General features: G+C 30.3%; 6 protein-coding genes across 7 annotated transcripts in view; 2 read left to right on the top strand and 4 right to left on the bottom strand.

Moving 5' to 3' along the window:
- Positions 1-239: 239 nt before the first annotated feature.
- LOC137805955 (EPIDERMAL PATTERNING FACTOR-like protein 2) lies at positions 240-1,712 on the top strand. Its single transcript, XM_068605832.1, has 3 exons — positions 240-991; positions 1,083-1,117; positions 1,224-1,712. The coding sequence occupies exons 1-3, from the start codon at positions 883-885 to the stop codon at positions 1,467-1,469; spliced, it is 390 nt and encodes a 129-aa protein (XP_068461933.1). The 5' UTR covers positions 240-882; the 3' UTR covers positions 1,470-1,712.
- Positions 1,713-12,417: 10,705 nt separating this feature from the next.
- LOC137808191 (uncharacterized) lies at positions 12,418-16,209 on the top strand. The gene is made up of 2 exons (XM_068609175.1): positions 12,418-12,803; positions 13,346-16,209. The coding sequence occupies exon 2, from the start codon at positions 13,391-13,393 to the stop codon at positions 15,977-15,979; it is 2,589 nt and encodes an 862-aa protein (XP_068465276.1). The 5' UTR covers positions 12,418-12,803; positions 13,346-13,390; the 3' UTR covers positions 15,980-16,209.
- A 1,463-nt stretch (positions 16,210-17,672) lies between these two features.
- On the bottom strand, positions 17,673-20,717 carry LOC137808192 (cytochrome c oxidase subunit 6a, mitochondrial). The gene is made up of 4 exons (XM_068609176.1): positions 20,500-20,717; positions 19,749-19,855; positions 19,558-19,600; positions 17,673-18,048 (listed from the first exon to the last, which is right to left on the bottom strand). Exons 1-4 carry the CDS (start codon positions 20,612-20,614, stop codon positions 18,011-18,013), a joined length of 303 nt encoding a protein of 100 aa, XP_068465277.1. The 5' UTR covers positions 20,615-20,717; the 3' UTR covers positions 17,673-18,010.
- Positions 20,718-25,285: 4,568 nt separating this feature from the next.
- On the bottom strand, positions 25,286-28,190 carry LOC137808189 (tubulin alpha chain-like). 2 transcript variants are annotated; one of them, XM_068609173.1, is made up of 5 exons: positions 27,725-27,978; positions 26,693-26,927; positions 26,220-26,590; positions 25,671-26,129; positions 25,286-25,585 (listed from the first exon to the last, which is right to left on the bottom strand). In XM_068609173.1, the coding sequence occupies exons 1-5, from the start codon at positions 27,815-27,817 to the stop codon at positions 25,424-25,426; spliced, it is 1,320 nt and encodes a 439-aa protein (XP_068465274.1). In that variant the 5' UTR covers positions 27,818-27,978; the 3' UTR covers positions 25,286-25,423. The 2 variants fall into 2 exon arrangements, with proteins under 2 accessions (XP_068465274.1, XP_068465273.1); XM_068609172.1 differs by having other exon boundaries at positions 25,286-26,129; positions 27,725-28,190.
- A 17,404-nt stretch (positions 28,191-45,594) lies between these two features.
- Positions 45,595-49,830, bottom strand: LOC137808188 (leucine-rich repeat receptor-like serine/threonine-protein kinase BAM1). The gene is made up of 2 exons (XM_068609171.1): positions 46,811-49,830; positions 45,595-46,271 (listed from the first exon to the last, which is right to left on the bottom strand). Exons 1-2 carry the CDS (start codon positions 49,404-49,406, stop codon positions 45,811-45,813), a joined length of 3,057 nt encoding a protein of 1,018 aa, XP_068465272.1. The 5' UTR covers positions 49,407-49,830; the 3' UTR covers positions 45,595-45,810.
- A 9,503-nt stretch (positions 49,831-59,333) lies between these two features.
- Positions 59,334-60,948, bottom strand: part of LOC137808190 (leucine-rich repeat receptor-like serine/threonine-protein kinase BAM1) — a 4,065-nt gene continuing 2,450 nt past the window's right edge. Inside the window, exons 1-2 of the mRNA XM_068609174.1 lie at positions 60,540-60,948; positions 59,334-60,002 (exon numbers count right to left, since the gene is read on the bottom strand). The exon at positions 60,540-60,948 is cut by the window's right edge and continues 2,450 nt beyond it. Coding sequence (XP_068465275.1) covers positions 59,545-60,002; positions 60,540-60,948 — 867 coding nt within the window. The 3' untranslated portion in view covers positions 59,334-59,544. The remainder of the gene's footprint in view (positions 60,003-60,539) is intronic.

Genomic DNA, 60,948 nt, shown 5'->3' with positions numbered 1-60,948 from the left:
TCTTTGTAGATGGTTTGAGAGGTAGATAAGTAAAAACACCAAATTTGTTAGGGGCTACTATTACTTTAGATATTACTTTAGAGAGATCAATACTCAATAGAAAATAAAAGACAAAAATGATAAAATGTACTCTTGATTCATTGTCCTAACTTTGTAGTAGAAAGTGATTGATATAGTGTGGGCACAATTGTACTAGGTTTTGTTCCAATAAAAAAAAGTTCATAATACTTATAAATTTTAATTAAAAATATGATCCTTCATCCCACAGAGCCTTGTGTTTGTTGGATCCATAAATCAGAGGGCTCATACCATAAACGAAGAACTGAAAATCCCTAGTTGTAGTTGCATGTCTGTTAGTGGGAACTTGTCCCTCACACCTTGTAAAATTTGTGGCGTTTTGCTGTTTGTGGTGCTCTATGTCCTTCATATCATCTACTTGCAGTTCTCAGGGTTGTGAGGCTTCTTCTTTCGAACAATTATTATACAATCTCTGGTTGTTGTTTGAGTAGGGGCTCGCCAACCGAAGGACAAGTGTTTCCCTTTTCGGGGGTCCTCCTTTTCTTCCACTTCTGAAATTTTCTCAGTTGTCTTTCCATGTTCCATCACCTCAACAATGTAAACAAATCTTGGCAAAATATTATTTGCTAGTTGTTATGGTGTCATTCAGTTACTGGTATTCATTTCATCCCATTAATTTCCTCCATTCCCTCAGTTACTAAATAGTAAATCATCTTTGTCTTCTATCAAGTCTTTTCTCTCCTCCTATCTCTCTTTTTTCCCTCCCTATAATTAGCACATTCTCTCGCTCAAGTCCCCTCTCAAGTCCCTATAATTAGCACCTTCCCACGCTTATACAAGTTTCATACTTCCCTTTTCCTTAAAATGGGCTTTGATCACCATGTCATTTGTGGTCAAAGACTTGGCTTCCTTTGCATTTGTCTTTTGTTTCTGATTGTTTCAAGCTGGATCCAGAAGGGGTTGGTTATTGAAGGTAAATGATCACTTTCCAAACCTTTTGAGTGCAAAGTAAGTTGAAACCAACTCTAACTATTATTGTTGTTTTTTTCTCTTTGTTCTAACAGGTAGAATGACTAAAAAACTAAGTGATTTTCATCAGGTAAAACTTCGCTTCCCTAGCAAACGTTTTCATTTCTCTGTTGAACTGATCGATACAGGGAAATACTTTTTTTTTTTGTTTACTGGAATGATGATAATTTCTGCAGATAATAAGTGATGATAAAACTCTACTGAGGCCAAGAATAGGGTCAAGGCCACCAAAATGTGAGAGAAGGTGTAGATCATGTGAGCACTGTGAGGCACTTCAGGTGCCCACAAACCCCCAAGCGCAGAACAGAAAGGAAAATTCTTTGAAGTTTTCTTCAGTAGCATATGCCAGGGTTGGTAGTAGTTCCAACTATAAGCCCATGAGTTGGAAGTGCAAATGTGGGAACCTCATTTTCAACCCCTGAATCCCATTGTATCACAATTAGTTCTTTCATATATCAAGGATAATATCAATTTGTCAATTCTGTAAATGATTATACACGCTTAACTGATTCTATCCTTTTCAGATTTTAGGAGCCTTTTATAGTTTATAGTTTTTTCCTCCCATTCTCCTCTCTCTTAGGAACAAGTTTTTCTCTAATTTACTTTGTAAATTATGTCATAGCACCGAATGCTCTCTCCTTTATATAGCTTTATTCGTTCTAACATTTCAGAGCTAGTGAAATGTGAAATATTCTGATTTACTCCTTTAATTATTTTCAACACTCTGTTAAAAGAACAAATAGATATTATATGAGTTGATATTTTAAAAAAAGTTTCATATAACATGTTCCATTAATGAACTCCACCACCATGAGGTTAAAGAATAGAATCAGGATACTTGATTTTGAATATCTAATGTCATGCCCTGCTGTTATCTCTTTTGTTTCTAGTATCGATTTTCTGATTAAGGAACTTTATTGTCAGTATTTTTTATAGCAGTCACCTCTGCAATGCGTAACCAGAGGAAGCAACAGATAAAAAATTGACATGTTAATGTTTGATTACCCTCTAGATTTTCGTGCAAAAGATTGATTTTGAGTCCTGAATTTCTTTCATTGTTCATCTGAACTGTCAAATGCCCTCGATTTAGAATGTATACAGACAAGACTACCCACTTTACACTGTAATGACATACACTTTTATATTGCCCATTTTTTTTATTTTGTTTTGTAGGCGTTATATAAATTACTTCAAATTGATAGTGCATAGAAAATGATTTTGTAATATATTGTGTTATGCATAATGTTTTACCAATTATGCAAGGCATGGTGACATAACATAAGATGACTTATAGAAATCAGCTTATCAGTAGTCAGTGAAGGGAAATAAAGGATCTCCTTAAATCAAAACAAAGACAAGTGATATTGAAGGGCCAGGTTTTCCGGTAACGTGTTACTGAACTTCTGATTACGTTAATGATGGTTAATAAATACTGCTGAGACTGAACCAAGTTGGGAGATGATTACTTCTACTTACAGTGACAAGACTATGAGTGAGATGATGAATCAGAAGGAGCTTTATTAGTATTTTATAGAAATGTTTGAGATGAAAATGAAAATAAAGATGACAACAGAAGGTAGGGATTCTGCACTGTACTGTCTTGTTTTTCCTAGTTCTTGCATCCCATCGTGTTCAATTTCAGATTTAATATTTTTTTCTTTTCTGCAGACATGACTACACCAATAACACTATTATTTGCTTTAGTTTTTGTTCTTGGAAAAATACAAATTATTAATAAGGTTAAAAATAGGTCATAAGTCAGAATAAATAACTATTATTTGCCGCAGACTTTATTAAATAAGATGATAAAAATATGTTAATGATTTGTATAATCTACATTTGTCTTTTATGTTTTTTTTTTTAAAATCAGAGTATAGTTTTCATCCATGGTAAGTCTACTAATTCTAAGCTTATTGGTGAATAAAATATTATTATAAAAATATACAATATACAGATTTTTCTTTAATAGTAGTGTGAAAGTTTTATATTATTGATATATTCTAATTATTTGTCTATTTAACTGAATAATAATATCAATATTTTAATTTAACTTATGTGATGATTCATATTTATATGTTTATTAATTTATTCATTATTATAAATTAGAATTCAAAATTGAAAACGTAAGATTCGTATTCTTTTCCCTCTATAAAATGTGTGTTTTCTTTTACTGCTATAAATAGTGTTTAATTGACTGTGAAAATTCATTCTTTCATTAGAAAATTATATTAAGTATAAATTTATTTTAATTTTTACATTGTTTGTTTTGAAGGAATATATAAGGAGGATAAAAAAAAGGAAGAAAAGTAAAAATAATAATATTTTTTATTGAAAGTATTTATATTATATATATATATATATATATATTATTTTCTACATGATCAAACAAATAAAAACATATATTTTTATTCTATTTCCTACTTAATAATTTAGATATCATTTTATTTTATTAAATGACATAAAAAAAACATTGCTACAAAGACATTATAATATGTGATGATTATAATTTGTTTTCAGAAACATTATTTAAACTGAATAGCAAAATTGTATTGTTTACTAAATTCAATATTTTCAAATGAAAATTCATATTTATATTCAAGAGATACACATTATAAATTTCACTCTTAAAATTCATTAAATTAATTCTTAAAAATTAAAATTAGGACATAATAAAATAATTAAATCAAAGTAATATGTTTTTACCAAACTGTGCATTTTTACATAAATATTGAATATCAACCCAGTTAAAAAATTTATGAGATCGAACAGACGTATTAATTTCTTTATCTATATTTTTCTAAATTGTTATTTTAATAAAATAAAAAAAGTGAATTGTAACAAAATAAAAAATTAAAAAATTGAATTATTATAAATTATCTAACTTTAAGATGTGAGAAAAACTAATTATAAGAGAATGATAAATTTTGAAAGATTAATAACGGTTATTCACGTAAAACCAAATTTAACTTTTATCACCTGTAGTCAATTAATATCAGCAGTGTAACTAAGAGAAGTATTTAACTATTTACTATTCAACGATTTTTTTGACAGATAAGTTAGATCTATTAGTTATATTTTCTTTGATGATATGTCAAAGAAGTCATTATGATTATTTAATAACTTCACTCCTAAATTCAAATCTCATAACTATTTTATTAATTTTAATTTCTTGAATATCAACAGCTACATTTGAATGCTCTTTCTACTAAAATTATTTTATTAATTTTAATATCACATTAGTTTTGAGTGGATAATATACTAATTGAAAATGGTACTTTTAAAAAAAAAACTCAATCCTTCTCTTTTATTACATTTAAATTTTTCTTTATCGATTAAATACTTAATACTCTTCTGCTCTCTAAAAATATCAAAATAAAACTCAAAACTATTGTTGTTAACTCTAAGTTACGACTAAGATAATTTTTCTTATGAACTTTTACCTTTCTAGAAGCATAAGTGACAACTTTCTTTTCTTACATAAGTATATAAAGTCTTGGATATGATGCATAAAAAAAAACCAAAAGGTTTCATTGTCCTATAAACAATTAGAATTGGAGAATTAATCAACCTCTACTTCAACTCAAAAAAATATACTACATATATTCTCCAAACAAAAGGTTGATTTTCATGAGTTATCTAAGTCAATGATGTTAATCTTTTTATAAATATTCTTTAATACTTCACTAATCCTACAAAACTTTTTACTTTGGACATTTTCTTAGGATATTTTCACTATATCATTACATCCACTTTAGATGGATAAATAGAAATTCATGAGTTGATATAATATTAGAGTTCACACTTACATAGTTTAACATATAACTATTTCTCTCAATTATCTAAAATTGACCTAAAGTGTTTATTAAATCTTCAACAATACAAGAATGTTATATGTGTGAACAACAATAAACTTGTTTAGGATTTGATGAAACATTTTGTTCATGTAGTTCATAAACAAAGTTGGAACATTCGTCGCTATAAACAACATCACCATGTTCTTATAATGGCATATCTAAACCTAAAAGGTGTCTTTTAAACATTTTTAACATTCACCACAATCATAAGGTGTCTCAATTTCAAATTTTCTAATAAAACATTAATGTTGTGAATAATTAATCCATAAGTAATCAATCCTTGAAAAGTGGTACATATTCTTGATACTTAACTTGTTAAATTATTTATAATCTACTCAAACTTGGAGCATTATTTTTGTTCTTTCAAATATATATGGGTGCTTTATAAGGAGAAACACTAGGTTACATAAACTATTTTCAAACCAATATTCCACTTGCTTTTTTAACTTCGTCAATTCAACTAAAATCTAAGTGGAGTCATTGATATGAGTCTTACTCCTAGAACCAGATCAATAGACAATCTCACTTCCCTTTTTAGAAGTAACCTTGGAACATCAATCAAGAAATACATTGTTCATCCCACTTCCATGGTTAGCCTCCATATGAGTAAGAATTTCAAAAAAAACCTTGTTGCATCCTTTATGTCACTCCAAACTTGTTATGCCGAAACCATCTCTACTTCAACATGTGGAAAATGACAGATAATGAATCCCTTTATACAATCACATTCATATCCTTCAAAGGTAAGAAAATGAAACTCACCTTGAATTTGTGTTCATCCACAACAAGAGAACACCTTACTCGAACTTCAAATGTTACTATCGAAACTAATGTTATTGTAGAAACCACCAACTTAAAAGAAAACTATTTGACATGCAATTCCAATTCCCAACACAACACTTCACACAAATAAGTGTTCACTCCAAAATCAAACAGACAACTGCTTCAAATATGCTTTAAATTATGTTACAAGATTTAAAACTAAAATAGAAAAACATTTTGATTTAGTCTAAGAGTGCATTGATATCAATTTATTGAGATTATTTTCTTTTTTAATATATTTATGTTCATTCAAAAAGAAAAATCTAACTAAAAAATATAACTATATGATTACACACATATAAACAATCACCAAACATTCTACCAAATACATTATCATACACAACAGTAACATAACAAATTCATCTCCATAGGTATATTCACTACAAGAAAATCATTAAATAGAAACTAATTTTAGAGATAAAAAATAATTAGTTGTTATTTTGACTAAATTAAATACTATTTAGAGACAAAAAAAAATTTGGTATCTAAAATAGTTTCTATTATTAATAAAATTTATAAATTAGTTTCTAAATTATTAGTATACCAAAGTTTTAGCTACCAGTTAATTTAGATTTTAAAGTTGGTAGCTAGCTAATTAGATATCAATTTATAAATTTTATTAATAACAGAAACTACTTTAATACAAATATTTTTTTTAGTTTATAAAATAGTATCTAATTTAGTCAATATAACAACTAATTATTTTTTATCTATAAAATTAATTTCTATTTAATGATTTCGTTGTAGGTATTTAAGGTATGATATCTATTATGATACCATAATTTTCACACTTTGAACTAATTGTTTTTTATCTTTAACATTAATTTCTATTTAATGATTTTCTTGTAGGTATTTAAGGTATGATATATATTATGATACCATAATTGTAACACTCTTAACTAATTATTTTTTATCTCTAACATTAATTTCTATTTAATAATTTTTTTTTATAGATATTTAAGGTATGATATTTATTATGATACCATAATTGTAACGCTCTAAAAAAAAGTTTCAAGTACAACATGTAAGAAACAATACTAAAACATAAGTCATTCATCTCATCAACAATAAATAAATATATATATATATATTTTTATTTTTATTTTTTTTGACTTATTACATAAACATAAGTCATTATAACCAATGTAAATTTAAAATTTTGAATCAATCAAAACATTCAATAAACATCATAAATAACATTACAATATTTATTTCAAACAATTTGTTAAAGATCTAACATCATCCAACTTAACCAAAACAATTAAGTTGTTAGAATCTATTCGTTCTCTTTCTCTTTTTATTACTTATTTGTCAGATAACTTAAGGTTACAATATTAAAATACAATGCTAAAAAAAATTAAACAATTCAAAAATATATTTTCCTATTGTATAATACTTATTTGGATTAACACCAAATCATAAATCATATCTCAATTTCATAACATAAACCCTAATCATATTTCTAAATCTCCTTCCACTTATTTACATTTCAATTTCATTATCGTAAAATTTCTTTTAATAATATTTTTCTAATCAAAATTAATCAATAATGTATCAATTCATTAGTATGTATCTAATATAATGTTTAATTCAACAAAAAGTATTGTTTTTTTTTCATCTTATACATATTATTGTAACTCATGATGAACTTTTATTAAAAGTTGAAATAGTTAAGAGAATAATTTTTTCAATTGACCGCACTTGTAAAACCTGAAAATATTTAGAGAAAATAAGTAAAAATGGATATTTTAGGGTAAAAGAAAACTTATTTTAAATTAAATCTTAATCAGTTAAAAATTATTTTTACTTAATTACCTTTTCAACAGTAGAGTATGTTTATAGTAAAAAAAAATCTAAACACTTAAGAAGAATATAAAGGAAAAGTCGGATAAAAGTACAAACAGTGAGCTTTTGAACTGGAATTTCGTCGATACCCCTAAATTGATACTCGATTGATTAAATTGTGCAGACACCTTTTTACTTTATGCATAAGTATGAGCTTGTACTAATATTAAAAAGGACAAAACTTACCTAAGTACATAAAGTGATATTCTCCAGTCAAATTTATAGTTTTATTCAGTATACTATATATTAGTTATGTGAAAGTATTAATATAATTGAAAAATATGGCCTATGATAGTGTAAGTAACTTTTCTATGTTAGAAAAGAAGTTGTCATTAGGTAAAGTAGAACCACATACACAGTAGCAAACAATTACAATACTGAGAAAGGTGAATGCTATATTTTTGTACCTATAAATAGGTATAGTCTGAGAGACACGGGCAACTTGAAAGAAGCTTTGTCTATTCCAGCATAAAACTCAGCGCATTATCTAAAAATCCAATGGCGTTGCATACATTCTATATTTGTTCAACTTTTTATTCTTGATTCAACAACTTAAGGAGCAGGAGAAAGAGTCTGAATTATACATGACAGAATGACGATAAAGTCATTGTAATAATCGAGATAAGAGAAATCGTTAAAACCTATGAATTGAAAGAGACAAAATAAAAATGATCTTCTGGTGAGGAAATGACTAGAGAAAGAACAGAAGCTTTATTGGTTAAAGGCGAATACCAATATTGTTATCATAGAATTGAAGAATGAGCAAGTAGAGATGAAAGCAAGGGATGAAGAATATAGGAAGAGGAGAGGGATTGGTGGCAGAAGAAATCACGTGAGGGTGTGAGAAATGGGAGGTCCACCCCAAGAAGAGGAACATGCTGCAACTATTTATTTATCCTGGGTGGAATCAAAAAGATAAAAGAGAATGTTGGTGCAAAGGTAAAGAGGGACAGACTCAACTGAAAAGCTGAGGGACCACGTGAACCAAAAGGGGATTCTGATTCTTTTTATCATCCTATGCCCTGTGCCTTTCACTTTATCATCGGCAATACAATACAACACAACAGGGTTTTGAAATTGCCCCATCCCTGTGGTGTCACTGGTGTGGCGTGGAAAAACAACTCATACTCTAGTTCCAATCTCATGCTCATTGCCCTGAACCAACCTGAACTAGCAGACCCACATCATTGTCTCACGCCTTTGTCAGCCATCCATTCTTTATGCATTTTCAAAAACATCCCCACTTTTGGGCCTCCCCCTCCTTCACAAGGGCTTCTCTCAACACCACTTTACCCAATGGGCTTTTCCTTTACAATAACAGTATCCATTCAGAATCGCCAAATCACATTATATTCAATTTCTCATTCGCCCCCCTCTGTCACCTGCACATGTACTGTACCCTACAGCTTCAATTCAATAATAATGTAACTTTTTATTTTAAGTTATGTGTTTAAAGTTATATGTTTCAGTTTGTATAATGCATTTATATATATATATATATGTTAGTTACTATTATTAGTTTTTCATTGGTTTAAAACCGCCAGAAATAGAGATAAAATAACAAACGATTTAGATATTAATATTAGGAAAGGATTAATAGAAGAAAGAAAGGCATTAATGAAGTAGCAGAGTGAAAAGGCTTGAGTTAGGCTGCTATTTTTAGGATATGCAGAGTTGAAAAAAAGTAAGGGAGAAGGTAATTGAAGGAAGGTAGATATTTTCCTTAATAAGTGAAAGTTGAAAAAACATGAGCAGCAAACATTGTACAAATGGAGCACCTACTACCTTCACCTGCTAAAATTTGAACTCAAATGTATGTCAGATATACGAGAAGAGCAGTGTCAGTCTCTAACACTGCCAGTTTCGCAAGCTGTTCGTCTCCCAAAACAAAAAAAAATTAAACCTTTTATAATAATATTTTAAATTAAAAAATAAAACAAATATGATTAAAATATTAATTTGTTTTTAACTGTTTGCGGTTTCCACCTATCATCAACCAAAAATATTTTATTGCAAAGCTTTTCTAATCCAATATAATATCCAAGTGTAAACCCGTGATGAGTAAACTAGCTAACTCCAGAAGCCAAACCTGTGTTTTCTTAAAACATTCTACAATTTTGATTAAATAAATCCATAACAACTTCATCACTTTTAATATCTACTTTATCTTCATTTATATAAAAAATTAAAAACAATGTTATCCAAAATAAATAAAAACGAATTGTTTTCTCCTGTATTATTGCGACCATGGTAATATTGGAAGAAAAAGAAAAAGAAAAGTATGCAAAAAAAAATAGTAATAATTAAGGTTTGGTATTCTTACATAAGTAAAACACTCATGTATTATACCATGTATTTATTTTTATTTAAATTTAATTTTTTTTATTGAATATATGAGTTATGGATTCAACCTTAACTAAAAGAGTCGAAAGTGGATGAAGTTTTGTTTCAATATAATTAATATGTTTTTTTTAAAATTTAATCTATTTAAAATCAGATAGACATATCAATCAGGTGTTGTCAATCAACCTTGGGCATTTTAACAATTTTTTTGTCAAAATAATTTCTCACAAGACTAAACTTTTGATATATATGATAAAGTACTACCACTCTACCAACATTTTTTTTTAAATATCATACATATTGAAAAATCTTAACTCCTGTAATTCAAACGGTTGTGGCAAGAGTTTAGAAACATTCTTCTTTCTTTTAAGGTTGTTGACTTTTTGTTCTTCTATCTTAATTTGGTTTTTCAGTTTTTGATTTACTACTCTTCTATTTTCGGTTTGGGCTTGAATATGACTTGCAGACTCTCACTTCTCCGAGCTAGGTCAACTGGATCTCTCGGTTCTTAAACACGATCTCTTTTTATGGGTGAGTGTGTGTACCTGCAAGATGCTCTGATGTCAAAGTCATAATTGGTATTAGTTAATTATCAAATAAATTCAATCTACTTACCTCTTGGGTTGATCCCCTATTTATAGCATTTTCTTATTGGACTTTATACGTAGTTGGACTTTTATCCTTTGCACTTGATCTTTTTGAAGACACCCTTTATGTTTTGGACCCTTTAAATAGACTTTGCCATAATAACTAATTATTTATTCATTTCTTATTTTTTTATTTGTTTTTTACTTTTCTGTGAATCTTTTAGTTCAACTACCTTTCAACCTAGTACACAAACTAATATATGTTTCCATTCCTACAATTCATTTCATTTCGAATGGATTGTCACTTTAATAATAAAGTTTATTATTAAACATTATTTTATTTTTTTCTTAGGTCACACTCTTATTTTATAGTCTTAACTATTACTTGAGTGTCATATGTGTTATAACTTGTTATGCATCTAGATATTTTTTTTAATTTTTGAATTATGCATAGAAATTTTTTTGTTAGACTACTTCACATATGTTATAACTTGTTATGCATATACATATATATATATATATATATTGAATTATACATAGAATTTTTTTTGTTAGACTCCTTCGTAGTTTTTTACAATTGAAAAATTTCTTAAATATTTATACTTGTTATATTTATTGATTTTTTATTACTGATAAAAAAAATCATTATATTTTTTCATTATTCACGTATAATTCCATTATAATTTAGTATTTATAAGATGGTCATTCTTGACTAGCTGATTTATCCAAATTTTATGTTAAAAGAACCAACTTCTTCTATATAATTCCATATTATATATATATATATATATATATATATATATATATATATATTTCAGTATAAAGAAATCAGTTAACAATCCAACATGAATTAGAAAATGAGACCTTATATTAAATTGGAGTGGACCAATGCACAAATAAACGCCTAACCTTAGAAAATAGTCTCTATATTTTTTTTTTATTGTGGAGGGCGTGTGTTTTCCACTAAAATTTATTTTATGTGAGTGGAAAATGTGTAAACACTACTCTTACCGAACTATATAAAGAGCAACAAAGTTTGAATTATGAAAGAAAATTAAGATCAATCCATGGCAGAAAAAAGTTGGCAGCAATTTAGTGCACCACCGTTGTCTAATACTCTGTCACAGAGTGTGAACACATGAACCAAATTCATCTGAAGAGTATTATCAGGTAATACTTTGCCATACAAAAGCAGTTCAAAACATTTTGATATAGCACAATTTTCAGCCAATTACTGAGCCAGTTTTGGTACCCTTGAAAGGTTCAACAACGCTGTAACTTACTTTTCATGGTCAACAGATAACCAATCACACTTTTACATCCTTATTAAATATTAAGTACTTTTTCTAACATAAATTCATTAACTTTTAAACTATTATCTTAAGAATATACTAAAATTATTATAAGTAGTGACAATATATACGGATTAAACTCCATTACTAATTTCTTGAATAAACTTATTCAAACTTCTATGTGTATGGTTTGATATAATTGATTGATAATCATATTTTTTAAATATGTATTCAGACATTCAATTTTTTATTTTGTGTATAAAATTTTATTAAAAATGTTTGTAAAATGAATTTCTATATTTAGAAAGAAAAAAATGATTCCCAACCAAAAGTACCTTGAATTAAAAAATAAATAAATTGATAGCTACTAATAAGGTTTTGCGTTACGGTGAGCAACCAACTTAGACTGACACCACTCATTTACATTATTTAATTTTATTAAATTCTGTATTTTTTGAAAGTAAAAAGAGACAAACGATTTTTCTTGATATTTAATTGAATCGGACGGTGGAAGAGTGTAACCGACATCATCGATGGTCAGGATTTGCGAATTGTCACGTGTCGGATTTGGATTCACCAAGTGTTATTGTTTTTCCGCTTATACATGCGGTGATTTTTTTTCCCCCCAAAGACAACGTCGTTTTGGACTCCAAAATTTAAAGTTTACCTTTGAGTGACAAAACAGAATCGATTAGTCTATATATGTAAAATAAAAAATTTGTGTTTGAGATGCGTTTTTGAGTTGCTATAAATAAGTGCGATGCCGAGCATTGTGATTTGCCATTTTGTCAGTGAAAAATTGTTGTTAAATCTGCTATCCGTTCCTGTTGCAGGAAAGGTATCGGATCCAGAAGCATTCCCACTGAGAGAAACTCCAAAGACAAATTAAGGTTTTGTGATCTCTTATTCATTCCCAGTGCCGTGGAAGAGGATGCTTTGCAACTGCCTCTTGTAAGTACTGCCCCACCCCACAAAAAAGGATTCCTCTCTCTTGAACACTCACTTGGTATCAGGTATGTATCTATTTGCGTTGCAATTCTTGTGTACATGTACCATTGCTAATATCTCAATCACTATTCAGTTTTGATTTAGTTGGAACTGCTAACTCAATTATGATGTTCTTGAGAAGAGCCAGTCTAGATCTGGGTACACATGTGTATGCCTTTGAGTGTGGCGTACATTATCATGTATTTTATTTTATTTTTGTTTCTGTTCATACACACGTTCCTTTGTTGATCTAGATTTGGCTACCGGTTATCAGTACATTATGCTATTGATTTGAAAGTAGGATGTGTTTGCATAATCTTATTACTTTTTAAGATGGTGTTTTATGATTTGTTGATGAGTTGGTAAATGTGGCCTTGCATTTTATAAACCTTGGATAATTTAATATCAGTAGTTCAACTGATAGAAATATTGTTTTGTTTACAGTACATAGATGAGCCTTTAAATTTGTAGATATTTCCTTTCTTTGCCAAGTTCATGCTTATCAATTACGTTGAGTTGCTAGTTGTGATTGTGAGTCCCTCAGAGAATTTAATCTTCGTATGTACAGGTACCTTGGAAAGAAGTAAAATTTGGTGGGTGAGGAATTTCCAGCATGTTCAGGTTATCTCCCCGGAGGAGTCAAAGATCCAAAGGCTTCAAGGTGAAGCATGCTCTACAGTTATGTGTTCTGCTTGGCGTTTGTATCTGGCTAGTCTACCAAATCAAACACTCCAATGACAAGAAATCATCCTTTGTTGAAAGCACGAAGACTAGCAGTGAGCTTATCAAGTTTGGGAGGAAGGACCTTCATCCTCGCGTGGAGAAAACTTCAGTGGTAGATGCAAGGCACAAGGAGGAGGAGGAGGATGAACAACAAGAAAACAAGCACGAAGAGCAAAACAAACTGGATGATGAGCAAAGTAACAATGGAGAAAATTCTGAGCACAGACAGGATTCAATAGACCAAGATACTGGAGAAAATTCTGAGCACAGACAGGATTCAATAGACCAAGACACTGAAGAAAATTCTGAAAATGCTAGGACAGAAGGGGAAGGAGAACATCATAATGAGAAATTTTCTGAAGAGAATGACAATATGGACAACAAGGAGAGTGAGAGTACATTGAAAGATAATGACGAAAACAAAAGTGAAGTGGAGGACAAAGAAACTGGAGATACTAAAGAAAAGAATGAGCGGGAGAATGACAATATGGATGACAAGGAGGGTGACAATGCAATGAAGGACAATGAAGAGAACAAAAGAGAAGTGGAGGACAATGAAACTGGAGAAACTAGTGAAGAGAAAAGTCAGCAAGCGAATGAAGAGACAGAGAATGAAGAGGTGAAACAGAATGAAACTGAAGGGAAGGACACTGTGGAGGAAAATCATGAGCAAGATAGTAAAGAAATGACAGATGAGAACAATCAAGGAGAAACTGGGGTAGAAGAGCAAGAAAAAATTCAGGAAGAGACTCCATCCAAAAATCAGGTTCAGGATGGGGGAAAAAGTGAGGAGGAGCATAGAGAGGAAAATTATGCTGGAGATAATGCCTCTAGTGCTGTAGACCATAAATCGCAAGACACCTCAGATAAAAATTCTAAGACAGAAGAAGAATCGGATAAAAAGGAAAACAATGAGTCTGAGCTAGAGTCTCAAAAAAATGCTGAAACTAGAGAAGGGACTGATTCTAGTGTCACAACATACAGCCAACGAAATGAAAGTGATGCTGAAAATCAGGCACAGTCAGAGAATGAGTCACAGAAAAGTTCCACGTCAGAATCAGAATGGCCGCAGCAAGAGAAAAATGACTCCACAAAGGATGCTATAGATACTCAAGATTTATCACTGCAAAATGGGACTGACACATCATCTCATACTACTGAAGCATCAGAAAATGAAAACAGTTCCAAGGTGGAGGACTCCAACAAGCAGAATACAACAACAAAAACTGAAGATTCTTCTTCTAACTCAGATGAGGCGGGGAAGAAAGCTGAAACACATGACAACAATGCAAACGGTGGTGAGGACACAACAAGTAATATTGCGCAGAATGAAAACCCAAGCAACAATTCTGTCCAAGAAGGAAAGCAGGAAAATGTTGCATCATCGGATAATGACAACAAAGATGATAGCCATGATGTTCAACTTACTTCTTCTGATACTTCTACAGAACAAAAGAAAGATGAAGCCGCAAATGTAGAAAGTAATACCAATTCTGCCCAGGATGACAATGCTGATCAAACCAACACAAACAGTGATGGAAGTTCTAATGACAACAAAGATGCTAGCCAGTCTGATACTTCATCTGAGCAAAACAAAGAAGGATCTTCAAACTCGGATAACAGAAATACTGACCAGTCCGACACTTCATCTGAGAAAAACAAAGAGGAATCATCAAACTCAGATAACAGCAATGATGCTAGCCAGTCAGACACTTCATCTGAGCAAAACAAAGAGGGATCCTCAAACTCAGATAACAGCAATACTGGCCAGTCCGACACTTCATCTGAGAAAAACAAAGAGGAATCCTCAAACTCAGATAACAGCAATGAAGCTAGTCAGTCAGACGCTTCATCTGAGCAAAACAAAGAGGGATCCTCAAACTCAGATAACAGCAATACTGGCCAGTCCGACACTTCATCTGAGAAAAACAAAGAGGAATCCTCAAACTCAGATAACGGCAATGATGTTAGCCAGTCTGACACTTCATCTGAGCAAAACAAAGAGGGATCCTCAAACTCAGATAACAGCAGTGATGCTAGCCAGTCTGATACTTCATCTGAGCAAAACAAAAAGGAAACGTCACACTCAGATAACGTCAGTGATTCTAACGAGAATGCCTCTAAAAACAATGAAAATGACAATGGGAATACTAATGGCGAAGCACAAGACACTGCTTCGGGTTCATCCATTCCTGAAGAGAAAGATGCATCTTCAGATAGTAAAGCTGATGCTAAGCAGGGTGAGAATGAGAACACTGTTCAGAACAAGACTAGTGAAAATGAAGATGGTGCTCAAAACAATACGGTGGAGTCACAAAAGGAGGAGGAATCTGCACACTCCGATGGGGATAGCGATAATGATCGAGGAAGTTCTGATCATTCAATCGCTCATGAGGATAAAGAATCTCGCATGGATTTGGGAACATTGCCACAATCCCATGAAGAAAGCAATCACATTGAGGATACTGCAGCAGAGTGATAATTCTAATAGAATTATTGTATCCAGGTTTTTTTTGTCCTACTTCTTTTTCGAATTTTGTTGAGCCACGTCGTTTCTTTAGTTGGCTATTATGGTGTCGAGTTTTTTTGTTTTCACGCTCAGATTAAAAGTTTAGAAAGACCTACGGTTTTCATTGTATAAATCATTCGCTATTCTTCATATGTAACCTACCCTTCAGTAGAAACAATAATATTATGTTTAAAATATCATCCAACCAAAGTTCCTCTTCTTTCTACAACTGGCCTTTTTCTTACTGTAACTTTGGAAAGGTTATTCAGTCATGAATCATTTGGCTAACTTTTTAGTTGTAAATGGTTTAAGGTATTAGTTTTTGAACTGGAAAATGATCACAAATAGTACAAAATAAAATTGGAACCGTGTGAGAAGCACTTATTTTAGAAGAATGAATAAAATAAATGAATTAGTCAAACATAGTACAAAAATGACAATATGAATCTCATTTTATGAAAAAGAAAATCGAAGAATTGAATATCTCCATAGAGTGCTTAATAAGCATCGCATTGGAGATTTATAGCCATTCATTCATGATTCAGCAAATGACATGAATGGTAAGACTCCAATATTTGTTGAGCTTTCTCAAGCGATTAATAAATAACTTACTAGAGTTTCTACATCTTACCTACTTATAACACCAGTGGGTGAAAATACTAAAGAGACGGAATTTGCACCTTACACTGGATTTCATAGCATGAGGAACATCAAGTCACTTGTCATGGTTAACACTTTTACATTTCTTAACATCTTTTTAAAATTTGGACTTCTTTTTAAAATAACTGGTTGAGCCATGTTGATATCGACAATTGACACCTGAAAGAAATGTGATGATGTTTGAGTAAAAAAACAGAGAGTTCAAATGCAGGCAACATTGGACAAGCTAGGCAGTTGGCCTTTCTCTAAACTAGATGGCGCCTCTACAACTAACCCAGTACAAGGATGATTGAACTATCATAACGGCTGCATGCTAAAATGTCACTTGCGTTAGGAAAGCAACTAAACTTTCATAAAGGACCTTAAACAACAGTAATGAAAGATTTAAGATTCAGTCAAATTAAATTAACAATTATTTCAGCACTGTCTATAAGAATAGGGTTCTGGTATATTAAGACTCTCAACTGTAAAAACATAGCCTTCAAACTTTTCTCATATTATCTACAACAATAGGATTAATTAAGTTGCTTATATTAATTTTATGGCCTTTGTAGATTTAAATACTAAAGTAAAAATTAACTGTATAATTCTAAATTGTTAAATCAGTGCTTAAGTTAATCTTGTAACACATTTTTGTCGCCTAACTTAGAAGTATTATCCGGAAAGCAAAGTCGGATAGTATCGCTCTACAAATATTTTCTTTATATACTTAATACAAACATATATAAAAGTGTATAAGTGTCTTTGTCATTTTTTATGATAATGGAAAAGGGGGTGTAATTAAAAAATAATTATAATAATTATTAAATAAAAAAGCGATTGTTAAATTTATATTAAAATTTAAATACCTATTCCCAAAAAGCTACGATGCATTGCCTAACTTCAAAATTCGAAACAAAAGCTAAGATCATTAAGAGGACAGGGGTGATCCTACCTATTCCCAAAAACATGCAGAACCTAAACAATGAAATCTAAGGAGGTAATACGATATAAATCCGCGGTGTTACGATCGATTTCTTTCAAAATTTATTGACCAAGAATCGACATAAAAATCATAATCTAGTTTTGACAAATTTATTTTGTTTCAACCATACAAAAAGAACACGAGATAAAAACATGACAAACAAACGTCGTCAAGTGCAAGTTCTAGATAACATTCCAAAAACCGCAATAATCAATCTCTATTTCTTGAACATTGACAAAAGCAACGGCCACCGGTGCCAGAAACACCTTCATTAAACCGACTGCTTCTTCCTGTTTTGGGAATTAAAAAAATTATGGAGGTAGCTAAAGAAGTGATGGAGGTGCAGAAAGAAGCAGTCCATTAAACCACTAATACTCTTAGTGGTGGTCCTTAGTTTCGAATAGCCCATCGGGACCTGCGTATCAAAAATAAACATGTCATACAACCTGAAATCTCAGCCCAACAATATTTTGAAGACAAAAGTAGACACAGTAGCATTGGATTACTAACAGCAGCCGAGGGATGTATATACACAAGAAATCTGCAACTAGTGAAGAAGCAAACAATAACCTCTAATCTTGTAAACAATTCATATTTCTAGTTAAGTTTCTCCATAATTACTAAGAAAATAAAAAGAAAAAATGATATAAACTTTTTTATAAGCTAAAGTTAGTTTATTTATTCGTTATAATCAACTTTTTGGAAAACTAAATGATTTAGCTTCCCCAAAATATTATTTTAACCTTTACTTAAAGTTAAGCCTAGCTTCTTCATTATTTTTCTTATTATTTTCTACAAGTGTTTATGGAGAAACTTACTCAAACAGAACCATAAGCACAGACAACCACCTCAACAGTCATACTGCGATAACAAAATTAGAAATTTATACACACAACCAACAAAAACTAATGAGTCCCTTGAGAAATCTTGGTTGGGTATAAGAGCAACTTCAATACCCTTAAAATAATTTATTAAAAAAAGCAACAGTTGCATCACAAGTTGCAAGGGTCGGAGGAGCCGATGTGGTGTAGCAGCTGATTATATAAAAACAAGGTGCTTATCAATGAAAAGGATAAAAAGATGGTGGGGAGGGGCGGGGGAGGGACGGAGGAGGAGGAAGGGCCAGGAGTGCAAATGGTGAAAAAAAAAAATAGTGATGGATGTGAGGTAACTTCTGGGATCTTTTCCAAAAACTTTTTTTACCTCAAAAACATTGGAAATGATAATTGTTTAAGTTGCAAAAAGAAAAGAAAATGAGCCATAGTATGAGTTATAAAATTATAAATTAAACACTTGTGCAACTCTAAATCAAAGCACTGCGGGAGATGCTCTAAGGCAATAAATGAGTCACTCATACGCTCGTTTATTGCTTTGTGAGGTTTTTGCCTATGAGTATCACTTCATCAACAGAGATCCAGAAACAGGAAGAAGTTGTGACAAGAACATGCCATGCTTATGAGAAGAAGAAAAAACAATGCTAAGTTCTCAATCCTTAGAATGGAGGCCGGATGAGCTTGGTAAGTGAAATGCTAACAAACATGTAAAATCTAAAAGCAGTAAAAAAAAAACTCCTTTGAACCAGATCTCCAACTAAAAAATGGCATTACATGTCCTACTTGAAATTTTGATAATTGATAACATGTAAATAATTAACCCAAAATAACCACACCCTACCCTACCCATCTATTAGAAATCAAATTCAGTATACTAATCAACAGAAGATGGCTTCCATTCACTAAATAAAAATGAAAAACAGTCCTGTAAACAGCTCCTACATTATTATATATAAAAAAAAATAGCTAACAAGATTTTCCATCATTAAGGGAAAGGAGGTAAAATTCAAAGAATCCACATATATGAGGAATAATTACTACTAATAGGAAAAGCTACATATTATAGATATCAAAGCATGAAATTGACATACCCCATGGGAATTCCTTATTGCGGATATGCAAATACGGGTATGCCTGCGCAGAAAAGTAAAAAATTAAACTTGTGTTTTAATAATACAAACCGAATATACTCGAACATACACTAGAGATAGTGAAAAGATAGACAACAAAATACACAGTTACAATCATAAATAACTGCAGATGTGTAGAAAGAAAAACTCACAGGAGGTGCTTCTGTGTGATGGTGGCCCTTTGATAGAGTATAAAGGGCTAAACCGGTGCAACTTACAATGCCTAGATATGTAATCTTCTCCCATTTGGCCGTCTCGTCTGAGAAAAAGTGAAAAAGATAAATAATTAAGAAGCACAAAACAAGGCATTGAAATAAAACATGCAAAGCGTAATATAGGTAAGGTGGAGAAAATATATCAATCTCAACCTGAAACAAAAGATACATTAAATTCTTAACGAAGGTCAATATTACAGTGATGAAGTTATTGAATCTGAAAAGTGTTAATAAATATATAGAAAAGTAAAATACAAACCCATTGAGTATACATCCAGCAATCCGAACGCAACCACGCTATCGGATTCAAAACTAACATTTGAAATCGAGATAATTGAAAAATCCATTGATTTGTTTATTATCATTTCGAACATAAGCGGCAAATCATGCAGACAGACTCAGAGGCGAAATCGATTTCAACGGAGAATAACTAGAAATTACGAATCGATTACAGCACAAAAGGAATACGACCGAACACAATTCAATTTAAAAGTTAAAACAAACTAAGCGCATAATCCTTTTAATCTCAAATAAGATGGAACTAGACCAATCTCATAAATTCACAAACCCTTTCCACATGTAAAATGACCAAATCACGCTCCCGCAGAAGAAACCTATTTCAGGAGATCTAATTATTAAAACCCTAAAACAATGAGGGGTGCGAAAGAGAGAGGTGATAAGTAATTACAAGCATCATCGTGATGAGCAGCGGAAGAAAAGTTTCGCTTGGGAACCTGGGAGCCACGAGCGCCTCCACGTAGGGCGGTCCGAAGAAAACCCGATCGTACAAGCGATGTCGCCATTGCTCGCCGCTTGACTCTTCTCTCTTTTTTCTGTTTTAGCTTGAATGGGTAGCTGGAACAATAGGAACTGCTAAAACGTGAAAACAGCTTATATAGCTCGAAAACACCTGGCACATATTCCATCATTTTCTGTTTAATATTTTTCATTTTCTGAATAATCCATTGTGATTTTAGTATTAAAAATTAATGGATTTTTATTTCGGCCATGTAATTTTTTTTATCTTTTTACCTATTTGACAAATTCTCCCTACACCATATCAATATTAACATGTATTCAATCTGTTATTGAAAATGATAAAATTATCATTCCAAAATGATAAAAATAACTTTAGGATGTAAATAAAAATTAGTTTCGGAACTTTTTATCCAGAAATATTTTAGATAATACATTTTCAATTTTGTGTTCCAATTTTTTTAGTAAAAATTTTGAAAATTTTAAAAAAAATATAGGGTGCAGTTTAGAATTGATATGGTGCAAGAAGAAATTGTCTTACATCTTTCTAGGTCATGACTTGCACCATGATCCATTAACAAGTTTGGATCATAGAATATTCTGAATGGACTGAATTTTCAATTGAAACTGAATTTAAGAGGAAAAGATTGAAGTTTAAGATTTCTCAATCAAGGTCACATACTCTATATTAGAGCATCGTATTAGTATGGGTAGTTCAACACAATTGCAAAAATATTTATATGATCCATAATTTTTAAGGGTAACAAAATTAAGGAAAGTGTAACCTTCCAATAAGTCATTCATTTGGGTTAAAATTGTGATATTTTAATATATCTATCCTATAAAAGTAGAGGGCGATTTGAATTCATTACTTTAAAGTAACTATTTTGAACCAAAAACATGGAGGTCTATCATGAGATTAAGTGAAACTTTTTCTACCTCCACAAGAGAATACTATCGTGAATTGTATTCCTTCGAGCTATGAATAACCAAATTTCCAATCGAAAAAATCGAAAGAACTTCTTCTTTTATTTCTCCTTTGCCATTTTGTCGAGGAAATTCATATGAGAAAGGATTAGAAAATTCCATAAACCTAACAATCAACGAAAATCAAAACATATTCAATCTCAATCTGATCCATCACTTTAAATCTCAAAAACCTTCTAAATCTTCTTTTGATGATTCCACTCCAAAGGATCTCGACTTATCGGACACTGCAAACAGTAAAAAGAAACAAAAGCAAAAAGAGAAGGGAAGAAAGACATGGTCTTTGTAATTTAACGAATTCCACTTGAAAAAAAACATGTTTTTGTTTCGGAACAACAAAAGGGTGAGACAAAGGAAGAGGGCAAGAAGGAAAGTGCTTCTTTTTCTTGCAATGCTCGATTATCATCATTTCGTTGAGAGCATTAGTCTTACAACATCCCATATACTCCTTTTCAAATAAAAATTATCTATTTTTCACTCTTTATTTCTAACCTTAGTATGAGAATTTTTAAAATAATATATAATTTTAATATATTTAAAGAATAATCTTTAAAATATAGAAAATAGTTATTACTTTTATTTTACATATGGGATGTTTGGTTCATTAGAAAATAAATTATTTAACAGTAATTAAAAATTATAATATCATAATTAACATATTGAAAAATAAATTATAAGTTTATTTGTAAGTTATAACTTTTAAAAAACAAACTATATTTTGAAAGAATAAAAATTACTGTATATATTTTTTTATATTAATAAAAAAATATTTCTTAATTAAATTATTTCTTTGGAAAGTTAATGATTTTAAATATTTATTTCTTATAACTTTAATTATGTTATTTAATATCTTTTATGTTTAAGCTAATCACACTCCAATATAAAGACTAAAAAATAATATTACAAAATATCAAGATGTAAATTACAAACATGAACAAAATCATATTTATAGAAATTAAAAAATATATTTTATTTTTATTACACTTTATTATTTTTGTTATTTTACGACATCTATCATTCTACAACTTTTTTTTTTGAAAAAAACTATTAACAAATGTCAACTTTTTTATTAACTAAATTTAAAATAAAACATTTTACAAACTAAATTGGAAAAAATAATTATTCAAATTTCACATGTTATATTTTTTAAGTGAAAAAATTTGGATTCAAGTCAAAACTTTGGTTTATTATGTTTAATTTGAAAAAAAAAATTACAAAATATGTTTTTGACTTAAATTAAAAAAAAATATCATGTTACTAATATCTTTTCTAATTACCAAAACGATGACTATGTTCACTATTGTCCCCAACTCAATTGAAAACTAACCTTATCAAGTAATATTTACAAAATTTAACCTTAGGTGTTATCTACAAAAAGCTAACCTTATACTATATTTACAAAGATTGACCTTATCAAGTGATATCTATAAAGTCCGACCTTATCGAGCAATATCAACCTAACTCTGTTAACGTTTGCTTAAAATCTAATCCCGTGTGACACAAAGTAAGTTTATTTTTCGTAACTTAGACAATTGTCGAATCTTAATTTGTATGATAATTTGAATATGGATAATCGATAAAACGTTGAGAACAAACACAATCATAAACAGATTAAGCAACTTATGTCATAATCACAAAAATATATGTATAACCCATAATTTTCAAGAGTAAAAAAATGTAACAAAATTAAGGGAAAGATATCATTTCAATCTTCCAACTACTCTAGTCACCTTTTCAATTAAAATCATGATATTATACTACGTCTACACTTATAAAAGTTATCACCGGGTGACTAGGAGACTTAAATTCATTTATTTGAACTAGAATACTCTCTAATTTTTTATTTTATTTTATAAAATTATGAGTAAATTTAAGTTTAATTTTTTAAAATACTTTGTTATATTTAAATTTTAAAAATCTAAAATTATTATTCTTTATTTTTAATACTTATTTTAAATATCTGAATTGTTTTTAGAGATATTGCGCAAAAACATATTCTCACAATTAGATGTTATTTGTGATTATTATTTAACTTTTTCCAGAAGATATATGGAAAATAAATCTTGTGACTTTTTAAGAAGTAAAAATAAAAGAAAAATAGGTTTAATTGATTTTTTAGAAATTAAAATTATTTCTTGTTAAAATTTTTTTTTAGAAAAATACTATTTTTATATTAAGGACATATTTAGTGAATTATTATTAAAAAAATGAAACTTGATGTGAAGCACATTCCACTTTAAATTAATTTATTTTCACAGATTTTAAAAGGACAAAGCATGTTGATTTGATGATAATGAATTGAAAAATATAACGTATCTTTTTATAGATGGGCGGGGATGAGTTAACTTAAAAAAATAAAGTGATGGGTTGATTTGTTATATAATAATTTATTTTATTTTATTTTGTATACATATTTATAATCACTTTCTTAACTATACACAAATATAATTTTTTTAAAGATGTCTTACGTTTTAAACAGGTTAACTCACATTATTTTATCGTTTTTTTAAAATTAAATAGGTTGATATGATAAATTTAACTTCTTTAACCACCCTAATTTAAATAATGAAATTTTGGTGAATATGTTTAAGTTTACTAAGCCGGTCAAGAATGAGTTTTAAAAAATATTTAACACCTAATATATTACAACTCTTTTTTTTTATTAAACATTCAAACATTTAAACTCATAAAAATTGAGTAGGTAAAACTCGTTTCTTACCATAATCTTTTATGATTTGCAAAAACAATTTTTGTGTTCTCATCTTCATTTTACAAGTGATAATATGTTAATCTTACAAATTCCAAATCCAATAAAAGATAATTTTAAATTATAATATACAAAACAAGAGTAATTTATTTTTTAAATTTGAATTAGAGTAAATTCCCCATAACATCGAAACCAGAATATGTTTATTTTAATAAAATTTGGACTATAGATCATGGATTTTCATCTTTGATATCATCAACATAAATGTTCAATATTTTTAACACGAATGTAATATGTTCTGAGTATAAAAAAGTGTGTTATCGATAAGATCAAGTTAGAGTATAAATGATAATAAATCTTATCCGAAACCAGAACAACGAAGACCAAGGAGAATGGTAGGACTCGCTTCTTAATCTTTATTGTATCATTTTTATCAACTCATTATGGGACTCACCTTGCCAAACCACTAACGAGTCTGCAAAACAAAGTTCTTGGAACATTTCTGGCTTGAAACCAACCCATGATCAATGCTACTAACTATACATATTGGAATTCGAAGAATGTGATTGATTGAACGTACATCAGAATTCTTATGTTCTAACAAGGATATTTATTACAGCAATATTGTAGTAGTGTAAAAGTTTAAAGACATTCAGATTCATTGAACCGCCTTGTGAAAATTCTAAACAAAAATATATCGTTGAAAATTAAATAAAAAGTTTTTAAACATTTTATATTTAATATTTAAATTTTCTAATTGACAATATATATATGTATACATATATTAAACTATTTTCAATTCACTATTAAAATAATTCTTAATTCATTTACGTAAAACTCTACACTATTTAAAAAATAAAAGTTTTAAATAACTGTATTAAAGTAATTGTCGTTAAAGTAAAATTAAACTTGCAAAGTCTAAATATATAAACATTTTTATTACAAATTTTATTTTGAAAGGAGTTTTAAAAAGAAAAGGCAAAAACAGAGAAACAACTTCTGAAATACTTTTTAAAACTCTGAATTTTAAATGTAAACGAAGTATTTTTGAAGCCAAAAATAGGCTGAACCAATATCCCTTAGTAGCGGAAGAGGATAAGTTCCTTGAAAAGAACACGCATACACTGAGCACGGGAAGAAAAACAACACGGCCTACGAAACATTACAGTTTTGTAAGTAAAAAAATATAACATAACAGTGCAAATTTCTTCTGATCAATAATCTTCTCCATCTTCATCTTCACCGTCAGCAGCCTCTGCACCGACTTCCTCATAATCTTTCTCCAGGGCAGCAAGATCTTCACGAGCCTCAGAGAACTCTCCCTCTTCCATACCCTCACCAACATACCAATGTACAAATGCCCTCTTAGCATACATAAGGTCAAATTTATGGTCAATGCGAGAGAAAACCTCAACAACACTGGTGGAGTTCGAGATCATGCATACAGCCCTCTGCACCTTGGCAAGATCACCACCTGGAACAACAGTTGGTGGCTGGTAGTTGATTCCACACTTGAACCCAGTGGGGCACCAGTCAACAAATTGAATGGTGCGCTTGGTCTTGATAATTCCCACAGCTGCATTAACATCTTTAGGCACCACATCACCTCTGTACATGAGACAGCAAGCCATATATTTCCCATGGCGCGGATCACACTTGGCCATCATAGACGATGGCTCAAACGCGCTGTTGGTGATTTCACCTACTGATAGCTGCTCATGGTGAGCCTTCTCAGCTGAAATCACAGGAGCATAAGAGGAAAGCATAAAGTGGATCCTGGGGTATGGCACTAGATTAGTCTGGAATTCATTAACATCAACGTTCAAGGCACCATCAAACCTCAGGGAAGCAGTCAGTGAGGATATCACCTGAATATAAAACGAGAAAGTTAAGAAGGCTTAGCATATCATAACACAACACAAGCACTAGTTATTTCAAATTCTTGTAACAAAATATACCTGAGAAACTAAACGATTCAGGTTAGTGTAGGTAGGTCTCTCAATATCAAGGGAACGCCTGCATATGTCATAAATGGCTTCATTGTCAAGCAGGACAGCCACATCAGTGTGCTCGAGAAGGGAATGGGTGGAGAGAACACTGTTGTAAGGCTCAACAACAGAGGTTGAAACTTGGGGTGAAGGATAGACAGTGAAACCAAGCTTTGACTTCTTGCCATAGTCCACAGAAAGCCGTTCCAACAGAAGGGAACCAAGACCAGAGCCAGTGCCCCCACCGACAGCATTAAAAACCAGAAAACCTTGGAGGCCAGTACAGTTGTCAGCAAGCTTCCTGATGCGGTCCAAGCAAAGCTCAACAATCTCCTTTCCAACTGAACCAAAAACACCCTTCTTAGAGTCTGATATTCAATTCATTACAGTATAATTGCAAAAGCAGTATATTTGAAACAAACAAATGCAATGAGAAGCATTACTGGTATAGTGGCCACGGGCAAAGTTGTTTGCGGCGTCCTCCTTTCCGCTGATGAGCTGCTCAGGATGGAAGAGTTGGCGGTATGGCCCGGTCCTAACTTCATCGATCACAGTGGGCTCGAGATCTACAAAAATTGCACGAGGCACATGCTTTCCAGCCCCAGTTTCGCTGAAGAAGGTGTTAAAAGCATCATCGCCTCCTCCAACGGTCTTATCACTCGGCATCTGGCCATCAGGCTGAAACAACACAAATGCACTACAGATTACATCAAAAGCAAGTGTAATATAACAAAACCATGACTAAATTTGGTTTAGAATTTGTCCCTTTTCTCCTTCTGAAGTGCTACTAGTTTTCTCAGAATTACATTCAGATTTCCAAGACGATAACACATTATCAAAAGAAAACAATAATAAAACTACTGCTAATTGAACAACCAAGCCATATGTTTTTCTTCAGAAATTAGTACCAGGGTGGAATCCTGGCTGCATTGCCAGCACATAAAACATAGCAATTGACACGGATTTGAAATAGATAAATCTGCATTTTCTAGGGCGTTTTCCAGTCACAATTTGAGTTTCACAACGGGAAACATAAATTTAGGAGATAAAACTTCAATTCTGATTGAAAAGTCATAACCAAAAGCAGTTACAGAAATGCATCGAGGTTTTTTGTCTGTTAGAAATGTAATGATAAATATAAAAATAAAAATAAAAATAAAAAATATGCGTTATTATCAAATTCAAATCTCAAATCAGTCGAACAATACGGAACGAGAGGCAAATGCCCGGAAAATACAGAGCGTACACGTACACCTGGGAACCAATCGGACGAAAATGAAAAAAAATGTTGGCACAAAACATGGAATGCGTACAGATCGGTAAATCGGTGAAGCAATACAGAAGGAAAAACAAATAATAGACGCAAACGACAAAGACGTAGTTCAGATGCAGAAGAAAAGCTAACAGCGGAAACAGATCGAGATTGAGCATGAGAGGAGATGAAGTGTAAAAAAAAATGGAGAGATTAGGGTTACCTGAATGCCGTGTTCAAGGCAATAAAGCTCCCAGCAGGCATTTCCAACCTGAATGCCAGCCTGGCCGATGTGGATTGAGATGCACTCTCTCATTCTGACGGGCGAAGAAGGAAGATCGAAATGGAAGAAGAGAGGGAAAGGGTTTCAGAGATGAGCGTTTATTAAGACGCCTCTCTGGTTCTCTAGTTCTCTGGCTCTCTGGTTCTCTGGTTGAGGTTTGTGTTGCAATGAGAGAAGTGCTGTGGCGTTGTGCGGTTGGTTTCGGTGTATTTATGGAAGCGGAGGGTAAGAGTTTAATTGCTGTTAATTATTGGTTCCTTTTTTTTACCTTCAAATTTTAAACTTGTTTCGTTTATGCACCTTTCCCGGGTGCCTTTCTGGCCACGAAGCGCCTCCAACGTCCCACTCTGCAACGCACCATTATGTCCAAATTTTATTCATTCCTTACTTCCTCAACTTTTCATATTCTTTTTTTTAAGTAACATTCAACTCATTTTTCTCCTACTAATTAAAGAATCACCTTCAACTTTGAACTAACATTCACCATTTATCGAATGGTCAACTTTACAAATATTTATTATATCTTCGAATCAATGTTTTCGGTAAATAGATCCAATCAAATTTAAAACTTTTAATTATATTAATTAAATTGCCCACATTAATGTATTTATTACTTAGATATTGATTTAACACTTAAGTTTTTAAGTCAAATTTTATCAGTATTTTAATTTACATACTATTAATATTAAACCTTACATTTAATAATATTGTATATTTATTAAATTTAGTTATTAAAATATAAGTATTTTAATATGTGACTTTTGATTTCAGTCTATATACAAGTATATTAATAAAATAAAATTAATTACTATAAATTCAATATCTCTTTACGTATATAAATATTATATTTTAAGACCAAGATATGATAGAAAACGTTAGATATATAAATATTATATTAATACTTATCTTTAAATTTATTAATTTAGCTTAACTAACTTAAAATATAGTTCATGAATAACCTCTCTGGTGGGACTCTTTTGGAAGAGATTATTTTTAAATTATACTAAATTAATGCTAAATATCATAATAACACAGAATATTACAATAATAAAAATGGATATAATTCAAAATTAATGGTATTATCCATGTGTAGGTAAATTTAATTTTTTTGTAATATATTAATTTTGTAAACAATTTTATAAAAATCACAACAAGAATTATCATGTAAAAAACATAAGTCTACTTTAATCTTTACTGTACAAATATTGGCATTATCAACATTGGAAATTTAACGAAGTACTAAATTGCCGACTTTTAGAGACAGGGACTAAAACTATTAAAATTTAATTTAATTCTTAAAAAAATAGAGGATGAAAGTTACAATTTAGCATAGAATATATTATTAATAAATAGAAATAAATTTTGTATTTGAGTTTTTAAATGTTTACAGTTTTGTATTTAAAATAAATAAAAGTCACACTTTTGATGTAAAAATATTACTTATTAAATGATCTCTCTCCCTCTTAAATTATAAATGTTAGGGAGTTTTGTTGGGTTATACTCTTTTGTATAATTTTCACAGTGCTTCTATCACGTAAAAGGTACAGACATGGTTGTTACAAACATGAGATTGAAGTAAAGAGGGTATAGAAGTGGTTGAGAAGGAGAAATATACCTTCACATTAAAGAGAAGAAGAGTCACACATCAAAGTATCATATATGAGTCTCATTAATAAAATAGAAATATATATAGAGAAAAAAAATACCCAAAAGTTGGTATACAAAATAAAATAATTATTATTTTAAAAAGATAAAAATTAAAATTAAAACATTAATTTAATCATTATTTTTTTAATATTAACAGATGCAAATATATAATATTATTTTAACTTAAATTATTGATATTTAAAAAAAATTATTAATTAGGTTTAATTAAGTTTTAAGACTATCTTAATTTGAATATTTATAAAAAAAATTATAAGCTTAAATATTTATAATTGATTTCTTATTAAAAAAATTATTTTACTCAGTACTTAAATTTGGTATATTTTTCTATTGAGTTTATATTGTTTTCATTAATGTAGTGGATAATATGTTGTTATTTTCTTTATTATTTTTATGTCATCTAGTTCAGATAAGGATATGGATACTAACACGATACGAACACGGACACTGAGATAAGTATAATCTCTAAAATATAGGACATGGGGACACAGATCTATTTGTTATATAATTATGAATTATATAAATTGTCAATAAATATTTATGTGCACAAGTATGTTTCAGATTTTTTTTTTGGAGCAAAAAAATGTTTTTCATGGTTGGTTCAAAAGAATTTGTTCCTTATTTTTATAATCATAATAAAAATTTATACAATAAATTTGAGTTTTTAGAAAATTATTGTATTTATCTTTTTTAAAATTGTGTTAGAACCGTGCTAGAATTGTCAGAAATTCAACAAATATTTTTTGAATTGAACACTTCACCGATAAGTGTCGTACGAGTGTCGACATGTCCGACATGGACACGCCATTTAAGAGAAGTGTCTAAGTCTCATATAACTATCATTATATGTGTTTGATGATAATGATGGTCCATTAATCGTTGTAAATGACAATAAGAGTCTCTTTATCATTGTAAATAACAACAACGATCTATTGATTTATTGAATAGTTATAAAAAAAAGCATAACACTTTATTATTTAACATGTTTTTAATAAAAATAATAAAAAATATTTATTATTTTATATTAATTATATTATCATTTTGTATTAACCATAAAATCTCTCATAACTAGACAAAACAATGGACTCAGATAATATTCCTGTTATCCCATTAAAAAAAAAACTGAAATGGCATCACTCAATTTAAAAATATAAAAACTTAGAGTATTAGTAAAACAAAACAAAAATTAATAAGAACTCAATTATAAATTTAGTATTTGAAGATAATAATTCTTTTAATTTTTCTAATTATAAAGATTAATAAACCAATTAAATATTTAGAAAATATTTACATGGTTTAATATATATAATAAATTTATAAAATTGGTATTTTGAATTCATCTAAAAAATCAGTTTACCTTGTTTGTTTTTTTACGAATCTACAACATCATAACGAAGTTCACCCAAATAATGCCTCTTTTAGAGGAGATTCTGTCAGAAAATGTTTGAAGGGTCTAGAGGGAATTCTTTGGCACAAAATGTTGCAAGGTCTTGCAGAAAAAAACGTGAACAGATCAATTTATCATTTCATACCAATTCTCATGAATTCCCATCACCGGGGCTTCATCATAGCTATGGTTTTCAGCTCTCTAAATGCTTAAACATGGATTTAAGACTCCAAAACCCCTGCACCTTTCAACACCAAACAGATTCACAACACATGTTATAAACACGCACCAAATTCTCCAAAAGATTTTTTTTAAAAAACAATTTCTCAGTAATTTAAATTTCTTTATACATAATTTATAAAAGTTTTCTAATAGAGTTTATCATGACGTAATTTTATTTCATTAAAAAGTCATTTTTTTTTTCTTTTATTTGTCTCTAGTGAAAGTTCTTATCAAAAGGTTTGTCTAAACAAACTTAGGACAGTCTCCTAAATCTTTTATCTTTAAAATTAGATATTCAATCATTTTTTCGTTTGATTTACTTAAAGTCATATAATTTAAATACAGTATTAGGATGATACTATACCAATAATGTGATTTCAAATATAATCATAAATAGAAAAAATTTCATTAATATATAGACATTTTGTTTAGAAAACCATAAAAACTATTTCAGAGTCAATCCTTATTAGATTATAACCATGACTCCTTAAACCATATGCAAACACCTTTTTACCACAACAGCGAAGCGAGGTGCTGAGATTATACGACCTATAAACACAAACATTCTTGAAACACATGTTCTTGACTTTTGGATTTTAACTCTAATGTCTGGCGATTTTTTTAAAATTCTCCATAATCAAAACTAACCACACAAAGTGGCAGCACACATTGTAAAGTTATAATTTCACAAAATGAACCAACACATGCCAAACGAGATGATTTTCCGATACTGTCACCTTTGAAGCAATAAATCATTAGATGCTAGATTTTCTTAATTTGACTCTCTATGCTTACTATTCGCATGATTTTCAATTCTTTCTTATATCGGTTAGTGAGTGTTCCTTGAGAAACACTTCAAGTTCACTGCTGAAAATAACAAATTACTCTCGTGGCTATTCACAAATTTCAAAGGGTACAAAAGGAGACTTAATTTAGTTCAAAAGCTACTTGTAAGCATTAGGTAAATAGCGAATTTAATAATTAAATATACCTATATGTATGTTTAATGATAGAGGTAATTAAAGATTGTAATCATTAAATATACCTATATCATGAAAGCATACATCACAACATCAAACATGATATAACATAAGTAACATATAACATCATCATCAAAACAATATATTGTGGTTTGAGCCAAATCATTAACCTTCATAAAGTAACTTTCATTTCACTTGAACAACACAATATTCGTTTAATGAATGTCTGTTCTAGTAACAACATTCTCATTTTTATTATTAGTTTTGGTACTGGTAAGGGTAGTAACCATTTGAGAGCAATAACCTCCAAGTTTCTCTTCACTCAAAAAATCATTTCGTTATTTGAGCATTAATCACTTAATGTTAGATCGACATCCACTAGTTGAAAGAAATCCAACAAGTTATAGGGAACTCTTCCACCGCCTTTCGCAACTTGAGTGCTTAATCCATAACTTGAACGCCCTCAAGGCTTGAGCACCCCAAACCACATAGCAAGGACTGTTATGCATTTAGGACACACACTCGCCATCTTAGCCATACTTAAGTGTCCAACATGATGCTTGAGCACATTTTACAATGTTTCAGTGATATGCTTTCAAAGAAGAGAGCATCATCTTTTGTATATATTTTGCTTGAGCTACAATGTTAGAAATGTAGGCCTTAAACAGGAGGGGGGTGGATTGTTTATGAAATATTTTTCCAAATATTGAAGGTAGATTGAAAGACAATGAATAATCAATCAATTAGAAAATCAGTTCAACCAATTAGAAAATTGTTTTTAACTTGATTGCAAAAAATCAATCGGTTGTTTTTACGAAATAATTGGTTATTTATATAAGCAGTGTTAAAAATCAAAGCAAAACAAGTTTAAAAAGTGTAAGGATAGAGAGATTAACACAAAATGTTTATATTAATTCACTATTTACCAAGAGCTACATCTAGTCTTCAACAACCACTGAGAATTTATTAAGTAATCAAAATCTTGATTACACACAACACACCAAAGTGGTGATCTTGGATCCTTCAAGAACACGCACCACCTTTGGTAAATACCACACAGTTTTCAGAACAACCTATAAAACTACACATCAATTCACACATAATTATAGTGATCAAGAAAGAAAAGAATGGAATACACCTGGATACAATCAAATATTAAAGCACAGTGAATACAAGACAATCCTATTCCACACTTGAGAATTATCCAAAGCTCTTTGAAGTCTTAAAACTGATTTGAATGATTTCTCTTAGTTGATTAACAACCAGAAGCATAAAACAACTTTTTAAACTCTAAATAGTTGGTCAAAGCATTTAATTCCATAATCAGAATAAGTTTTAATCATTTAAAACAAATTAAAGTCATTTAACATAATTTTGTTAAGGTTTTCAGAAAATGAATCGGTTGAAAACACAAATCAATCGATTGAATTTGTTTGACAGCAAAGTTAAACAAAGTTAAGTTTTTTCAAATCCTTTTCAAAAAACACTAAGTGTAAAACAACCGGTTGATTTGTCACTTCCTTTAGAAAATATATATTTTTCAAAATGATTGAAATCAAACAACCTTGAATCATCACACATAGTGAATTAACAAATTCAAATACTTTAGACACACACACAACCAACAACAAGGGTCTTCATGCAGTCCACTTGGATTTGGAGGCATCAAAACACCTTGTTCAACATACAAGACATCGCTTGAGCTATACACCAGATTACTTGAGCGACCAACATGTCACTTGAACGTCATTATTTAGTGAGTGCAATGAATGCATAATGCTTGGGTCTCACTTGAGCTACCATATGTTTCTCGAGCGTTATCCAACTCGTGAGTCTTAACCGTCATTTTGTAATCAAATTAAAAAAATTACAGTTCCATTGTAGAGATTATCTAATAGCAATGTTAGACCATCGAGCACAAAAAATATGTACTATAAACAAGGTCAAATGATCCAAAGTTGTCTTCTGATGTGAGTTGATTTTAGAATTGCACATTGTACTTGTTTGCTCTTATTTGTGATTTTTGATTTAGCAATTTAAGGTGAGTACCCAAAAAGATTTTCACTGGATACGAACTTAATCAAGTGGTTAAATAAGTGTAAATGTCCACTTCAGAAGGGCAAAGAGAAAAAGACAATAATATGGTCCACTTCTTTGTATTATTTTTTATTAACAATTTTTAAATACAAGGTTTTACTTAAAACTGAATTCATTGTCACTCTTAAAATTAACTCCTTTAAAGATTTAAAATAAAATATTCTTTTTTATTACGATAAATTCAATTTTTTAAATAGAATAAAATAAAGCTAACATTATAATAATAAATTAGTGAGATTTTTTTTTATAAAAAATATTTATTTTTTTATTTATGCGAATCAGGAGCCAACTCGCCCTAAACCCTAAACCTATTTTATACCTATTATTTTTTATCTTAACTTGTTGTATACATTTTCTATTTACTTACCAACCAGATTCTCATATATATATATATATATATATATATATATATTTTTTTTTTTTTTTTTTTTTTTTGGTTATATGATTCTCCTAGTTACAACTTAAAACGATTTAGAGAAAGTATACTTTGTCATAAAAACCCTACTGTAAGACGATTATTTTAATTTAAGAAGGTTGAAAAGATTTAATAGAAATAACTTAATAAATAAATACAACACTTGCTATATAAAAATAATATAGTACTTTCAAAATATGTTCGACTACATGTTTGAAGACATTTAAAGTGTTGTACACAAAAATATAGATGCTTGCAAGCCTACAATAAGTTCAGACAACAAAATCTTAACTAAAGTTTATTCTATTAGAATATAAAATTGAGATGTTACACTTCTTCCGAATTGCTCTTGATTTTTATTTATTCATTCATAAAATCATATAATAGCTATTAAAGTAATTAATTATTATCAAATATTTAAGCACAACAATCAATTTAATAATTTTTTAATTGATAATATAACTATATACTCTTATTCAAATTAATTAATAGCACTGATGTATATTTTAATTACATTTATTTCAATTTTCAAAATCTCTTAAGATTTTTTTTGGTAAACACATCTCGAGATTTTTTTTCAGATGTAAATATTTTTAATTCAATTTTTTTAATTAAGATTATTATAATTAATTTTATTTTCATAATTTGAAAATTACTATTGATAATACAAATATATATTTTAGTGACAAGAGTTAACCTAAAGAGGTTCACAAAACACTTGGTGAACTGAAAATTATTATTATTATTATCTAGAGATATCCCACTATAACTTTTTTTTAACATAAATTTTTTCTTATTTTATTCTTATTAATATTTTATTTTATTATTTTATTTTAAATATTTCAGTCATTTTCTATTTTTTTTAAGTATTTACTAAATAACTAATTATTTTTATAATTAATTGAAAACAACTTTTTTTTTAGTTTTAAAACTAATATATACAGTTATTAATTTTAAGTTTTAAATGTGGAGGAGTAGTTTGTTAAACGTGGGACAAAATAGTTTATTAAGCGTGGAACAGTTCATACTATGTGAAACAATTTTTTTTTCATATCTTCATCTCTTAAAAATTATAGTTTTTTTTTGTCTCTTATTATCATTTGGTTTAGTTCTTATCCTTTCTTCTTATTTTGTTTTTATTTTTATTTTTTTCTTTCCAAAAAAGTATGAACTTAAATAGATATGTATTTGAATATTAAACATAAATATATATCAATGATAAAAATAAAAAATGCAGATACGCAACTGTATTTTTATTTTGTATTTTTATTTTGGATGTTTCTCCGTGCACCCCAACAAATGGCTTCCTACACTCCATCATTTTCCAAAATACCATTTTACCTTTTTTAAGAATGACTTTCAAATTATTTTTTCTGAAATATTTCTACAACATACTTTCCAAAACATATTTTATGAATTCCGAATTTACGATTATTAAAATTAAAAAAATATGTTTTGGAAAACATATTCTGGAATGATTTTTTTGTCTTCTAGATTTCGTGTTCCAAAAACACACTTTGCTTACACAATCCCTATTCTGAAAACACTTTTTACTTACATAATCACCCAAAATTATCAAGGATAATTATGGTATTTTAAAAAATATAAGGGTGCTAGAAGAAAAATGTAGGAATACAAGAAGAAATACCCTTTTATTTTTCCTTATTACTAGCATTGAACTTAAAAAAGTGTCCTGATTCCAAACACATTTTTATATTATTTCTAAGTTCGATAAGTGAATTCTCTAGTCCAATGGGCCGAGATAGCTTCTCTAAAGGCCCATCCTTTCTACACCCTAATTTTTTACGTGCATCCAATCAACATTTGATTTTTCAAAATTATCCTTATTTTAGAATAGAAAATTTAAAAATAAAAAATACAGTTTGAAAAAAAATTTATAAAATATAATTTTGTGTTCTGTAAATAAAATCTCGATATAGAATTAGAAAATAGAAGTTTCATTTTTGTAAAGTAATTCTAAAAAACAAAAAATACGTTCCAAAAAAAAAAATCTGGAAAACAAAATCCAGAAATTTCAAAATAGGAATTTTGGAAATTCTGAGAAAGGTATTCTGAAAATTCTAGAACATGTATTCTTTAATCCAGTGTTCTAAAAATCCAAATTCAAAAAATATATTCCTTATACTAAATCCGAAATATATTTTAATCTACACCTCACCTTATTAAAAAAAATAAAAAGAACATTTTCGTCATTTCAGATAAAACATAGGATGCACCAAGCAATTGCCTTCTTTGAGCTCTCTTATGCCTTATTAGACCATTTTTGAACTTCACTAACTTTTGGACCATTTTCCATCTGAAATGGATTTTTCCTTTATGTGTATTTTACATTTATGAAATTTCCATTGGAAATGATTGGGAAGTGAAGAAAAAAATCATGAAATGGTGGGTGACTACCTTTTATATTATCTAAATTGGTCATTGAAACATGAGTGCACTGATGGGCCTTTAATTAAAATTTTCATGTAAAGATCACTGAAAAATCTATCTACTTATTATGAATGATTTATATGCAACTAGATAAAAATTTCAAAAACCCATTTATGTGAAAATTTTAATCAAGAACCCATCAACTAGCACATTAATTTTTGAAGAACTAATATGAGCATTTAGTTACTTTACATTATCATAATGAATTTTTGTGAGAGATTAACCCTCAACGTTTGAAGTGGGCAAAATATTCGTTTTAAGTTTTTCATGCACCAACTCAAGCAGTTGGGTCCAGTGGATTTTTTCTTTTTGCAGAAATTAAACTAACAATCAAAAAGTCACACATGCTTTGTAAGAGACACTCACTTCTTACACCTTACATGTTTCTTCCACCACTTCCTATTTATTTTTTAATGAAGTTTCCAAAATAAAAAATATATTCCAAAACCTCAATTCGAAATAAATGAGAGGTGGAGAAGAAATTTGTGGGGGCAGTTAAAAAGAAATTTCCCACATTTCTATACATAAACTTTTGAGTATTTCTTTATGCACCCTTATATTTTTAAAATATCAAAATTAACCTTATCATTTTTATTTGAGAAGCACCGTTGATGGCTTTCATGATTATGCTTGTTTTTCTTGGTTGATTATTGTCTGGTAGAGGGTGGTTTAAAATCTTGGTTGACTTTTAAAGATAAAAATTGACTTTTGTTCTAGATGATTAGGTAATTATGGAATTTAGAGGTTTAAAGAAATTGGGTTCCGCTTACTAATCAATCCGCAAGTGATCACCCAAAAACAAAAATCTTTCATCCCCATACACACTCCAATAACAAAAAAAACACCTACACACCTTCTCTCTCGACTGTTTTTTCCTGCACCTCCATATCTTCTTCTGCCACCTCCATACACAACACAAAAATACATTTTTATCCTTTTTTGTCACCTTATAGAGTAATTTACAGATTATGAAGGGGCATTTTTGAAAATTCGAAAATTTATGGAGGTGAGAGAAGAAGGTATGGAGGTGCAGGAAGAAACAGTCCTTTCTCTCCCAGTGAAAACCCATGGCAAATACCAAATAACCACTACTAAGCTGTCAAATCAAGGCAATTGCTTCCTGCATCATAGCACTGCACCCAATCACAGGGTAAAAACCGAAAATGCCCTTAAAAAATGGGGTGCATATAAAATTACATTCCGGACCCCCTTTTCTTGAACACAATAATCTCTTCTGGATAAATTTTTTCGGAATGTATTATTTTCAGTTCTGGATTTTTTTATCCGGAATGGGATTTTGATTTTTTTTCCGGATTTTTATATCTGAAATACAAAAATCTCTTCCGGATTTATTTTTCCAGAATGCATTATTTTCAATTCCAGATTTTCATTTCCGGAATAAAGGATATTTTTGGAATTTTTAAAATTATGTTGGGTGCAGGATTAAATGTGTTGGGTGCAGGGAGCATTTGCCTCAAATCAACCTGCTGCACAAAATAATGAGAAAAAACCAACCCAAGACACTGGCCCTTGTTGCCGCACTTTAAGTAGCAATGTGGACAAAAACTTGTAGAGAAAAAGAAAAAAACATTGTGAGATACGCTGCCTTTAGGGTATTTAAAAGCTCTAGAAGTAATTTAGTAATTACACTATAGAGGTGTAAGAAAAAATGTTTGGTGTAGGAAGAAACACCTAAACTTTTTCTCATTGATATGCAACCCAATATCTTCAATTTGCAAAACAAAATCAAGACTCTTTCTTCCTTCACTTCCATACCTTGCACCACCCCATACTAAATGTTAAAATACCATTTTATCCTTTTTTGTACCACCCCCATACATAATCCAGAAGATATTTTTGTCCGAAAGTGTTATTTAGATTTATAAAATCCAAAACTCTTTTTTAAATTTGAAATAAGCCTATGGATTATGTAATCCGGATATATTCTGGATTATATAATCCAGAAGTCAATCTCATATTTAGAAAATACTTATGAATTATGTAATTGGGAAGCTAATCACACATTTGAAAAAAAGGCTTCCAGATTACATAATTCAGAAGCTAATCCATAAAAGCTTCCGAATTATGTAATCCAGAAACCAATAAGAGAAGGCTTCTGGATCTAGAAAAAAACTTCTGGATTATGTAATCCAGAATATTAAAAAAGGGTATATTTGGAATAAAGGGGTGACACAAGAAGATATGGAGGTGCCCAAAATCAAACAATTCCCATATTTTTTCTTTCGGCCCAATTTTCGTATATTAGAGCTTATAAAATTTCCATCCATTTGCCCACAAATTTAAGCCAGATCTCCCAGCATTACCGTTTCAAGAACGGATGCACAACATAATAGAGAACCATTTCAATCAAGGAAATTTCCAAACAAACGATGCCTAAAATAAAATATACATAATATCACACAACTGTTTCATCTCTTTAGTCTACTCTTCTACAAATCCAAATTTCTTTTTTCAAACTAAATAATCTTTTAAAAAAATATTTTTACTTTTTTTTTAATCAATAGTATCCTCTATTTTAACCACACTTCTCATTTTTTTAATATCTTTTTAACCTGCTTACCTATTCTTCGCACGTTCTCTCTTTCCGTCAAACAAAGGATAAGAGTTTTTTTTTCATTATTCAAGAAATTATTGCAAATTTCATTTATTTAAAAAATATGGTTTATTAATTTATTTTATTTTATTTACAGCTCTTTGGTTTGTCAATTAACTTAAATTTGTATTTTTCATGTTTATAGATATACATGATTAGTTTTTTGGTTTTATACTTGACTTTAATTTTTAGAAACTAAATTATTATAAGTTTGACGTTTAAATCACAATTCTTGTAGAGTGATTATGTTATATAACAAAAAATGTATAGGAAAATTTATTTATAGAGTCCTAGCTAGATCTGTGCTTGTTGTTTATTGTAAAAACTTCTACTTTTATATTGAACGTGAACCAGAAACAGGAAAATAGACAAACTCAGTCACGGATTTTGAGAATTCTCTATCTTTCCTCCCACTCCCACTAATAAGGCACATGAGTGCTTTGCCAATTGGTAGGTAAAAATCCATCACAAAACAAAATAGTATTACAAAGATAATTCTTCATATACCTAAAAAATATTTACTCTATTGTTTTTTCTTTAAGAAAAACTAGTTTTTATTCAATACTATATTTCTATCTTTCTTGGCATTTGCAGATAGTTGCATTCTTATTGTTTTTTTTTACCATTGTGGGCTCGTAATTGATTACTTGGTAAGTAACATAGTGTTGATGAGAAGGATATAAATGATTGCCACAACAATCATGCACAAACACTCGTGGATGGTTTGCATGATTTCTGGGTTTCTTTTATACTTATCTTATCTTTTACTTAAGAAAATTGTAATTTTGAGTTAAAAATTTAAAAATTGTCATGTCTTTTGGTCTTGAGATTCATGGTTGTGACCCCAGTGTCTGCCACTGTCCTTCTATAACACTCCTCACCCCTCATTCACAGCAAAATTATTAATATGAGCTTCAAATGTCTTCTCACCAGAAACCTATCTCCCAAGAAGAGTATTTGTTTTTAAAATATGTTTCTTTTTATCTTTTTGGTATTATTGTTGGAGCCCATGTGCACCTATCAACTCACACCCAGCCTTCACAACTTTCCTTTTTCCTCTTTTTCTGCATGCTTTTTCACACTTTCAACAATTAATTCAAATAAGGAAAAGGAGTCTAAACTTTTGCACCACAAATCCTCAACTTTCTACTTTTCCAATCCATTCCTCTACTCCTTAACTTTAATTCTCCTAAAAACAACTTCAAGTCAATCTTACAGGATAAAAGTTTCTCAACTTTAACTTTGCATTCACTTTGTGTTTAATATATTGAATACTTGGTTTATGTTTTTGAAAAGATATTTATTTGTATTGCGTTTTTATTACTACATTCAATGTTTTAACGATTTTTTTTTTAATGTTTTCTACCATAGAGTATTGTATCTCGCCAGTATATGTAACAACAAAAGCGACTTAATGTCATTAATATTATTTAGATAATATGACGTATATTTTTCAATTTATTTTTTTATCAGTAAATGTAAAAAATATATTTAATACATATAGTTTAGGAATATTATTCGTGACGTATATTCTAATATAATAGACAAATAAATAAATAATAAAACATATATAAGAGACATAACTTAAATCAAAATGTTTTATTTATTAGATATTAAATTAAAAAAGTATATAATGACAACAAATAAATAATATCTTATATTAAAGACATAAAATTTATTTAAGTTTATTGTTTTTTAATATTTACATATAACTCTGCGGCTAGTAATTTAAAATATATTAGTAAGAGTAGAAAATGAAATTTGATAAAAATTGAAAAGAAGTATTATAATTTAGTGAAAAGAGTAAAAACATTAAATAAGTGAGTTTTTTTAACTAAACTTTATAATTTTTTTTTTAGTTTTGTATCCAATTATATATTATGTTATTATGAAAAATATTTATCTCTAGTCGATATGAAATTTTTAACACATTTCTTTCATGTTTAAATCTGTCAACTTCTGCGTGAAACTATATATTTATAGGTGATCAAATAAGACTTGTTAACTTGTACACGAAACTATATATTTATTGGTGGTCGATATCGATCCAATAATAGATAATCTAATAAATTTAACAAGTTCTATAGATTCTAAATAACTTTAATACTAAATTAAGAAGTTAACTTTAAATCTAACTCAACTTATAAAATCGATTTAAAGGAGGAATTTTAAATCCATTTATAAACTATTATCCGGTGTAATTTGGAACCAAGTTGCGTTAAGATTTGAATGTGCATTTGTTTTTTTTTTTTTTTTTGTGTTTGATTGAAAGTTGAATTGAATATTGGAGGTACTGAGTTCCCTTAACGTTATCCAATGTAGAATAGAATGCAGGGTAGATTATAATTAGTGCAGTTGTCTGCAGTATTAAATGAAGTCAAAGGGGAGTAATGAGAAGAAGCAATGATAATATGAAAATGGTGTGAGGTACCACAGGGATAATCAATCTCCCCAACTGCAATATACAATTGTACTTTTCATTCTCTATCAACTGCTTTTATTGCACCTACCTAAACTCTTCGTCCCTTCTTCACAGTTTTTTCTATTCTACCACTACTTCTCATTCTCTATCAATTACATTACTGCTTAAATTCTACACCTTCAAATTATACACCACCACTAATATTTTTAATCCAAATCCCAAAACATAAATCTTATTTTTAATTTTTATCATCTTTAATAAGTCATACAAATGTAATTTGAGTTATGTTATTAAGTAGTAGGTATAAGTTTTACACAAGAGCATAATTTTAAACGTACACTAAAAATGTCAAATTATAATAAAGTATAAATTACTAAAAAGTGGAGTTAAAATTGTAGTTTATTCCATTTTTCACTGAAATATGACATCATATTTCATATTACAACCAAAATAAATATTAGAAACATAACATAGTTCAACCTATAACTAAAATTATATTTAAAATAATAAGTTTTATGTATATTTAAAAAAAAATTGAAACACGTTTACACTACGCATAATCTCGGAGTTGGCATGTTCTCCATGGGAAGCAAAGAGATTGAGGTTTTGTTCCTCATGATTTAGAAGGTTTTGGTAACCTCAATCTCGATTGGTGGATGTGTAACTAGTGCTTACACAATATTTTAATAGGTGGTTGTTGGATATTGATAACATCTTCAAGTAGGATTATGCAATTATCTTTCTATTCCCTTTTTAATTTTTTTTTCAAAATTGGATTTGTTGTATCCATCATTCTTCCATGTTCTCCAATTGTGTCATATAACATCACATTTCTACCATGGGATAATAATAATAATGTACTTTCTCTTCAATATTTTATCTACAAAATTGTTTTTATTTTCATTTTTAATTTTGGATAATATTTTGTCATTGGTGCATCTCTTCTCTTGCTCAATGATTTGTTACAAATTCTTTGGTACTACTTCCAATCAAACTTTAGTACGTACGAACTAGAACAATTCTATCAGTAGCACAGGACATAAATATTTTTTTCATTCACCGTAAAGTAGTATAAACTTTACAGAATAAATTTAAATTAAGCTGAGTATAGTTATAGAGTTAAATATTTTATACGTCTCAAAATGAAAGAGTAAAAAGTTGTTTACTTTTTTTATTGAGGTATATTTTACATATGATGATATATATAGAATATCAATTTTCTCGCGTTCAAATAATAAAACGGTTATTCTTATAAAAATACAATATAATAAATTCTGGTCTTAACTACTTGTGAGTCTTTCAAATGATCTCTTCTCACTTTGAATAATGAAGACTATGTTAATCTTAAAAAATCCTTTAGCCATGAAATTCCCTGTTCGTATCTTTCTACACAGATTAACATAACGAGTGAGATCTTTTAACAACACTGTATCTCAAAAGAAACATAAGAAAAATAAAAACCAGTGAAAGTAACAGATAACATCAAAACTAAAAAACAGAGAAGAATATAGTGGGTGATTGATATGATATTATTTTGGACAACACAATAGGTCCAAGCAAACAGAAAACCTTGGTACAAAAAGTGCAACTCCATCCACTGCTCCCTCTTCTTTTCATAAATTTTGGAGTAAAGTTGTTTGTCATTTTGGTACCAAATTAGCTTTGCTGTCTTTCAAGTTTCAACTTTCAATTTTTTTACCTTGGATTTTCATTATTTGTTCCTTATTCGACACAAACAATTTGAATTTCAAAGCCATGTCGAGGTGCTTTAGTCTTGGTGTGAAACATTATATTGGATTTTTCTTTCCCCTGGGACTAAAACTATGAATGATTTATCATATACTAGGTTGTATTCAGTGTCAAGATTCCAAATTTCAGTTCCTCAATCATAGAGTAATAATGCATCTAAGCGTTTGTTTTTTTCTCCTTAGGATCATTCGAAACCATGTATTCTTTAGAGCTTCCTTATCCCTCTGGTTTTGATTCCAGTGTTGGACCGAGTAAAAAAATATGTATAAATGTAGAACAAAAGGAAAATGTTATATTTATTTATGATAACCAACAACTTCTAATCCCTTTTAATTAAAACACAGCTCTCTCTTTCGTGGTTTCCGTAAATTGGCAGTATTTATGTTTCTCGGTTTTAAAAGCAGTTAGATTTGAGTTGAAGCACAAGAATTAATGAGGAAATAAGCTTGTTTAAAAAGGGGGAATTTGTGTGGAGTCCAATAATATTAATGATCAAAGTTAGATATAATTTACGAAGGCATGATTGGTACTGTGGAGCCCATTTTGTATGAGTTGTGGCCCAAATGTTAGACTCCATTGAATGCCATCACATCCCATGATGATGGTGGTAGCAAGCAAAATCAATCTGTCTGCATGCAATGTTTCGTTTTAAAACTTGGTTTCATTTGAGGATCAAAAGGGATATTTAAGTGAGCATCCTTGTCTTTTATTTGTTCTAATATTATAGATCCTCGTTCCACAATCAACCCAACCGAACAGAGAGTGGAATTTTGTCTTGGTTTTTCCCCTTAGGAAATGGCAGGGGGCAGGTTGGCCCCAATTTTTTTTAATTTCACATGCCTCTTTCTTTTCTCTCTCAGTTATGACGCACCAACCAGGGTTATCACAGTGTTTCCGTAACTCTCTAATTTCAAACCATATCAAACCTCTCCTCACCTAAGTATGGTAGATATTGGCCATCCCAGCAAAAAGGGTTTGCCCACTTACCCAAAACATCAATATATATCTGTTACAACAATATTACAGTTTCAACCGCAACAAACGCAGTTTCACTTTAATCGTAACAAACCAATCTTTTCTAACGTGTGTCACGTGCATACCTTACTTGGACCATTTCTGAAATGCCAAAGTAAAACGTCCATGCCAGAATTCCCGATACGACCATCTTCACCCTAGGCATGCAATGCATTGCAACCATACTTCAAAGCATGGTCCACACTCCACAACCACTTATGGTGGGTTGACGCCAAGTTGCACAACTGTTAGTCCATTCTAAAGTTGCCATCACTTTCCAAAGATGCATTTCTTGCATTTTCTTAATTTACCCTTCCAACCACGTGGTAGAACTTCCAAAGAATTATCATGTTACTAAAACTCATTTATATATACAGACAGTATGAAGTTTCCACACTTTGTTATGGTAAAACATTTCTTGTTATATTTTGATTACTGTTTTCCACGTATAAATCTAAATCGCATTGTGAATTCTATTACTTAAATACAAAAGGGTTATACAAAGCAATTGTCTTCCTGTTTTTATTTCATGTGTCATAAATAGTGTCCATAAAGTTTTTTGTGTGACTCTAAATTTTGAAAGCTTATTTGGTTATTTTTGTCCGTCTCATTTCATAATTACTGTTTTGAGACGTACACATTTCGATCTTTAATGCCAAGTGTCACTGCATGTCTCTTTCACCCTCCCTGTCAGTGGTACCCCATAAAAGAACAAGACTTTCTCACGATGCTTACACTGTTCCCCGGTGCAGGATCAGAACAGCAACAGATTGTACCATAAAACAAGTGCTACATGATGAAGACACGGACTTTATATAACAAAATACTTCCACCAATCCTAATGTACAAATTACAAAACCATTAAAGAGAGGAAATATTCAGACATTTAACACCTTAACAGAAACCCCACCCTCAAAAGAAGAAAAATACTGAAGAAAACAAGTAGATAAGCTAACACAACCCAAAAGAAATAAATATGAAGAAATACACCCGATTCCCAACATATCCCTTCAAATGCTAAGAAGATCAGGTGGTGAAGACTGAGGAAGATGTTGATTATCTTTAGGTTCCATAGATGCCGTGGTTGGAGACTCTAAACTGTTTGATGATGGCAGAGAGGACTCCGTGATTGTTAAGTCTCCCTGTTTTGAGCTTGCTGACTTTGGAAGCTCAGTCAGGATTTGAACAACTTCTCGCATTGTTGGTCGCTCCACTGCCTGTTCTTCAACACATAGCATGGCTACATAGAAAACATGCATCACCTCATGGAGTGGAACTGAGGGAAGTCTAGGATCAAGAACCTTTAGAACTCCTTCCTTGTTTGAGTCCGTCATTTTCCTCACCCATTGCACAATGTCCACACCATCACCAAACTCCCCAACTGGTTTCCTGCCTGTTACAAGCTCCAAAAGAACAACTCCAAAGCTGTACACGTCACTTTTCTCGTCAACTTTTAACGTGTAGGCATACTCTGTGGTCAAAATCACAAACTTAAATCAATGACCATGAAAAAAAATAGCAGCCACATTAATTGAAAACAATTAACATAAAGTGAATGCGTGATAAAGCCATGGCAATTTGCTATTCGTTTACATTGATGTAGTTGTTGCCAGTTAATCACCATCTGTTTTGAACTGGGAACATCTCTAATCTATAACTACAGGACTACCTAATTATAGGATGGGGGCTATGATGAAGACTCAAACCACACACTCGGCTAACGTTTGCTTTAAACAGTAACAGTATTTAGAAGTAACATAAATTAGAGGAGAAATCAAAGAGGTCGTTATCAGTGTTTGATGAAAAAGAAAACGAGTCAAGAAGGGAACATAGCAGCTAGCGTTTATTAATTATTAATTAATTAGGTACATAAAACGTAGAAACCAAACAGCAGTATCTACAGTAAACCAATGATGTTGAGTGACATGAGACAAGCTCCGAGCATTAAGGCTATTAGTCATGCCAGTTCAACATATAAATCATCAATTATGTTGAATTTCAATATATTACCTGGAGCTATGTATCCATACGAACCGGCAATTGCAGACATGCATTCGGATGTTCCAGAATCTTGCAGGAACTTAGCGAGCCCAAAATCCGCAACATGAGCTTCAAAGTTGGAATCAAGAAGAATATTGTTGGATTTAACATCTCGATGGACAATGAGTGGCGAACAGTCGTGGTGAAGATAGCAAAGGCCCTTCGAGGCCTCCACAGCAATTTTATACCTTGTGTCCCAATGCAAATGACCACCTTTCTTGCCATGAAGAACCTCACCTAAACTTCCATTAGGCATATACTCGTACACCAAGAGATTTGTCTCGTGGTTTGAACAGAAACCCAACAGTCTAACAATGTGTCTGTGTCGAATCCTCCCCAAAGTCTGAATCTCAGCATTGAAACCATGGTCATGCGAAGATCCTCTGCTCATGGCAGGTAACCTTTTCACGGCAACCTGATCCCCATTCGGCATTGCACCTTTGTACACAATGCCTGCACCTCCCTTTCCTATTATGTTGTCCTCCTTCAAGGAATCCAAAACATCATCAGCAGTGAAGTCCAAACGCTGGAATGCGGTTAATTTCCACGCACGAGCTTCACTAGCCTTTTTCAAAGCCCGAGCTTTGATTATTGCTGCAACAGCAAATGCGATGGAGCACACAAGCAACCCTACAACTAACAGAAGCTTCAAAGAGGAAGAAAGAGGACCTTTAAGGTGAGGTTGACGAGGGCCATTTGAAACCCCGTCTTTACAAGGACCCAAATAAGGACCACAGAGTTCAGGGTTCCCAAGGAAAGAGGTATAGTTAAAGTAGCCGAACTGCCCTGTTCCAGGAACCAAACCAGAGAGATTGTTGTAGGAAAAATCAACAGAAGTTAAACTTTGCATAGAAGCTATGGAGCCTGGAATGGAGCCAACCAAATGGTTTCTTGAAAGGTTGAGGTAATTCAATATCCGCATGGCAGTTATCTGGTTTGGAATCTCACCAGAGAGCTCATTGCGGCTGAGATCAATGAAGGTCAAAAGCTTGCACCGACTTATCTCAGGAGCAATGGGACCCGAAAATTCGTTACGGCTAAAATCAATTTTGGAAAGCTGTTGCAGCCTGCCTATTTGCGAAGGGATTTGACCAGAGAATTTGTTACCGTCGAGAAGAAGCTTCTGCATGCTGGTGAAGTTTCCAATAGTGGGTGGCAACGACCCAGAGAGCTTGTTATTAGAGAGACTAATCTGACCGAGATTAACAGCAATGGAACCACCCTCGGGAAACTGCCCCGTGAGAAGATTGTTCTGAAGCTCGACTTGGGTGAGTTTCGGAAGCCCAAAAAGACCGATAGGAATAGAACCATTAAGAAAGTTCTCCCCCATTCGAATCCTATTCAAAGACTCACACTTCCCAATCGAATCAGGAATGGGACCGAACAGATAATTCCCGAGAGTTATCAGAGTCTGAAGACGATTCCCATAACACATATCCGGAGGAAGCATTCCCGTTAATTTGTTCGAAGAAAGATCGACGACGGTGAGTTTTCCATTTCTTCCCAAACTCTGAGGAATGCTTCCGGTGAAGTTGTTCTCCCAAAGCTGCAACACCTCAAGTGCCGGCAACTCTCCGACAAACTCGGGAATGGCACCGTGGAGCTTGTTCCGGAAGAGGTTCAGCAGAGTGAGATTCTTGAGCTCTGTAAAGCTCGCCGGAACCTCGCCGGAGAGAATGTTGTTGGACAGATCCATCGACTTGAGGCTCTTCAGGTTCCCCAGCTCAGGAGTGAGCGAGCCCGAGAGCGCATTCACCTGAAGAAACAGAGTGTCCATATTCTGAAGCCTTCCAAGATCAGCTGGAATCTCGCCGGAGAGTCCGCAATACGCGGCGTCGAAACGGACCAGCTGGGACAGGTTTCCAATCTCCGGCGGGATGCCGCCGGAATAAGCATTGTAGTAGCCTATGTAGAGCTCGCGAAGCGCGGTGAGGTTTCCGAGCTCCGGAGGGATGTTTCCCGAGAGCTCGTTGCCGGAGACGGCGAGGTACTGGAGGTGCTGCCAGGTACCATACTCGGGGGGGATCTGGCCGGAGAAGAAGTTGCCGCCGAGGTGGAGGTGGCGGAGGAGGGGCATGGAGGCGACGGCGAGGGGGAGGGGACCGGTCATGTTGTTGTTGTAGAGGTCAAGGACTTGGAGGTTGGCGAGGCGCGAGAGGTTGGAGGGGAAGGTGGCGTTGAAGGCGTTGTTGGAGAGGTTGAGATGGCGGAGGGCGGAGAGAGAGGAGAAAGATGCGGGAATGGGACCGGAGAACTGGTTGTCGGCGAGGGAGAGGTAGGAGAGGAAAGGGAGGTGGGAGAGATGATCGTAGAGAGTGCCGGAGAGGGAGGAGGAGGTGAGGTTAAGGGTGGTGACGTGGAGGCGGGAGTCGCAGGTGATGCCTAACCAGGAACAGTAGGTGGTGGAGGAGTTCCAGGAGGAGAGAGCATTGGTAGGGTCGTCTGTTATGGAAGAGGCTTTGAAAGATAGAAGCGCGCGATATTCTGAGATGCGCGCAGCAGTGAGTTTGTGAGAATGGAAGATGAAGAAGACGATGAAGAAGAGGGGGCAGAGGAGGAGTCGCATTTTGTGGTTGAATGGAAAATGAAAATGAAAATGAAAATGAGGAAGAAAGAGGAGGGAAGTGAGTTAAAGAGTGAGTGTTTTGTGTTTACATGTTGTATTGTGTGTTTGTTTGTGTGACTGTTACTTATCACTGACCCCTGACCAGACTCACTGGATGAGTACTGATCCACCCTTCACCCATGCCCACACCCTCTCATCTTTATATCTTTCAAACACACACCATCTTACCATACCATCATACTTCCAACAATTCAAACACCATCTATTTCTCTTTCACTTATCATTATGATTAAAAAAAATCCAGAAAAGCTCTCGTAGAATACCTATAGTATGTCTACTGCATGTTTTAGAGGTTTGTGTTTCATAACTCATTTATGAATTGTTCTGTTGCTGTACCATTCACACATTTTAGTTTGTCTTTTCTAATTCTATCACTGTCTCACGCATTTATAGATTTATTACTTTATTTTTATATTATTTTAATTGACTAATTAAATACGGTTAGAGTACTCTTTGTTTTCTCGAATTTTTATTATTTCCTTGTAGAGAGAAGTAGGTGGAGAAAACAATATACAATTGGCATTTTCTGCAGTATCACAAACATTTAAGCTTTCTTTCAACAATTTTGGTCCCTTTTATCTTGCCCAAGCTTTCGTTTATTGTCAGTATTCCTCCATGGTTTCTTTTGCATGACGCAACCAATCTAGTTTGGTAATGACTAATGCACATTAGTTTTTTTTTATCTTTTTTAAATGAGTAAAGCGGGGTTGAGTTATTACAATTTATAAAATGTTGGGTTTGTTTATTTAAAACTTAAAACTTAAAATATGTGTTTTTAAAATAAAGAATTTTTAAAATAAGTACTTATTTAAAAAGTAAATACAATTTGTTTATTATAAAACATTTAAAAAAACTTTATTGTTCAAATAAAAATATCAGATAAACACATATAAAAATATGCTTATTTTTTAAAAATAAAAATCTATCGTATTAACAAAATAGAAAATAAGCGTAAATGAAATCACTCATTCATTGTAATAATTTTAATTTATCTTTTATTAATGAATAACTATCATAGATGTGTTTTACCCGTCATTTTAACTGTTTTTTTTAAAAAAAAATCGCCGGATAAAAAGGCTGTTTAAGTTTTTATAGTAGTTCACAGTAAATAAGTCTTTTAATAACTCGTAGCATTTTTTTAAATTACATTTTAAGCAATACTTTTAAAACAACTTTTTCTTGCTTCTCATATTTTATTTTTCTTCAAATATTTATTAAACTTTCGCTTTACCATTTTCGGTATAAGGTAGAACTTTATTATATTTTTTGTCTCTTTATTTTCACTATAAGTCACGGTTTAATTATTTTAACATCAGAAAGAGTTTTATTGTTTTCATCCTTTTATTACAAAAAACAATAGTAATAAATATTTTACTATTACTTTTATGGATGTTTTTATATTAAAATCTTTATTTTAACAATTTTACAATATATAATATTTATTTTATTATTTCAACAATAAAGTTTAAGGTATTAATATGATAAATGGTATGTCATAAATAGTTTAAGGTATTTCAACAAATCCTCACACATCTTCTCCTCGATCCAAACACTATTTTAAGATTTGAGAGGAAAGTGAGAAGAAGAAAGTAAGGTTGTTTGAATTAATGTATTTAGTATGGATTTGTGAGAAAATTTTATTGAAGTTGGTGAATGATGTGATGATTATGAGAATTTTTTTAATTATTTTAAAAGGTATAAAATATATGTTTATAAAATTATTCTTGTAATTAAAAATATTTGAATAATAAAATATGATATACTTTTGTGTAGATTTTAGTTCATTAAAATTTTGTAAATTATTTATCGTACCATTGAATAATTATTTTGTATATTTTAATTGTTTGTAATTAAAACATTATTTTCAATACTGTGTAAAAGTTAATTTTGAACAAATTACAAATTGTGTAAGGATTTAGAAAATAATTTTAGTATAAAAGTGGTAGATTTTAAATGGCACATGAAAATTATATTATTAAAATGAAAAAAATATAAATAGAAAATTTAGTTATTCAGGATTTATTTAAAAAAAATTATCATCTCTCTACAAATTTCTCTTTTCTTTTTCTCTGCATTCTCTTTAAGATTTTGACATTCTTACTTATCAAATTGACAATCAGAGTCAGTCATTAGACTCTTAGCATCAAATACTACAATATTGTCTTATCAGAATCTCTAATAGAGTAAGTTCATCTTTTCTCTTCTCTTTGAATCAAATTTTGAACTTGTTAGATTTGTCTTAGTTTAGGCTTTGCATGTGACACATACAGTTTCAGTATTCGTCTATGTTAGCTCATAATATCGGAGATATAATTAGTTTTTTTATTAGGATTTTGTGATGCAGGTTAAGTTATCCTTAAACTTTTGGTAGGTTTAAAACTCTTAGTGAGCACTTGCTCAAACTCAGGTAAACGAATATAGTTTTAATTTTCAATAAAACTCTTGCTTAGAAACTCTAAATGTGGGGTGACTTGGTCACCAATTTCAAAATCTCCTTGCAAGATTATTTATTTTGAAGTAAAGTAGTGTAGTGAGTGAAATTAAATGTGAAATTGTTGATTTTGATAATTTTGTATAGTATATGTTGAATTTTATCCGGATAAGTTATTGAATTATTTTGATTGAGATTGTAAGTATTTGAATGAGTTGAATTGTATTATGATATAATTGAAATGTAAGGATTTGTAAGTATTAGTTTTTTGAGTCTGAATGATTTTGATTTAGAGATGTTGAATATATATAAATGGTATTAACAATTTACATATTAGCTTTATTATAATTACTATCCAACTTTGAGAAGAGAATTGTCATTGTTTTTGGTTTGAGTAGAGAATTGTCATTGTTTTTTGTTAAATATGTTTGAGTATGAAAAGCATTTGTTAAAAAACTTAAATTTTAACAGTTTTATGCAATTTTAATATGTATATATCGCTCAAACATCTTGTTGGAGATCCCACATCGACTAGAGATAAGGACATTTCATAATATATAAGTGGGTGCAAACCTCAACCCTATGAGCCGATTTTATGGGGTTGAGTTAGGCTTAAAGTCCACTTCGTAATATGGTATCAGAGCCATTTCGAGCCTATCCTAGCGAGTATTTGTTGGGCATATCGTGCCACCCGCTATCGGGCCGCTATCGGACCACCCAAAATATATTAAAGTCCACTTCGTAATACATCTAATTAGTTATCAAAGTTTTAACTATCAATTCTAAAATCTAAAGTAGTCGGTAGCTAACATCTTGTTAGTTAATTAGATATCAATTTAAAAACTAATTTATAAATTTTATTAATAATAGAAAATACTTTAGATAATAATAATTTTTTTAATCTAAAAATAGTACATAATTTAGTAAATAAAGTAACTAATTATTTTTTATTTTTAAAATTAATTTTTATTTAATAATTTTCTTGAAATGAAATTTACATAATTAATCACTCTTAAGGATAAATAATCTCGCATGGTTTTGGAAACATTGCCACAATCCCATGAAGAAAGCAATGGCATAGAGGACATTGCAGCAGAGTGATAATTCTAATAGAATAATTGTATCCAACTTCTTTTTCGAATTTTGTTGAGCCATGTATCGTTTGACTAATTGGCTATATCGTGTCAAGTTTTGTTGTTTTTATGCTCAGATTAAGAATTTATAAAATTCGCTATTCTTCATATGTAACCTAAACCTTTTAATGGAAACAATAATTATCACGTTTAAAGTATCATCAAAGAAAAGTTTCTCATTTTTTCTACAACTGACCATTTTCTTACTGTAATTTTGGAAATGTTATTGAATCATAACCCACGACATGAATCATTCCGCTATTTTTTTTAGTTGTAAATGATTTATAATATTTAATATATTAGTTTTGAACTGGAAATTGATAATGTATAGTACAAAATAAAATTGTAATTGTGTGTGAAACACTTATTTTAAAAAAAAAACTGAATAAAATAAATGAATTAGCCAAACATAATGCAAAAATGACGGCTTAATTCTCTATCTAACACCATTTACATTTTTATTTTCCTATCTAGTATCTTTTTGTTTTTATTTCTCCATCTAACACCCTTTTGTTTTTATTTCCCTATCTAACACCCTTTTATTTTTTATTTCCCTCTCTAGCACCATTTCAAAAATAAATAAATAAATAAAAATTATTATTATTATTATATAATTTTAATTTTGCATGCATTAGAAATAAATATTTTTAATGTTTAAAATAGTTAGAAATATAATTAATGAATAAAGAAATGAGTTTTTACAAAATAAAAATAAAAAATTAATAAATTTAAAATGTTTAGTTTAAAATTATTTTTTTTAAGAATGAAGAAAATAAAAAATTAAACCCTACAACAACATAAAAGTTGAATCTATAAATATAAATTAGTATTTATTTTTATTATTATTGATTATGTAATCATGTTAATTTCAAGTAAAAAATACAGGACATAATTATAAAAAAAAAAGTCAATTAGTATTAATTAATAGTGGACACACAAGTAATATTGCTGTGTTAACCTTAAATGCAAAATTCAAAAAAAAAAGCTAATGCAAATGTTACCCTTAATGTTTAAAAATGAGAAGAAAAAAATGCAAAAATAAATAAGTCTAGAAAATAAAAACAACAACAATAAAATAAAAACAAAAAACAGAAATAAATAAAGAATGACAGAAAAATAATAATAACTAAAAACATAAAAGATAGAAAACAAAGGCAAAACAAAAATAAGATAAAGATAAAAGATATAAAAAAAAATTCAAATAAGATAAATATATAAGGTGATACTAAATAAGTATATGTTGATCATAAAAAGAAAAATAAATGAAAGATGATCATTCGTTTAATATTTTGTTCAATGGTACATTAAATAGTTTGTGAGAAATGAAACATAATTAATGACGAGAAGTGCACAATACAGTAATGTTGGAACAAGTTCTTTATGTGTGTCCTGGTGTTTGACAATATAATTTTTTTTTTCAATCGTGTTGTTCTCTTATGTCCATATCAGTTCTTATTCAACTTGTTTTTTTTTTATAATTATATCCTATATTTTTTAGTTGAAATTAACATGATTACATCATCAATAATGATACAAATAAATACCAATTATGTTTATAGATTCAACTTTTATGTTGTTATAGAGTTTAATTTTTTATTTTCTTCATTCTTAAAAAAATAAATTTTAAACTAAATATTTTAAATTTATTACTTTTTTATTTTTATTTTGTAAAAACTCATTTCTTTATTCATTAATTATATTTCTAACTATTTTAAACATTAAAAAAAATTATTTTTTTAATGCATTCAAAATTAAAATTATCAATTTTTTTTAATTATTTATTTATTTATTTATTTTTGAAATGGTGCTAGATAGGGAAATAAAAAATAAAAGGGTGTTAGATAGAAACATAAAAACAAAAGGGTGCTAGATAGGGAAATAAAAACAAAAAGATGTTAGATGAGGAAATAAAAGTGTAAATGGTGCTAGACATGAAATTTACCCAAAAAATGACACCATTTTATGAAAAAGAAAATCAAAGAATTGAATATCTCTATTGTGTTTTTAATAAGACATTGCATTGGAGATTTATAGTGATTCATTCATTATTCAGAAAATGACATCAATAACAAGACTCCAATGTTTGTTCTGTTTTCTGAAGCAATCAATGAATAACTTATTATGGTTTCTACATCTTCCCTGCAAAATATGATACTTACAACAACAACTGGTGAAAGACCAAAGAGAAGAAGTTTGCACCTCACATTGAATTTTATGGGGAAACATCAAATCACTTATCATGGTTAATACGTTTACATTTTTTAACATCTTTTTCAAATTTGGACTTCTTTTATCTTTTTTATTTGCTCCTCTCTTATATTCACATTGAAAATTGTGATGATTTTGTTTGGATTAGAAGGATAAATTTAAGGTTGTTTTTTCTTCCATCCTAACAAATTTCTTCATGCATCCCATCATTTTCAAAAAATAATGTTTTACCCCTTTTAAAAATGGCTTCGGAAAAGGATATTTCATAATAATTTTTTGTCTTCTGGATTTTCTATTATGAAATACTCTTGCTTACAGAATTCTTGTTTCGAAAACACTTTTCGCTTACGCAACCCTATTTCAGAATCACATAAAACTGTAAAAAAATAATTTAGATATTTTAAAGAATGTAGGGGCGCAGGAAGGAAAATGTAGGGGTACAAGAAGAAATTCCCTAAATTTAAAATAAAAAATAAAAAAAGAGAGTAAAAAATAGGTTATAAGAGAAAGATTTTAAAGTAAAAAGAAATGAGTGAAAATTTTGTAGCTTGATTAGAGTGATTTTATAAAATAATTTTTTTAATACATCTAATATATAATTTGTAAAATGTTTTCTAAAATTATAAATAAAAATAAAAATTTATTATAAAGTTTTAATAATTTCAAAATAAAAATATATTAAAGTAAATTAATTTAATTTAACTTTAAAAATATTAAAATATTAAAATTTAAATTATTTTATTATTATTTTATTATAATATAAAATATAACTATTAATAAAATATTGAATTAATTATTTTACTGCAATTATTTATTTTTCTAAAATAAAAACATATATCAATAAAATATTAAATTAAATTAAATTATTATTTTCATATTTTTGTTTATTATAATATAAAAATATAGTAATACAATATTAATAATACAATTATTAAAAAAATTAAATGTAAATAATTTATGTTATTATTTAAACTATGTAAACACAAATATTAATAAAAAAATAATTGATTATATGTTTTCTATAATTAATTATATTCATAAAAAAATTATTAATATTAAAACATAATGGATTATAGGTTATCTTTCTCCATAAATCTGATGATTCTATGGTGAAACAGTTTTTCACTTATGAATGATATTGTTTTAGTTTGAGTAAAAAAAACAGAAAGATTTCAGATGCAGGCAACATTCTGACAAGCTAGGGTATTGGCCATTCTCTAAGTAGATGGCGCCTACAACTAACGCAAGACAAGGATGATTCAACTTTCATAAGGGCTGCATGCTAAACAACTGCACCTCCATAAAGAACAAGAGCTTAAACAACAGTATTGAAAGATTTCAGATTCAGTCAAATTAAACTAACAATTATTTCAGTGCTGTCTATAAGAATATCTGCAACAATAGGTGATTAATTAGGTTGCTTATATTAATTCTATGACCTTTGTAGATTTAAACACTTATATAAAAATTAACTGTATAATACTAAATTGTTTGCTGATAAAAAAATAAAAAATAAAAAAATACTAAATTGTTAAAATGAGTGTTTAACTTAATTTTGTAACACATTTTTGGTGCCTAACTTTGAAGTATTATCCTGATAGTTTCGCCCTACAAATATTTTCTTTATATACTAGTACAAACATATACAGATATATACGTCTCTTTCTCATATTTTTTATAATAATACAAAAGTATATATAATTAAAAATATTCATAATAATTATAATTATTAAAATACAAATGTAATTGTTAAACTTATATTAAAATTGTAGTAAAGTGTATAAAAAAATGTTACATTTTATTATTGTTATTTATAATATTATAATTATATAACAAAAGGCCTTATAATTTCACATAACCATTACTTGGTCTTTTATAAATAATTATTTTTATAACGATAAAAAAAGGAAAAAAAAAAGTGTAAAGAAAAAAAAGTGATAAAACACAGTCATTTATGTGTATACTTATATTTATAGATTAAATAATTAATAAAGTCATAGATATAAATTTCAATCTAAATAATTCCAAATCCATTCACAAATCATAGCTAATCGCTATCCTGTTTTAAGTTTTATGTCTCTCTTTCTTTGTTTATTAATTAATGATATATATATATATATAATCTATAAAATTGAAAAAAATAATTATATTATTGCCCCTTTGTGTTGTTTATTCAAAATTCCTTTTTCTTTCTTTTGCTGGACAAGAGACAAAGAAGGTAACTGTGTGAGTGTGGGTTAGGGAGGTTGCACGGAGAAGGATTTCCTAAATGAACGTAAAACCCAAATAAACGTAAAAATCCAAAACTACCCTCACTAACTAACAATTAAAAAGTGAGGGCATTTTGGAATTTCCCTTCAACTTTTGATTCTGAAAACTTCAACATCTCCAAAGAAACACTGCTGCAACGACAAAGACTTTAAAACGCGATACAATGAAGTTGCAGAAGCATTACAGAGTGTCGCTCAGGCACGATCGCAGCCACTACAAATGCTATACATCCTTTTGAATAAGATTTTGGAAAAGTAAATTTGATTTATTTAAATCACTAAAATTACAATTGTTTTGGATTTTATAACGCATGCACACACCACAAACATTGCACTTTCATGTTTAAAATCGTCCCTAACAATTACACCAGATCAATTCTTTCTCCCTTTTTTCAGGATGAAAAATATAAGAATTCAAATTATTAAATTTCTTACGTTTCGGTGATAGATTCCAATCAATAAAAATGTTATCCTTAACTCAATACAAATAATAAAGACATTTTTGGCAAGAGTTGTCTTTATGAAGAAGTAATGTGATAATATTAAGAGACAGCAAAACATCAAATTAGTGGATAGCAGCTAAAAAGAAAACCCATCAGTAAAACTATTTGGTAAATTAAATATGAATATAATCCAATATAGTTCACTAAGTTCAATTAAATTAAAATTAACTTCTAAGATAAACGTATTTTTTATAATTTGTTTCTTATTATTTTCTAAAACTGTTTATGGAGAAACTTATTCAAACAGAACTATAAGCATAGACAACCACCTCAACAGTCATACTGTGATAATAAAATTAGACATTTATAAACACAACCAACAAAAATAATGAGTCACCTTTCAACACTCGTTTATTGCTTTGTGAGGTTTTTGCCCATGTGTATCACTTCAACAGAGATACATAAACAAACCATGCTTATGAAACAAAAGAAACAATACTAAGTTCTCAATCCTTAGATTGGAGGCCGGATGAAATTGGTAAGTGAAATACAAACATATGTAAAAAACAAAGCAGTTAAAAAACTACTTTAGACAGGATCTCCTACTAAAAAATGACATTACATGTCTTAATTGAATTTTTGATAATTGTAACCAATATATGCATAAAATTTGTGACTGAAAGAGCCCACGAATAATAACATGTAAATAATTAACCTAAAACAGCCCTACCCTACCCTACCCATCAATTAGAAACGAATCCAGTATACTAATTAACATAAGATGGCTTCCATTCACTAAATAAAAATGAAAAATGATAATGTAAACAGCTCCTACATTATCATAAGGAAAAAATAAAAGACTAAAAAGCTAACTAGATTTTCCATCACTAAAGGAACGGAGGGAAAATTCAAACAATCCAAATATTTTGAGGAATAATTACAACTTCTAGGGAAAGCTACATATTATAGATATCAAAGCAAGAAATTGAAGACATACCCCGTGGGAATTCCTTATTGCAGATATGCAATTAAGGGTATGCCTGCGCAGAAAAGTAATAAATTAAATTTTAGTTTTAATAATACAAACTGAATATACTCGGACATGAACGGTAGATAGTGAAAAGATAGAAAAAAAATACACAGTAGCAATCATAAATAACTGCAGAAGTGAAGAAAGAAAAGCTCACAGGAGGTTCTTCTGTGTGTGGGTGGCCCTTTGTTAGATTATAACCAGTGCAAATGTGCCTAGACATGTAATCTTCTCCCATTTGGCCGTCTCGTCTGAGAAAAAAAAAGAGAAGAGCAAAACTTTTTCACGATTCTTACACTGTTCCCCCGTGCAGGATGAGAACAACAGGCTGTACCATAAAACAAGTGCTACATGATGAAGACATAGACTTTATATAACAAAATATTCCCACCAATCCTAATGTACAAATTACAAAACCATTGAAGAGAGGAAATATTCAAACATTTAACACCTTAACAGAAACCCCATCCCCAAAAGAAGAAAAATACTAAAAAGCAAGTAGATGAGCTATCACAACCCAAAAGAAATAAATATGAAACACACCCCATTCCCAACATATCCCTTCAAATGCTAAGAAGATCAGGTGGTGGAGACTGAGGAGGATGTTGATTATCTTTAGGTTCCTTAGATGCCGTTGGAGACTCTAAATTGTTTGATGATGACAGAGAGGACTCCGTGATTGTTAAGTCTCCCTGTTTTGAGCTTGCTGACTTTGGAAGCTCGGTCAGAATTTGAACAACTTCTCGCATAGTTGGTCGCTCCACTGCCTGTTCTTCAACACATAGCATGGCTACATAGAAAACATGCATCACCTCATGGAGTGGAACTGAGGGAAGTCTAGGATCAAGAACCTTTAGAACTCCTTCCTTGTTTGAGTCCGTCATTTTCCTCACCCATTGCACAATGTCCACACCATCACCAAACTCCCCAACTGGTTTCCTGCCTGTTACAAGCTCCAAAAGAACAACTCCAAAGCTGTACACGTCACTTTTCTCGTCAACTTTTAACGTGTAGGCATACTCTGCAGTCAATCACTAACTTAAATCAATGACCATGAAAAAAAATAGCAGCCACATTAATTGAAAACAATTAACATAAAGTGAATGCGTGATAAAGCCATGGCAATTTGCTATCCGTTTACATTGATGTAGTTGTTGCCAGTTAATCACCATCTGTTTTGAACTGGGAACATCTCTAATCTATAACTACAGGACTACCTAATTATAGGATGGGGGCTATGATGAAGACTCAAACCACACACTCGGCTAACGTTTGCTTTAAACAGTAACAGTATTTAGAAGTAACATAAATTAGAGGAGAAATCAAAGAGGTCGTTATCAGTGTTTGATGAAAAAGAAAACGAGTCAAGAAGGGAACATAGCAGCTAGCGTTTATTAATTATTAATTAATTAGGTACATAAAACGTAGAAACCAAACAGCAGTATCTACAGTAAACCAATGATGTTGAGTGACATGAGACAAGCTCCGAGCATTAAGGCTATTAGTCATGCCAGTTCAACATATAAATCATCAATTATGTTGAATTTCAATATATTACCTGGAGCTATGTATCCATACGAACCGGCAATTGCAGACATGCATTCGGATGTTCCAGAATCTTGCAGGAACTTAGCGAGCCCAAAATCCGCAACATGAGCTTCAAAGTTGGAATCAAGAAGAATATTGTTGGATTTAACATCTCGATGGACAATGAGTGGCGAACAGTCGTGGTGAAGATAGCAAAGGCCCTTCGAGGCCTCCACAGCAATTTTATACCTTGTGTCCCAATGCAAATGACCACCTTTCTTGCCATGAAGAACCTCACCTAAACTTCCATTAGGCATATACTCGTACACCAAGAGATTTGTCTCGTGGTTTGAACAGAAACCCAACAGTCTAACAATGTGTCTGTGTCGAATCCTCCCCAAAGTCTGAATCTCAGCATTGAAACCATGGTCATGCGAAGA

This window comes from Phaseolus vulgaris, chromosome 3, assembly GCF_000499845.2.
Source record: "Phaseolus vulgaris cultivar G19833 chromosome 3, P. vulgaris v2.0, whole genome shotgun sequence".
Taxonomy (NCBI): domain Eukaryota; kingdom Viridiplantae; phylum Streptophyta; class Magnoliopsida; order Fabales; family Fabaceae; genus Phaseolus; species Phaseolus vulgaris.
Note: the sequence above shows the minus strand (reverse complement) of the source record. Positions and strands in the feature narration are given on the sequence as shown.

Bases quoted from the DNA above. Each gene is read 5' to 3' on its own strand.
- LOC137808189 (XM_068609172.1), bottom strand. From the start codon at position 27,817: ATGAGAGAGTGCATCTCAATCCACATCGGCCAGGCTGGCATTCAGGTT. The intron at 26,928-27,724 runs GTAACCCTAATC...GTGTTGTTTCAG, and splicing joins GCCTTGAACACGGCATTCAG to CCTGATGGCCAGATGCCGAG. The intron at 26,591-26,692 runs GTAATGCTTCTC...TTTTTGGTTCAG, and splicing joins TGCCCGTGGCCACTATACCA to TTGGAAAGGAGATTGTTGAG.
- LOC137805955 (XM_068605832.1), top strand. From the start codon at position 883: ATGGGCTTTGATCACCATGTCATTTGTGGTCAAAGACTTGGCTTCCTT. The intron at 992-1,082 runs GTAAATGATCAC...TTGTTCTAACAG, and splicing joins GAAGGGGTTGGTTATTGAAG to GTAGAATGACTAAAAAACTA. The intron at 1,118-1,223 runs GTAAAACTTCGC...TAATTTCTGCAG, and splicing joins AACTAAGTGATTTTCATCAG to ATAATAAGTGATGATAAAAC.
- LOC137808191 (XM_068609175.1), top strand. From the start codon at position 13,391: ATGTTCAGGTTATCTCCCCGGAGGAGTCAAAGATCCAAAGGCTTCAAG.
- LOC137808188 (XM_068609171.1), bottom strand. From the start codon at position 49,406: ATGCGACTCCTCCTCTGCCCCCTCTTCTTCATCGTCTTCTTCATCTTC. The intron at 46,272-46,810 runs GTAATATATTGA...TTTTGACCACAG, and splicing joins GTATGGATACATAGCTCCAG to AGTATGCCTACACGTTAAAA.
- LOC137808192 (XM_068609176.1), bottom strand. From the start codon at position 20,614: ATGGCGACATCGCTTGTACGATCGGGTTTTCTTCGGACCGCCCTACGT. The intron at 19,856-20,499 runs GTAATTACTTAT...ACTTTTTCTCAG, and splicing joins TGCTCATCACGATGATGCTT to ACGAGACGGCCAAATGGGAG. The intron at 18,049-19,557 runs GTATGTCAATTT...TTTGATACGCAG, and splicing joins CAATAAGGAATTCCCATGGG to GTCCCGATGGGCTATTCGAA.